This window comes from Scylla paramamosain, chromosome 14 (genome assembly GCF_035594125.1).
Source record: "Scylla paramamosain isolate STU-SP2022 chromosome 14, ASM3559412v1, whole genome shotgun sequence".
Lineage (NCBI taxonomy): Eukaryota > Metazoa > Arthropoda > Malacostraca > Decapoda > Portunidae > Scylla > Scylla paramamosain.
In genome coordinates, this window is record NC_087164.1 from 17725150 (window position 1) to 17797238 (window position 72089).

A 72089-nucleotide genomic window follows, 5' to 3' on the forward strand; every position below is an offset into this window, starting at 1 on the left:
AAAATAAAGGCAAGGGAGAAGGGCATAAAACCTCGGTATAATGAATTAGAACGGTTAACGAAAAGAGTATAAATGAGAATAAATGAGACCCTGCCAGGGTCAGACCTTGATGTGTAGTTCTGACCCCATATTACAGAAGGGATATAGGTCTATTAGAATCTTTACAAAGGAGAATGACGAAGGATACAAAGGATGAGGGGTATTCCGCAAGAAAGCTATTAAATTTACATTGAGACGTAGATTAAGAGGGGACCTGATAGAAGTCAAGTGGTAAAGGGGTTATAACAAGGAGGATGTAAGCAAAATTCTCCGGATCAGTAATCCGGATAGAAATAAAAATAACAGGTTCAAGCTTGACAATATAGATTTACGACTCCGGATCAGTAATCCGGATAGAAATAAAAATAACAGGTTCAAGCTTGACAATATAGATTTACGAAAGATAGGAACTGGTTCTCAGATAGTGGTAGATGAATGAAACTGACTCGGTAATCAGGTTGTTAGTGCCGAGACATTAAGAATGGGAATGATGGGTGGAAGTAAGCATATATCATACAGGGACTGCCACGTATAAGGCCTAATGGGTTTTTGGAGCTTCCCTTATGTTGGGAATGATGGGTGGAAGTAAGCATATTTCATACAGGGACTGCCACGTATAGGCCTGATGGGTTTTTGCAGGGTTTTTGCAGCTTCCCTATGTTCTTAAGCACCCTTATAAATTAATGTATGATGGGTCATAAATGTACATCCAGGTTAAGCTATTCTCAACGTTCCCATTGACTTAATTTCATGACTTGTTACAGGTGTTGCCAGTACCGAAGGGAGAACCGAAGTTTACCGAACCAGTCTCACCTAGACATCCACAGTACCAGTAGCCCTGAAATGCCTACCACCGGTGAGGAACCGTATCCAGAGCACCGCTGGCGTTGAGGATACTGCACACGCAGTTCAAGACTATACGTGACAGGTGTAGAGCAGCGGGCACAGATGAGCGCCATCTGAGGACCGCTGCGTGAAGGCGAGGCAGCCGGAGAGCAGCCGGGAGTCGGGCTGGGGAACCATGACTACCAGTTTGTTGCAATAAATCTCATCTGGTTGTGATTTTTTCATAGTGTCTCACCACCGAGGGGAAGAAAATTCATCCATGTGCCTCTTTAGTAAACTTCATCCACCTACTCTTTCCTGTCATGGATGGCACTCTCTGAATTGGTGTCGTGTCCTTCTTCCTTATCCTGTGAACAGTACCGAGTACTCGTCATTTGTCGGTTCCACCTACTTTACCGACTCGTAATTGGTGCAGTCCTCCCTTCTTATCCTGTGAACAGTATCCAGTACCCGTCTTTGGTGACGGTGCAGAGACAACTTGTATAATAAACTATAATATAAACCTTGATGTTTTAAACTAATTTTTTTTACTAAGGTATATAATTTTTTTTCAAATACAGAATACTTGAACCTAGCTAAATCAAAAATATAATGATAAAAGCTGAATAATTAAAACTTGCAAATTTGAGAAGGGCAACTTTCTTGCTTGGACCCAATAATAAATAATAATAAGAATAATAAATGTACTAAATGTACAGAAACTATCAGAAAATGTGCTCGGAAACTGTTCAGAAAATGGACAGTATCAGAAAATGTACTTGTACCAGAATCAGTACATTCAGAATCAGAAATGTACCAGAATCAGTACATTCAGAATAATAAATGTACTAAATGTACTAAGTCGAAAATACTCTGACGAGTCTCCGGAGATTATGCACGTATGTTATATAACAAATAAAACAAATGGGCTCCCTTCCCCCACGGTTTATTTGATTACATTACATCCAGAACATAATCTTGGTACAGTTCTCAACTTTGGTTTGGATTCTACTGGGTGTAAACCCAAAGTAAACCCAAAGAACCCAAACCCATTGTCAATGATAAAACACGGTTCTTTATTATGCTAAATAGCCATTTCAATACCTTCAAAATATACAGGACTTCATTCTATCAAAACACTAATTACATTTGTAGTTTTGATGAGTTGAGAAGCTGGCTATATAATCAATAAATCTAAAAATCTCAGGTTAAATATTTGGCAAAACTGCATATCAAACTGATTACATACAGGGTGCAACACGAGATTCTGTAAATATTGCCAGAGGTAAAAGTACAGTTATTTTAAGTTGAAAATGTTCTATGTACATATGTGTTTTGAGGTGCCATTTAGCCATGGCACAAAATTCAAGTGTGGCCTGGCAATTGGTACAATGGCCAGGCCGAGCAGGAAACCATGGCAGAGAAACACCATTTCTACATACTCCACATTACTTTTACATATGTAATATTATCAGAACATATTCACTGTCACTGTCTAGGAAAGAAACTACGTGATCTGACTAACATTCAGCTGATTTGCTGCTAGTCTCGCTGCTTCCCACTCCTTGTCTGGGTAGGCATGGTGCCATAGCCTGGGCCAGCCATTGTATCTGATGCAGGACACACTTGAATTTCATGCCTCGGGTAAACAAAGCCTCAAAATGCATGTGTACACAGAACATTTTCCATTAATATTCTGTATTTTTATCTATGGCAATATCTGCAGAAACTCGTGTTACACCCTGTATAACACTTATTCAGTAAATGAATTTACATAAAGGAATAACTACAACACTTGGATACAACAGCTGCACAGAGTTTGCAATTATGACTGGACTTTCATTTGAAGGAAGTGTAATGCTTCATGTTTATACACTCTGTACCATTAAAGACAAATTGAAAGGCTTGGAACATACTGAAAAGAACAATGTGAGTGTGCTGTGAGAGATGGCTAAACTAGTAAGGGACTGATATGCACACTTTGAGCTGACACCATCAGCATAACAAATAATTGACAAATAGCATGAATTTAGCCATGTGGAGAAAAATTAGTGACATAACTGGATAAGGCATATAAAACATTATGAAGTGTAAAGTGATACAGAAAATACCAGAAAAAACAAGAAAAGACAAAAACTTAAATAGCAAAAAAAAACTGAGACAAACTGCACATTGTTTTCTGGCTTGGTGAGCTGCCATCTGCTGGGTAAGGCTAATTCATTGAAGCTCAGAATCTGATTTTCAAAATTATCAAAGAATGATGTAGATATTCAGAACAAGTAAACATCCCACAAGCTGGAAATATTCGGGGGAGCAGACATAATATAATACTAATACTAATAATGATTAAAAGAAGATAACAATGGTATTTTACCAAAATAACTTTACAAGACTCATACTAAAAAAGGCGAGTGGTTCGCTGATGGAGTCAGCACTTCTAATGTGTGTGTGTGTGTGTGTGTGTGTGTGTGTGTGTGTGTGTGTGTGTGTAGATATCATAATACTGTTTCTGACATTGGCCTCATGAGAAAGGAACATATCACTTAATGAAGTAAAATCACAGTGAAGTGAGCTGCATCTTATATGCCTGTTGATATATGTTATTATTTTAATTAATTAATTAATTAAATTAAATTAAATTAAATTTTTTTTTTATGTAAGAGGGCTACTGGCCAAAGGCAACAAAAATTTGGATTAAAGAAAAGGGCCACTTGAATGCCAGTTCCCATAGAAAGATCAAATAACAGATCAAATAACAGAGGATAAGTGCCTTGAAACCTCCCTCTTGAAAGAGTTCAAGATAGGAAGAAGCACAGTTTACCAGAGAAAGGGATGAATGATTGAGACTAGTGGTTAACTCTTGCATTAAAGGTGGACAGAATAGGGGTGAGAGAAAGAATAAAGTCTTGTGCAGTGATGCTGAAGGAGGAGGAGAGGCATGCAGTTAGCAAGATCAGAAGTGCAGCTAGCATGAAAATAGTGGTAGAAGATAGCAAGAGATACAATATTGCAGTGATGACAGAGAGGCTGAAGACAGTCAGTCAAAAGAGAGGAGTTGATAAGACAAAAAGCTTTTGATTCCACCCTGTCTAAAAGAGAAGTAAGAGTGGAACTCCCCCATACATGTGAAGCACACTCCATACATGAACAAATTAGGCCCTTGCTCAGATTTAGCAGCTGGGGGGATGACTCTGTAGTCATAGCTAGATGGTAGAAAATTTGGAAGCTTCAAGAGTGTGGCCACGAGAGCAAATTAGGTCATTGTGCACATAGATGCAATATCCAACTTTGAAATGAAAATGAGAATAGAGAAAGTAGGAGGGAATAAAGAAGGGGCTACTGTCAGCTGTCTCAGATACCTGTGTTTCAGTGAGGAAAAGATGATGATATTCAGCAGAGGAGAGGTGGTGTTCTACAGATTGAAAATTAGAACTAAGGCTGTGAATGTTTGCAGAAGTTAATGAAGAAAAAGTTGAGGAGAATGTCAAGACATTTGGGGTCGATACCAGGAGGGCAGTCTGACCTGCGGACACTTGTGATACCCTCCCCAGACAGGGATTCAGAGGCTGGTGTAGGAGTCACCATATTTAATTTAGAGTTTTGAGTGAAGAGTGTGCATGTAATTTTGTGAGAAGAAAGAGAGCTGTCTTTATTTAAGAAAAGTATTTTGTTAAACTGTTTGCATTATCTTTAGTTCAAGAATTATATATTTTCCATGAGTTTTGTACAGTGCTGTTTAAAACAAATCCGCAATACAATCATTGGGAGTGGTGAGTGAATGGCAGCCCACATAAGCATAAAGACTAACCACAAGGATGCTGGCATAACCAACCATGAAAGAGAACTCAGAGCACACTTTAATCACCTTTGACATGGGAGCTGATACTTGATTTGTACTTGGAATATTATGGTTTTATCTAAAATATAACTTACTTTAAAGTTCTTATGAAATTCAAATGATCTTGAGAGAAATCCATTATTAAACACATCAATACTCTCTATAATTCAACTGCACAACAAATTCTGTCTCCTATCCTTTATCATTTCCAATTACTCCAAGTCATACAAGCAGCTTCAACTTATTACACAGTAACTGTTAATATCTTAAATCTATTAGTAATAGCACAGTAGAACAATCTTCAATATATCAATAATAATATATTCATTATGTCACAGCATCCTACTTCAAGGTTTGTCTTTCATATTACAAATTGTAATTATTCATAAAAAGAACAAGTCCCTTCAATTTTCATGAGTAAACAATATAAAATGAATTTGTTACACATCATAATGATATCAATTTTATCATCTTATAAAATAAAATCATTACACAAGTCCCAAAAGTTGGCTTCATGACCAAAACCAAGACTACTTCAGGAAGCTGTGGCGATACGATATTTACAAGTGAATTTGCAGAGGAAAAAGAAAGGACTTGCATACAACCTTGCATGCAACAGATATCTATCTCCCACTCCTTTGCATACACAGGAGAACTCATATTAAGTTTTATTTGCATTTATCAGCATCATCCAAATAACTATAGACACAAATGTATGTTTGGCACAATGTTCATTATTATGGTCATCCTGAGCCATGTCAATGTCAGGGCATCACTACAGGTTAGTGTTCATGACTATTCTATTTGTAAAGAAACTTTGAATTTTTGAGTATCTGTTGAATTTCAAGAAATCTTGGATCAGAAGACCCAATAATGGACAGAATACTTCCTGATACATTAAAAACAAAAGTATAATCTGTTTCAAGTAACTTAGATTCTTATGGTACGGACAAGAACACCTTATTGATGGTTGATCGATTGGCTCAGGATAACTAGATTTACAAATTACAGGATGAAGGGGCAAGGATAAGGACAAAAATCAAAAAGTTCAAAAGCTTCACTGAAACAATCGAAATAGAAGGTGAGTGATTTTCATCTACTTAGATGGATGGAAGAAAAGGGGATGAGTGACATTTGTTCTAAGGCACTAGGATTGCATGGGACTTAAGTGTGATAAATTTCTGCAGATATGGCTATGCATCAAGGTCAGTTAAACTTACAATTGGATGAACATACACATAGATCTTTTTGTCAAATACTGAGGTGAAATTATTTAGGTTTGAAGTTAAAATTGTAACAGTTTATGTGTCCAAACTTTAACAATCCATAACATCAAAAACAAAAAATACATGTAAGTTACCATTATATATTAATTTCTTGCCATCATGCATAACAAGAGTAATCAGAGATGTATTAACAAAATGTAAGAGAAACTTTTTGTGCAAAGGCACACGCGCACGCACACACGCAAGCACGCATGCACACACATGCACACACAGACATGTTTATATATGAGCCATAGCCTGTCTTTGATACGTTGAAAATGTATGTATGGAACTGCTATGACAATTCCTTCTTACCTAAAGTTTCACAACTCAAAGTGGGCACCAACTGAACGGTGAGGCACCAGCATCACAGCATCTCTAGCTGACTTATCTGCATAAAAAGTACAATAAATATAAATGTTTCATAACCATTTCATATTGAGGTGATAGTGTAATACAGCAAATTGTCAATAATACTGAAGTGGAATTACACAAATAAATGAAATATAACCTATCATAACTGCAACATGAAGCACTAAGTACAATGGAAAAATTTTAATTTGAGGATAGTGAAAGTGAAAATCCAATCTGCATGCACTGGCCTTCCATAAAAATGTGTACTACTATAGTCATTGTAAGCTAAGCTATCTACTAGAAGCCCCATGCTTTGCCTCCTTCCTCATTTTTCAGCAAGGTAAATGATTGGTGGACTTATGTTTTTGCTACTTCCCCAGAACTTCTATATTTTCAATCATATTGTCAATTATCCTTTCCTTTTGCAGATAAAAATAAATAAATAAAATAAGTACATAAATAAATAGATAAATAAATAAATAAATAAATAAATAAATAAAAAAATAAATAACAATAACAATAATGTACTACTACTAACAATAACTGTAATAACAATAATGTCAAATTATAATGGCTCAAGAAAATAGTGAAAACAAAGAATCATATTATTTACATAAATGCATCCAACAAAGGAAGATAGGAATGAACTATACTAACTCTGACCAGAGGCAGCCTTGGCTATTACTTAATTTCACAATACCCAAAGCTCAGCTTGACAACTTTATCTCATCAATTATAATACCACTGCAAAACCACATAACAGGTATGAGCAACAAGATTTCTCAGTATATGGTGTGTATTCTTATGGAATAACTCAATTTCCTGCTCTTTGACCTCTTGGGAATAGTTCTGAAGGGATGGGAATGTAATACAGATCACAAATCAATTAAACATACCAAGATATCTCGAGCACCATCTGGCACCAACTTCATTTGACACCAAGCAAAAATGTATTCACTTGCTATTTTCTTATCTGGAAGTTCAAGAGCTCCAAGCCACACCTTCTGAACCTTCATCATACCTGGGACAAGCTCCATAACAGTGTACAGAACAGGATCATCTGAAAAATGACAAACCTTGATAATCTAGATTTCTAGGACCACAGATATTTAAGTATAATTGGAACTTGGTGATCTCTAGCCATAATTGATATTTTGTAGGATTTCTATTTAGCAAGAATATGCTGTAAGGACTGTGTTTCCATGCTGCTCCAGATCTGAACAATTTCAGAAATGACATAGGCTAAAGTTACAGGAATATAATTAAATTACTGACACAGGTGTTATGAAAATTAATGTACACTAAACCCCACCTAAGTTGGAGCTGAATATCTTGGATATCAGATAAGTCAGGACATTTTTGTACTCTTGAATAAGTGTCAGATATCTCAGAATGTCAACGAAGGTATACGGGGGAAGTTGGACATTTGTGCACTTGGATCAACATTTGATATTTCAGATAGTTCTCCGAGATGTGTGGGTGAAGTTAGACACTCGGATAAACGTTGGATGCCTAACTAATGCACTAATCTACTGTAGAGCATCACACCTTGTGTTATCTGAGTTATCCAAATGACAGAATAGGAGAAAAATAACCAATGACTGAAATGACCTTTAGTTTCAACACATTTACAAGAACAGAAAAAAAACTGCAGTGAGGTAAATAGTGCCACTGAAAGAGGCAAGTGTGGAGGACACTGTGATGCAGTCCTCGCTGCCAGTGCTTAAGAATTTTTTCATCAAGATGTGCACTAGAAAAGATGAATACACATTTAAATATCAAATATTAACTACAATAATTTAAATACCAAATATTAATCTTTTCCCATATATATAGTGCATAACACCTAACCATCTGGTGTCTACAATAGTGTATGCACTGGAAACACTGCCCGCTCTCTGTACATCCTTCAGCCCTGCTGCATCATGCACAACTGGTATTGTTAGCTGACTCCTGCTGTGTCTGGTGGTCTTCACAATGGCTTCTAAGGCTACATCTAGTTTTCCCCTAATAACTTGGATTTTCAGATATCTTGGACTGACATTCTCCCCAATTAATCTGACTTAGGTGGGGTTTATTGTAATACATTTTGTTAGACATTCTACTAGAGTTTAGATTTTTTATCCAAGTCTGGAAAATGACACTACTGAATCTACATGTCAAATTTCAAACTAAATAAAATATCAATAAACTGTAATCCACTACACACCTTGAGCAAGGACATGCCACAGCTCGACATTATGAAGTGGGACACCATACAGGTAACAGCTTTCACGAGGAAAGTAGTGCAGACTTCCATCTTCTCCCTTTAGCTGACCCACACTAGAGTGAACCTCGACAATGGTACCTTGACGATGAACTTTCTTCTTGTTCTTGTCTTCCCAGATTTTTCCACATTTATTTTTGTCAGCATTTGGAAGTTTAGAAGGTAACACAGGTTGTGCTGGCTTTTGTATTTCGCAGCCTGTCCTTGAAGCTTCTTCATTTTTAGTTTCCTGCATCTTGTTCTTGAATTTTTCGTTAGTGACAGATAACTCTAACTGAACAGGATTCTTTGCAGGGTTTCTTTCATTTACAGTATTACCATTCTGATAACATGCTCGGGGTACCTGCACCATTTCTAATTCGCTATCTTGGATATCATTTGGTTGAGTCACATGAACACTACTCAGATCAATTTTTGCCAAGAGCTGAGTGCCAGGTGATGGAAGGTGTGATGGTTTCTTTCCCATCCAGCCACAGGTTGCCTTGAGACTCACCATGTATTCTCCAACTTTATGATGTGGTACAGGAATTACATAAAAGTTACATGGTCTTGACTTCACATCACTGACTCTCCATATTTCAACAATAAGCTCCAAGTCAAGGTATAAACTTTCTATACTAAATTCAATAAAAACAAAGCCTTCAAAGAGCTGGCTTTTCCACTGAGCTACACCCCCTCTTCCAGTCTTTTTCACAATATATCCTGTAATGTGTTTTCCACAAAATTCTTTTTTAGAAACATAAAGTGCTAAGTCAATAGAGGAGACAATAGTATCATCTTTAGAAGATTCTTTGGTAATGCTGGAGATTATCTCTGAGGAGTCATTCAATTGTGATGACCCTTTAACCTGTAGCAACTTCTCTTTGCTGGAATCCTTAAGCTGCAAGTTGTGTAACAAAGCTTCTGGTGTGTCTAATGTTGCTTTATTTGATCCACTGAATTTCCCATTTGAGCAATGCTCTTGTTTATCAGGTTTATCATTTAGCTGACAAGCTACTAAGGGTAACACTTTTCTCATTTTGTGGTGATGACTCATATCCCAAACTGCAACAGCAGAGTAGCACACTGAATGACCCATTATATCTTTTGTAGATATAGGACAAGCAAGAACAGACCACCAACTATGAGAGGAGGTCCTCTTCCATTTTTCAAAAATGTCATCTTTAGCTACAACACTTCCATTTATAAAAACATTTTCTTTTGAAAAGAGAACTTTTGATGTTCCCTCAGGAGTTGTACTGGCAAGCAGTGCAACATCTTTAGAAACAGGACTTATTTTTCCCACAAAGTATAGCAAAGATTTGTGTAATAACTTGGGAATATCAGATCTGTTTTTTTTAATGAGATGTTGTTTTTGTAAGTGTGTGAGGTCACGTGGCTCTTGTCCAATCCAAGTACAAATAGCTTCACACATAACTGCACAGTTCAGCACAACTTTTGGTGCTTTTAGAGTCACTATCACAGCTCTTACAGTAATCTTTCTATCTGAGCAAAATTCATCCAAGGAACTATACTTATTGCTGAATTTGTCTCCATTCACATAGAAGGTATCACTGGAAAAGGCAGCAATGATATTTGAGCAAATGACAAGTCCATAATGTTTGTCTACAATGAAGATACTGCCCACCTTCACTCCTTCAGCAATATGAAGGACCTTACCAGGCCTGGTGTAACATTCAGTTTGCATTTTTGCAGCACAAAGTTCTTTGTAATCACTACAATCAGTGATTTGTACATGCTGAGGGTTCTCTGAGCAATCTGGTGTAAATTTTCCAGATTCAACTGATGGTTTCCTTCCAATCCACAGCAATGTTGCTTCCATAGTAACCTGATAACCATCAATATTTTTTGGCAGCATAGTCTTCCCTTCTGCATTGCACTGTCTCCCTTGTTCTTTCACCTGAAGACAGATATCTTTTGGAAACAACTTTCCATCAATATAGAGGACTTCCTTCCTAAAGTACAAGTAGGTATTATCCACTGATGCACTGACAATTCTCATGATACCATAATCATCAGAAACCTTTTCTATATATCCAGACATGTGTTGGGTTACTTTCTCCTTTCTTTTGCAATAATTTTTGGTTTCATCGACAAATTCTGTAATAATCTTTGATATCACATTCATTGAGTGCTGATCATCATACCGCCACATAACTAATGCTTGATAATGTGGAATGCCATTGGCTTGATCTGTCAACACTGGATAAGCTAAAACTGACCAAATGTTATTCTGTAGTACTTGTTGTTTATCAAGGAGACTGCAGCCTATATGAAATTTGCTTCCATACATGTAAAGAACTTTTCTTGTAAAAGATACTTTCACAGATTGATCAAGGCCAGCTTTACTCATGAGCTCACCTGAATCAGAGTATAAATCATGGACATTTCCCAAAAAATGAGTTAATGTGACAGAAGAATTACTTTCTACTAAGTCATCAACAGTTTTTCCACAAGCACTCTTAATGTATTCCAAGTCCTTTGGTGGACTTCCATACCACACACATAATGCATGCCACACAACATTTATGTTGAATATTACTTTTGGTTTATCAAAGGGTATCACCCATGCATTTAAGGGAACTCTACGATTTTGAAAGAAAAAAGAAAGATCATAATTATACTTGAATTTTTGTCCATTTACATAAAAGTTATCCTTGCTGAAAGCAATCAAATCAACATAACTTGTCATGAGTGCCTGCTTACTGTCAGCCAATAGGAGAGAGCCTCTCATGTATCCAGCTGGTTGTTCTGTTGGCATTAATAACTGGCAGGGTCTTATTTCTCTTTCATGGATTCTCTGTTTATCTTCATAGTCACATCTTTCTTTCCAAGATTTTTTATTGGCAGATGCTTGCCAAGCACTTTCATCCTTCCACGGAACATTGCATATATTACCCCACTGGTTCATGCGAATGACATAATATCTTCCAACTTGATCCCTCACTTCATTTGGCATATCACCAAACCAAGCAAACTTTGCCACCCACATATCTGAAGAGAAACTTTCTTTGGGCCAGATGGGTAAATCAGGTTCAGGTCCACTGAGATGCATGTCTGTTAGAACATCTAATCTGATAATGTAAGCGTGGATTTTAGTCCAATCTGCTAAATGATCATGGGTGTTTCTTTTGAAACCTCTCTCTCCACTGACATAAACATTATCTGAAGAAACCATTACATCATTTCTCATATCCCCAAATAGAATTTTATCATTATATATTTTTTTTACCATACCAGTGTAGTAACTGATGGGCATATGAACAATATTACTGATACTGGCATTTTTTATGCAATTAGGAATCCAACCCAACCAAGCACACTTGGCTTTCCAAAGAGCCTTCCCTGAGAGTTGGTATGGCCAAGGAGTGGGAACATCATAAAGGTATTCACTTACATAGGAATGCAATTCTGGAGACTGTTTCCAATCACTATTTTTAACCAAGTCTTCTAAATATCTCAAATCTTTTGAAGATGCTTGCTTTCCATTTATGTATAAATCATGAATGTCAATAACTGCAACATTTCTTGCATCAGAGAAAAATACCAAACCTTTCCAAAAGGCTCTTACTCTGCCTGTAAAATAATGTACAGGTTTATCATCTTCCATGTTAAAATTTTATAAATGTGACATAAATTCTGTTCAATTTGAAGGATATGAAGTGGACAAAATATCATGAACGTTCAGAGCTTGACTAATTCCATTATTTATAGCCCATGGCATTCATTCCAAGTATGCAGTTGCATGTAAATCTAGAACAGTTATAAGACACACTTGCTCTTGCACAAACATCCATGAGCACCTGTCCTGAAAGTGAGGAAGAAATGGTTAGATTACTAAAGCATTCCTATACTTATATAAAGAGGTGAGCACATGTCTGTTACTACATTAATCTGTCACTCATAAAGTTACATTTTTTGAGTAATATCCAAATGATCTCATTTTATTTATTTTTTTTTTACAATTTTTTTTTGTTTTATGTAGGAGCACTACTATTTGCTAAATTACTCTGTTTTCACTACATTTTGCTCTGAACTCTTAACTTTCTGGCTAAACATAAGATTAGCAAATTAAATACTTCAATAAATATCACACTGTACTTACATATCTTCCACTGTTGGTTAAATTTGCAGCAACCACTATCTTTTACTCTGCCCCAGGAACAAAGTGAGCTCTAGTCCTGAATCATGAGAAAATTAATCCAAATCAGTGAATCTGCAAATATCAATTCACAGTTGATAGTATCTAAAAAACAGTAATGTCTAAAGACAAAAAAATGTTTATCAATTCAGAGAGAGAGAGAGAGAGAGAGAGAGAGAGAGAGAGAGAGAGAGAGAGAGAGAGAGAGAGAGAGAGAGAGAGAGAGAGAGAGAGAGAGAGAGAGAGAGAGAGAGAGAGAGAGAGAGAGAGAGAGAGAGAGAGATTATGGCCTGTCTCCTAATCTTTGAAATTAAGCTCCTTGGTAGCTTTATGGTCCTCATTGAGCCCTTCCAACATGTATTATCCTAAAAATTTCTTCTTTGTTTACATTCTCATCAAGGTTTCTCATCCAGTGTCTCAGCATCTACATTTCCTTACTGCTAGGAGATTATTAAAATTCAACTTATTACCAAGTGGTCACCACTACAATAATCATAACATAACAAAGCAACAAATTTTTACCCATTAAAAAAAAAAAAAAAAAAATTGTATTTGCCATTCAACTGACAATCTTCTAATTAACAGCATGATTCCCTAAAGGAAGTCTAATTGTTATTTCCTTTCTATACCTTTTAGAATTCTGTGGTGTCACCTTTGCTATGTCTTATACATATGAAAGGCCTTCAACACATTAAGTTTCTGCATTGCCCTTTTACAGTTTTCATCCATTTCTCTACACTTTTATCATAAGTTTTCTTTCTGGGTGTTTTATTGCTATTGTAGTGCATGATTTACTAATCATGCACTATAAGTGATTAATATTTTTTCTTATGGCTTTGTATTGTTATTGTTATTATTATTATTATTATTATTATTATCATTATTTTTATTTATTTATTTTTTTTACTTTATCTTGTATCAGGTTCTAAGAGTGGCCAACCCAAAGGCAAGTGAGGAAGGTACATAATGAATAAAACTGGGTCCTAAGATCTGGGTCAGTTTGGCAAGTGTCTTGGACACATAACGAACAATGCTAGATATCAGGGTCATAAACATATTCATATTCAGGGTATGAAACAAACACCAGATGTCCTATTCTACATCAGTATCCTCATTTGAAATTAGTACATTTAAATATGAGTTCTCTCAATTTGTAATTATAATCTTTTCTTTCAAATTTGAAGTATGTTTTATTTTCATTGCTTACTTGTGCCACACAAGAATTTTTTAAACCACTTCACTTTGTCCCTTCAAGACTTGATTGCAACTGACATTTACCACACCTTGTATGCCCAATGACAAGTCTAAATGGACGATACATTAAACCAGTCTCTATTGTATCAATATTACTGTACTGAACTGCTGGTTAGACTGACTGGATTATCTGACTAACATTTCAGGGCCAATCTTTCCCTTGCCCAGACTTAGCTGGACATTCATTTGAGAGGCTCCACCAGGTAAGAGAGAACAGTGGTGTTTCAAAGATTCAATTACCCAATTTCCACACAGACATGGCAGTATTTTGTTTTGTCATGATTTGCTTCATCCCTGTATGTACTAGGAGTATTTTTCATCTCTGTGCAGAAGGTAAGAGGCTAGGTCTGGTTACATAAAATGCCAACATTGTAAAGAGTAGTGGTTACAATGTGAAGTTACTTAACATCCAGAAAAATAAATAAATGAATGAATTAACAAAATTAATCTCAATTTAATCTCTAAACCATGCAGGGTGCAAGCAAGACTATACCCTGTAGATGACTGCCTGCCATCTCACTGATCACAAGACTCAGTTGCCACTATAAGGAGAAGAAAAAGCTCCTCAATAAGGTACTGTTTTGATAGTGCCCCACTAAGTTAGCATAACTCGTAAAGTGTCATACAGGATTAAAAATTATCTTTAGATTAATTTAGTTCATGCATTATCTCATTTTTCTATTTATTTTCTTGTCTTATGGGTATGAACAATTTGTGACAAGTTTCATTATAAAAAAAAAAAAGAGAAAAATGTGAAATAGAGTAATGACAAAGTAAATGTTAACATAATCATGAAATTAAAACTAGTTATCACTAATCTACCTACTAATGTTACATCACCCAGTTTAAAACACCTATATGTGATGTTCTCTTAACAACACATCAATGATGGTTGCTGTGGAATGTGACATGTTCATGTTACTTTAGGCTGAGGTAGCATACCAGATAAATTAACAATGTTGAAAGAAATAGTATATAAATAAAAGGGTCACTCTGAGAAAACTTGATTTTTCAGTGTTTGTGTTGTTTTCAACGAAAAACAAAAATTAATGCGTCATGGAATACATGGGGCAAAGATTCTATCCTAGCAACCACAACCCTTAACAACAAACCCCTACTTCCCGTATTTAACTGTATAATGCACATCTGACTTTCACACATTACGAGAAAAGGTCAAAGGATTGGCAGTATCACACTAAATCCATAAACATAGCTGAAGAAGACAATACCATACACATCATGCAACACCACAACAAACCAGCAAGGTACGTTACTACGGTCAGCAAGTTTTCTTAATACGAGGTTGTGGTTACTACACTGAAGGACACGCATGCATACGCACACAGTATACTCAGTTAGACACTTGTTCTTACCTGATTAAATGAGAGACACTTGAAACTAATTTCCAAGCCCCTGGCAGACCCCGTGAAGGGCAGCTGTGTTGGGACCACCTGGTGATGGTGCAGTTGTCCGAAAGCCTTGGCATTCCCGCGAAAACCTACCATGTATCTACTTATACGGGCTTACAAAACCCAGTGTTGACTCACCGACTATTTTCGTAATTCCTCACTAATATAAGACTTTTTTAAACGATATGCCATCTGTTTAAGAATACGATTTCCTCAAGGCCTGTCAGATGTCTATCTAGTATAAGCAGTTATTGATAAATAAATAAATGGCATACAAAGAAATACCATCACAGATTGAAGTACAATGTCACATGGATATACGCAGTTCGATAACTTTTCTTTTACTTGTATTTCTGGTAAGGAAAAAAAAAGACCTTCTTTCTATGCATTTTACTAAGTATTATTATTTATTTATTTATTTATTTATTATTATTGTTATTATTACTATTATCATTATTATTTTACAGTAAAATATACAACTATTTCCCTATTCAACAGTTCTCCGCATCAATATTGTTAGCCTGACAAATTATTTTCCTGGCGACACAATGTAGGTCGAATCAATTACCTATTCTCTCTCTCTCTCTCTCTCTCTCTCTCTCTCTCTCTCTCTCTCTCTCTCTCAGGATAGCAATCACATCTATGGGAAATATAGTATATTACATCTCTGGATATAGAGGCGATGCGCTTTGGGTTAGGCTATAAGTATTACTGAAAGGTTAGTAACTCCCCTGCAGTGTGCTGTACGTTGTGTGCAGCTCCCGAAAGACACACACTGCATCACTATGTTAGGGACTGTCCCTGCATTGAAAAGTTTAGGCCCCCAGAACTTTCTGACCTGCAGCAGCTTGTCTGCTTGCTACCAAATACTGACATTCACAAGGTTCAGCAGGAGTACCCAAATTTTGCTCCCAGATGGTGATAGTGTGTGTGTGTGTGTGTGTGTACTTTCATGGCATTCTTGGCATCCTTTTCCCTGCCCTACTTGCTGTAAATTCCTTCATTAGTGTGTGCCTGTGCAGGTATATCACTATTACCTCCCCTAATAATGCAGATCTCTATTTGGCTATGAATAGATGTATTCCCATCATATATAATGCCTATGTGCATATATACATATATACCTCAGTGTGTGTGTGTGTGTGTGTGTGTGTGTACATATATATATATATATATATATATATATATATATATATATATATATATATATATATATATATATATATATATATATATATATATATATATATATATATATACTCATCAATATTATTAGTCAATGTGCGATTTTAATGTAATGTACCTGATCTGTACCTCATTATTAGGGGGAGTCTGGCAGGATCCGATCACCTCCTTTTTTTGTATATATTACTAAAACAATATAGTCATCTCTCTCTCTCTCTCTCTCTCTCTCTCTCTCTCTCTCTCTCTTCGTATTCAAAGATGAAATTAATGATATCGATTTCATCATTATTTCCTTTTTTTGTTTAAAGAAAAATACTGTATAAAGTAACATAAATAACTGAAGAGGACATTAACTGATATCAATATAACAACAACAACAACAACAACAACAACAACAACAATAATAATAATAATAATAATAATAATAATAATAATAATAACAGGAAATTCAACTCATCGAAAATGTAAAACAAAACTATATACCGTGCAAGATCTCCTACAATGACGTCCCACACAATATGCACACGGCACGTTTTCTCCTGACAAGAGTGTCCTGTGGATGTGGTGTTCTCTGTGGTTCGTGTCCCAAGGAGTAGAGCCGCCCTTTCCGTCCTTCAAAAGAGGTGTCCAGCGGTACTTGTGCCACTGAAGGATGCCGGTGTCTTGTGGTGTTGTCTGCCAGTCCCTCACTGCACAGGAACGAAAATTTCCTGATGTGGCTGTTCCTGCATGGGGAGTCTTGCTGTGTTGTCACTCATTTGCCGTCCATACTGCAGCAATGGGTTCTCAGGAATCCTGTCATCCCAAGACCTATCACTATTAGGAGGAGCAACAGCGCCGAGGAGGCAGAATCTGTCTAGTATGCATCCTCTCCTCCCGTCAGGAATGTAGCAGAAATGAAGCCGGCAGGGTGGAGGAATTATTTCAGAACGAACAGTCGTCTTCCGCAGCTGTGGACTTGGTGTGTTATGCAGGACGAGCGGCTGTGACTGCCCGCCATTTCCCAATAGCGCCACCAGCACGAGGATGGCGGGAAGGTAGCGAGGACAGGCCATGATGACTAAAGGTGTGCGTGGCGCTGACTGAGTTTGCGAGGTAGCGAGTATCCGACTATATACGTCCGCACGTGATGAAGGATAACTTACTCGAATCAAGCTGTCATACGTTCATACTGGGGGGAAGAAACCCTGACGTCAGTGAGTGCCCCTTGCCTATTGTTTGTCTTTAGGGAACCCTGGTCAAGGATGTACTGGCTCAGACCACAACGCTTATTTATTTATTCAACTCTCTCTCTGTTCTTAAGACATTTGCATTTTTATAATAGGCATGAGACAAAAATCACCAACGGTATCAGGTTCAGGAAGCTTTAATTTCGTTACCAAGTAGTGTGAACTGGAACTGTTAGATAGATTCATGGCATGTCATGATTATTCTACAAGATTATCATACTTCTTGTTGTACTACTACTACTACTACTACTACTACTACTACTACTACTACTACTATTACTACTACTGATTATCATACTTCTTGTTGTACTACTACTACTACTACTACTACTACTACTACTACTACTACTACTATTACTGCTACTCACATTAACAACAACAACAGCAACAACAACAACAATAACAACAACAACACAGCAACACTAATGATGCTTGTTATGACAGTAATTAGGATGACGATGACGACGATGATGATGATGATGATGATGATAACAATAATAATATAATAGTAATAGTAGTAGTAGTAGTAATAATAATAATAATAATAATAATAATAATAATAATAATAATAATAATAATAATAATATATTGTTATTCTTGTTGTTGTTGTTATTATTATTATTATTATTATTATTATTATTATTATTATTATTACTGTTATTATTATTTGTAGTAGTAGTAGTAGTAGTAGCAGCAAAAGCAGCAGCAGTAGCAATACAGCAATACTGCAGTACTTTAATATCATCATCATCATCATCATCATCAAATCTCTCTCTCTCTCTCTCTCTCTCTCTCTCTCTCTCTCTCTCGAGAGAGAGAGAGAGAGAGAGAGAGAGAGAGAGAGAGAGAGAAAGTACGTATTTTAATTCTTCTAGAGTGGGGACCCTATACGCTCTTACATAGAATCCACCAGTGGATTTATCGAACATAGACAGTGAGCGACTGCGGGGTTACGTGAAGTTTGACTAACATTTTCTTGCTTACGTAATGCCAGCGAAGCCAGGAAAAGTACGATGCGCAAATCAGACTTCCTTGACAACACTTGCATCTCTATACCCAGTACTATGTCCGTTTTGTCCAAACATCATCCACGTAATATGCACATATTCACTGTTAACAACTTTCATGCCACTTAGTAATGGTTGAAAGGTTGAAAGGTCCACCGGTAGCGGATCCGGAAACAGCACAAACAAAAAGGACAGGTGGATGTGATGCAGAAAGGGAGTGAAATGAGGTCACTTTTATTATGATGACGCAGAGAGAGAGAGAGAGAGAGAGAGAGAGAGAGAGAGAGAGAGAGAGAACGTGTAACAACAAAAACAAGACGAGTAGGAAAAGTTTTGAACAGCAGGACTTTCCCTCTATTTTTCCACTCCCTTTTGTGACCTGACTCGTTTGGCAGAAGATTGTTATCAATTTAATAAGGTTTCTTCCCCGACCACACTAATCTTCATAACACTAGGATGGAGATAGCAGAGAGAGCCTTAAATGATTGTGAGGGAATAACGAGGCTGTGGGGAGAGGAGTGAAAGGGATGCAAGGGCTGTATGTGTAATTTTTTTTTTCAACCATACTCTTTGATAAGGTTAACTTTACAGTGTTAGCCTGAAGGGGGGGGGGGGACGTTCACCCATACAGCATCCTACAGACTAGAGGGAAGGGCTGCTAGTAATTTAACCCTCCTCCCCGAAATACAGTAATTTAAACGTTTTTCGTTACCTTGAAAGCGTTCAATCGTATTTGTTGCTGAGTTTGTTGCCCTTCTTGGTGGCTTTTCTTTTTTTGTAGGCTGTATCATTAGGTTTTGTAACAATTACGTAAGAGCAACAATAGAAGTTTGGTGGCGTGCCCTCGCATGACAAGTCGCACCATCACCCTTTACTTGCCGACTAATGGAGACCTGACAATTTCGAGATTAACCTTTCATGGGCAGATAAATATAAAGGTATTGAAGTGAAAATCTTTAAAGGCAACATTATTTTGTGTTTTTATCCTTATGTGCCACTCTATCAACAACTACGTTATGTATGCACCATTAATAAGATGTGCTAGGCAGCCATTTCGGAGCTACACTACCTACTCCCAAGCAATGTACGAGTATACATCTGTGTGTTACCCACTTTGTTCAGTACCTTATCTAAGACGTTGTTTTAACTGTCAGTACATTTCAATGGGCAAACGAAAAATATATTTTAACATTAAGTATGATACTCATAACGACCTGCGCTGAATAACAAATTTACTTGGCTTTTTTCCATCTTTTCATTACTTATGTGATAATGTTATGCAACACTACAGTACACTCTCCCGTGCTATACCCACTGTTAATTCTGAAAAGTGAAAGTAATAACTGTTCTCAGATTTTAGAGTATGTTGTGGACTTACTCCTTTAGGTAACATGAAACATATTACGGCAGGATATACGAAGTACATTTACCTCTATATGTTTAGTTTTATACATACATACATATGTATGGTTTTGCAGCATGCTTTAGTAATAAAAATAGAGGGGAAGAATCTGACCGCAACTTTATTAATCTTAGTTACATCAGTTACATATTATAAAAGAAATATTCTTAACTATACGCTTTCTATACACATGAAGTATAAACATCTGGCAACAACTTATCCGCCTATCATTTATAACTATAAAATACATCACCTGCCTTATTTTCGGGATAAATTCCTTGTCTGTATTGTAGGTGAAGATTCTAAAGATAATATCTGCACAACTTATTCTGTTGCTGGAAGTGTGAAAAATATATCACCAAACAATTATCAAGGTATGTCTCATACTGAAAATAAAATCCATGAAGAGTTCACTAAAGGGGAACATCTGTATACAAACGAAAATAAAGCATAGCAGTTTTCATATATATATATATATATATATATATATATATATATATATATATATATATATATATATATATATATATATATATATATATATATATATATATATATATATATATATATATCAGTTTTCAAAGTTTTATATATATATATATATATATATATATATATATATATATATATATATATATATATATATATATATATATATATATATATATATATATATATATATATATATATATATATATATATTGAGAGAGAGAGAGAGAGAGAGAGAGAGAGAGAGAGAGAGAGAGAGAGAGAGAGAGAGAGAGAGAGAGAGAGAGAGAGAGAGAGAGCGTGTGTGTGTGTGTGTGTGTAATTCAGCGAGTACTATCTTATATAAAAATTCTACTAATAAGTATTACAATTGTGCTGCAAGATATAGTAACAAGCAATATTAAGCTATACATATATGAATTTCCCACTCCCACCATGTATTTACAAATCAATTATGTATAAAAAAAAGCAGTGTCAAATACTGCTGTTTCAAAAAGTCCATGTAACCATGTGTACATACCAGCCTGCATACTATAGTGCAGAGCAATTAGTCTGCAGCTCTTGGGACAATAATAAAAATATAAAATACTACAGACACTTTACTAGTTACAAAATTTTTCATCAAGACATTTCCACTGTGATATACCAAATAGCTATAAGTGTGTGTGTGTGTGTGTGTGTGTGTGTGTGTGTGTGTGTGTGTGTGTGTGTGTGTGTGTGTGTGTGTGTAACAGGAATACACCAGTGTAGTGGTATAAGAATTTGTGGTACTAACTCTTCATGTGATGTTAATATTTTTTTAATCCTTGCTTTTTTTTTTTTTTTGTGTGTGTGTGTCAGTCAAAACCTCTATATTTTCTGTTATATTGCTTATGAAAAATCTTGTCCGAAAGGACATGTAACTTGTGCAATGAGTAACATTTTGTGAGCCTCTTCATTATAACAATTATCATGCAATGTGATTGACAGTTGAAGTCTGTTATTTTGCTAGAATATAGTTATAATAATTAAGCACTTTGATTATTACATGTATAGTACTGTGTTCATAAAAAAAAAATATTGAAATATTATGGTACCAGGCAGACATTGTTTTGATAGCACCTGTTTTTAAGGTTACTTGCTTTATTCTTAATTACTGTATAAGTGATTTAGAATGCTATCTTGACTGACACAATGTACAATGATATTTAATGCAATTGTTTATTTACAAAACCTTTGCTGAATTATCTTAAATTTGATTTTATTAAATTCTAAATGGTCAAGGATAGTGATTTCAGTATTTCAGTACTTAAATAAAAAAAATATTATGGGATGTTTCAATGAACTTTTCCACTTTGCAACAAGAGGTGAAGGTGATACAGTCAAGAAGTGTACTACATAAAGGTAATCTTCTTCCTGCATTGGGGATGACTCCTGGAAAAAAAAAAAAATAAAATAAAGAAAGAAATAAACTGTTGTGCTCCATGTAAAACACACTTGTCTGGAAAAGAGTAAATCAGATCTTGATATTTAAAAAAATTCCTAGTTATATGCTATTCCTTAAACCTCTCTAAATTCAGAGATACACTTCTGCCTTCATGACTCTTGTAAATGGTCCTATAACATGTCCACCTATACAACACCTTACACAAACCTCTCTCTTACCTCTCCCTTGATCTCACTATCTTTATTTGGCATAGATACTTCACTCATCTCCTCCATTCTCTCTTCTCTCATAAACACTTCACACCTTCCTACAGCTGGCACATTCACCCCAACAGGTGTCACAAATCTCCACTTCTCTCCTCCAAAATACTATTACTTTACTTTTACCAACAATCACTCTCAGTTTTCATTTCAAACACTATGGAATTGAATCACCACTCTCTGAAGTTCCCTTTCTGCAAGCAAACAAGCTAATATAGCCCATCCCACTCCATTCTGTTTCAGCTATGCACCACTATTTCCTAATCTGTCTTTTACCTCCTTCATACAGCCAACCATAAACTATTAAATAGCCCCATGGATATTATGCATCCCCATCTCACTCCTGTCCCTATAGCAAAACTCTCTCCTAGCTCTTCCTCCACTCTTGCACTTGCATCCCTATAAAAATCCTTTATTCCTTCCAATAAGGACCCTCCAATACTATAAATTTTGATAACATACCAAAGGTTTTCTCTATTTACTTTATTATATGCTTTCTCTAGGTCATGAATGTGGCATATGACTTTTCATCACTCCTCTATTACAATTTTAACTGAAAATGTGATTGACACAACCTTTTCTTTTCCTGAATCATCCCAGTTTCTCAGTGACTTTCACCTTGATCACTTTCATCAGTCTCTCAGTGAAGACTTTCCCATAGGCCTTTCCTGGCTCATTAAGCAAACTTATCCCCTCTTAAACCTATTACACTCATTCCTACAACCTTTACTTCTATATGGAGATGCAATAACTGTTTTACTCCACTCATCTAGTACACCTCCTTGCCTCCATGCTAGCTCACATATTAGCAGCATTCAATCATGTACTACTACTTCCCTTCCATACTTTAATATTTAGTTATTCTATCAATACCAACAAGTTTGGCACACTTGACTGTGAGTATTGCTTTCTCTATCTCCTCCCTACCTATTCCTGTCTAAATACTCTTTTTCCACTGGACACTATTGCTTCATCTACTTTCTTCTCATTCATCAAACAATCAAAATGCCTCTTCCAAATACTTTCCACCTCTTCCTTACTTTCAACAAGATCTTCATCCTCTCTCTCTCTTCATTCTCACATTTCCATGCTCCTCTCCCCTTTCTTTCTCAACTTCTTTTCAAAACAAATTGTTCACATTAGACTTATCACTCAGCTTCTGACTATATTCATCTAGTCTCCTTTTACCTTCTTTAAGCAATTCCTCCACTTACATATTCCAAGTCATATACTGTTCTTTCTCATTTAAATCGCTGCTGGCATATTTTTTTTAAAACATCTCATGCTCTCCTCTTTCTTTTATAGCCTCTTTGATCTCATTTATCCATTGTACATTTCTCTTACTTCTATCCCCCTAAGTTTTCTGCTGTTACTGTACAATGAACATCTTTTACATTTGATTCCTTCTCAGCTGTTGCCTTATTAGCTTCCCTCAGTCTATTGCATACCTTCTCATATTCCTCTCTATAGTCCTTCCTATCCAACCTTTCACTAACCACTATTGTACTCACTTTTTACCACTATTACTTCCATACTTCCATCTATCTCTCACTTTAATTAACACAGCATAATGATCTCATCTATCAAGTATTCCTCTCACTAACTTGGTACACATGACATCCCTCCTCCATCTCTCACCTATCACTGTATTACTATTAAGTCTCTGCTACAATGCTACACCAAATTACAATTAAAACTTACAAATGATAAAACTACTGGAGGAAATACAGGTTTACCTTGGTAATTTCTTTTTAGTTCCTATTAATATTTACATGTGATATACATACTATTTATATAGTATATGTCAGGATCATATTCTTGTAAAGGAGGTAGTAACCAAGACAAGATGCCCCCCCCAACCCCCCCAACACACACACACAGCCATTTCCATTCTCACACACACTCCAGCATTCCTTAAATTAAAATCCTTCTTAGCTCCTGAACCTCTATGAAAGAAGAAGATAAAATTTAATCTTTAAAGACCTGCCTTGCACATGAGTCAGTTGCTCAAGCATACCCAGAGGTCTCTCACACATCCGAGTCTGACTCCAGAACTGTTTTACCACTGCTACGCCATAACAGACTCATCCCCTTTCCCAAATCTTTTCTGATCAATTTGATGAACCAGATCTGGAAAAGCCTCATCAGCTCTTATGTTCAGAAGTCATTTGGTACTTCTGATCCCCTTGTCACATGTTCTACTATGTGCATGAAACAGGTTTAGAATGATGTACTTTTTTTAATTTACAAAAATATATTTATTACATTTTTATTTTTAATCTTAGTTTTTATCTAAAACCACTCCCATCAGTTTGTCCTCTAACTTGTCCTGTCCCCTAACTGACAATATATTATTGAACAGTTTCTTTTCTATCTCATACTCTTAAATACTCATAAACACATTGTCAGTAACCCAAGCTTCATATTATAAGGAAAGAAAGTGAAAATAGAAAAAATCCTTACATTCTAACAGCCAATGTTGGGAGAAGATATAGCAGTAAGTACTTCTCAATGATGTTTGTGCTATGAAATAGTGTTTGCTATAAAAAATAAATATAACAATAACTAATGAAACCATATTTGCTATCAAAGGTGAATATCAATAACAATGTTAATGGTTTTGAAGTTGGTTTTATTGTCAACCAACTGCAAACAATCAACAATAGAAATATATTTATACTACATTTCAAGATATTGACTAAACCATCACAAAGCAGTCACCAATATATTTTTTGTGGCAAGGATTTAATTCATCACTTTTTTCTTCACAGTTCATATCCTAAGTTTTACATAGGATACATACAGTTAGTCCTACTATGGAATATTAAGAGTACAATAGTGGAAGGGCATGATTTTTTAAGGAGCTGAAAAGAAAAAAATTAAATTGATGTTCATAACTAATAATAAATGGTGCCAAATATACTATACTTCAGCTGTAATGTCACATTGTAGATTTGCCTAGGCAGTGAAGGAACTATATAATTTTGCCATCCACAATTCCAGAATTGAACATGAATTCACAATAATGAGGAAAGATACCTTAGATCAGAGATGTATGATTCCGTTGTGCTCCATTCAGCCTCAGTCTTTGTCACACGTGCATCACCCGTGGTGTGCTGAAATGCAAATTAAATTGATGTGAATAAATAAATTAATCAATAAATAAACTTATATACATGTACATATATAAAGAAAGTCTTTATGTTCAAATCTTAAAAATTCCCAGTAGATTTAATCAGAATATAATTTTTTACATTTGTTTTAATACTTTATGAATATGCACCAGAAATGTGTAAACTATCTCATGTGCAACAATCTACTTTAGATGTTTATGAATGATCTATAGATGCCAGTCCTTTATATTTATTATACTGTGTGATGACAAACTGACAGAAAAAGAAAGAGTAAGAAATACACTCACCTTTTCCCCATCAACCAATCAAAGAGTGTAGATGATGTCCCTTGGGTTTCACGAGCTGTGGAAATACAAAATCAATGACTTGGTGTCAATGGGAAAAAAAAAAAAAAAAAAAAAAAAAAAAAAAAAAAACTTTAGTTATTAGATATTATGACAAAGAAGCTAATGTATCAATTGGCAGAAGTAAGGTAACAACAACTTACTAAGTGTGTAGTCAGCATGTCTAGTGGCAGTTGGAGTTGGAGGGGCAGTGTGAGACACAAACATAGGTGAAGCAGCCAGGCCAGGTACTGATACCCTTTGAGCTAAACCACTTGAAGATGCCACTTGTAGACTGGATAAAGCTTTCTGTTCCAGAGAATCATTCAATTCTCTCAGCTCAGCAAGCCTGGAAAAAAATTAATTGTCTTATAATTTTGGAACAAAATCTAAAATACAATGGAAATTAAGAAACCTCATTAGCACCAGATGCACCTACCACAAAACAAATTCTAAAACACCTTCTCTTTCTTATTACTTTCTTATACTTATGCATCAAGGATTCAAAATTTCAACTGATATAATACACTTTTAATCCTTTTGTAGATTAGTTATGTTTGCATAGTTGTGGTCATTGTGGCTAAGGATTGCATCATCATACTCTGGTAGCCTGCTTGTTAACACTCTGAAACTGTTTATGCAGTACACTTTAGGAATATTGTAAGTACTAATAATAAACACAGGCACCACATGTTATCACTTGAAACTCAAAACTGACAATATTTAGAGGTACTCACCATTGATGCTTACTTATTACTCGTGATAAATATTTCTAAAGAGTACCATATGCACAGTTTCCGATAAAGTGTTGATGAGTGGGTTGTTAGAACATAAAAATGCAACCTCCAATCCTAATGACCTGAATTATAGTTCATAAAATGAAGGTAAGCACATTCTAGATGTGCAGATGAATTGCTAATTTTATGTCAATATAATAAAGTTTCTTAATTTGACAGAGTATTTCTCAGGTACTCTGCAACTGTAAGCATGCCACATGGCTAGTGACGTGTCAGTCACCATGAAAATAAATTCAATAACCATGATGACTAGCACAAACTAAAGATCCATTTATAAGTTGCACAGTAAATTTTGTTGTGTTTTGGAAATCCTATTCTACAGAACAAAATGACTCTCCTTTGCCTAATTTCACTTACTTTTGGTGGAGAGAAGGTGCAGGAGAGGCAGGTGCTGGGAGATGGTGACTCAAGCTCAATTCACGAGTAAGCTCCTGTGTTTGCCTTAAGGAAGCACTAAGTTTCAGTTGTAAAGCATCTCTTTCCTCGAGCAACTGAAAAGAAGTTATTCATATAGCTATTAGTATTTTGTCTCCAGTAAATAGTCATATTTCACAAAAAGGTGTCACAGGTTTTCAGATGTAAACTTCTAGCAGTTGATATATAACAGCACACCACAATAATTACCTTTGTTATCTCAAGGGAGAGTTGCTGACATCGTAAGTCACGCAGGTGTAAAGAGGCCAGAGCTGCTTCTAGTTCCGAGTTTGTGTTTAAAGAAGTGTAAGCAGCACCACCCTCTTCTTGCTCTGGCTTTGCTAACTTTGTGAGGGAAGTTTCAGCTGCTTTAACCTACAATGAAAATGTGGAGAATAGAGATGAAGACCATTTTGCATAAATCAACATAAATGCAAACTTAAAGAGTGAAAAACAAATTCATAAAGATGTGAATAGCTCCCTCTAAGAAAGGAGTAAAATATAAAGATACCTAAGAAACTACACTTATCTTACCTACTTTGGAACCCTTCCACTATCTATGCAATGCACAAGATAATTTTTCCTCAAATTTACTGTCAAAACTTGGCCAATCTTCTTGTAGCCCTAACCATCTCAGAATTGTTAAATTGTAAACTCCTTTATGGAGTGGCAATTACTGGTCTTTTCCCCTGAATTAGATTTCCATGACAGAAAGGTTAGACCTGAAGACAAATGCCAAAATTCTTAGTAATGAGAATGATTATATTGAATATTATATTGAAAAGAAAAAAAAAAAAAAAAAAAAAAAGAAAAAGAAAACTTACTTGGAGCTGCAGCTGTTGATTAACTTCTTCTAACTGTTCGACTTGCTGCTGAAGTCTTTGTGTCAACTCCTCATTGCTTTCCTCAGCCTGGTCATGCTGTGCTAGCTTGGACTTCATGGCAGCAATTTCAGCCTTCATGTAGGCAATCTGGCGATCTTGCCCATCGATGGTAGTGTTGTGGAAGGATATTTCTTCAGATTTCTTTGTCAACTCCTCTCGCAGAAGTTTCTGCACCTCAACGTTCTGTTCCAAGGCATAACCGACTCGTGTAGCTTTATCTTTTGCATCCTGGGCCTGGACTTCTAAGGCAGTGTTCTGTGTGAAAAGCACTCAATGATGTTCACCTGCAGCTTACTCCTTTATCTGGTTCATTTCCACACCCAATAACTTGATCATGGACTCTTTTCTGCTTCTTACTTTATCATTGGATTTCATTAAATTTACCAGTTCTCTAGTTATATAAAAAGGCTTAATTATATGAATTTAAGTGTTCATATAACAATTATATGGAACCACTTCACAAGTATGCAGCTGGTTGTGCTATTAAGATGGCATCTATTTCTTCTCAAAAGTGCCTTAGGCCTTTTCTCTAATTAATGACCATCAACAACTTGGAAATTCAGAACCCATCAATAATTCAAAGGAAAGAAAAAGCTGCACAGTGATACAGCAAATATGGGATGATGACAGCTTGGCCCACTGGTAATACATAAAATTATGGCTTCAATGTTAATGTTTGCACTCTGCTTGCTGTCCCATGTCTAGAATCCTGGCCTGTGTCTAACTTTTTATTTACCTCTCATGATTTAATTCAAATAAATGATTTTTCAGTGTCTTACAATTATATTACTACTATATTATGCATTAAAATAAAAGTAAATGTAAAATGCACGTTTTGCCCTTTCTACTGCCAGTCCTCTTAAAAGGAGACATTATTTTCTACCTTTCAAAAAGAAAATCACAAAACAAATGGCTGATGAAACTAGTACAAACAGAAAGGAATCAGAATATGACCAAGACAAAGCATTAAAATCATGAGCTACAATTGATACAGTGTTGTCTAAAGAATATAACTGGGTGATCCACACAATTCCTGGAAATCATCCTTTCTGTGAATGCAAAGAGGATAAGCCTGAAAAACATGTTTGGAGAAATAAGATATGTACATTAAAGATTAGTAATTTTGAAAGGAAACAAAGGCTGTGAGTGTGTGTGTGTGTGTGTGTGTGTGTGTGTGTGTGTGTGTGTGTGTGTGTGTGTGTGTGTGTGTGTGTGTTCCTCTAGTTGTAATTTACAAGGCCTGAGCTATGCTCGTGTGGTCCCATCTCCATATCTACACTAGTCTAGTTTTTTTGTGAAGTTGTGCACACTTGCTGCTGATACTACATCCTCACTGAGCTTGTTCCAAACTTCTATATTTCTCTGTGGGAAATTATAATTCTTTGTGTGTGTGTGTGTGTATTTATCTTCTCAATAACTAACAGGAACCTCTGGAAAGAAAATAAGTTTTAAGAGAGAGAGAGAGAGAGAGAGAGAGAGAGAGAGAGAGAGAGAGAGAGAGAGAGAGAGAGAGAGAGAGAGAGAGAGAGAGAGAGAGAGAGAGAGAGAGAGAGAGAGAGAGAGAGAGAGAGAGAGAGAAAATGGTTAATACTCAAGTGACTTATTAACACTCACCTCCTCATGCAACAAGTTATTCTGCTCCCTCAAACTGAAACATTCATCTTGTAAGGCACGAATAATCTCTTCCTCCTCTTCCTCATGTAAAGCTCCTAACTGTTTTTTCAGGCTGTCAACTTCCTCAACAAGACGATCCCTCTCTCCTTTGAGGATTCCTACATCATGCTTGTGGCTGTCACAAACATCACGGAGGTCATTGTACTCAGAGAACATGGAGTTGTAGGCAGCTTCAAGAGTGTCGTGGGCATATGTGAGCTCTTTAAGTTCTTCATTCACTTTCTCCTTTTCTTTCTTTAAAGATGTGTGTTCTGAATCAAGTTCAATATAGGTTGTCTTGTAATTGTTGATATCTGTTTCAGCTTTAGTCTTAGCTTCTTTGAGACTTTGTATAATAGACTGGAAGGAATCATTATCAGTACTGAGCTGTGCAATCTTCTCTTCTAGTTCTTTGTTGTATGTTTCTAACCTGCTATTTTCAGACTTCAAGATTGTAATTTCTTGTTGTAAGGCTAAGACTTGTTCTGACAATGTCCCAACTTCTTCTGGTGTAGGAGTGGGTTCCTTAGTTTCTAATGTGCCTCGAACAGTAGCAGGAGAGCTTGGAGATGTAGATTCTGTTTTCTGATGCTCTTCAAGACTCTCTTCTAACTCTGAAACCCTCCATTCCAAGGCATGCACTTGGCCTTCTAATTCTTTGTTATGTGTCCTCAGGAGCTGTAGTGTGTGGTCCTGGTCCTCTTTCAGCTCCAAGTATTTCTCTTGTGCTGCTGTTAGCACATCAATCTGACTAACTAAGTTCTCTTTTTCAGATTCCATTTCATCAATTTTTTGTTTCATCTCATCCCTCTCTGCCTCTGCTTTTGAAACTTGAGCTTTCCATTCTTCTTCCAATGCCTGGTCCAAATCAGAGAAGCCTCCAGCTTTTGCCTTCAACTTTTGTACTTCCTTATTTAGAGCTTCATTTTTATTCTGTGTCAGTTTCAGCTTTTGTAACATCTTTCCACTCTTTAATTTGGCAGCCTGAAGTTCATCATAGATACTGTTCTTCTCCTTTTCTAATGTGATCAGTTTCTCCTTCAGGCAATCTATCTCCTCCTGATATTTTGTGTCAGCAGAGGATTGCAAAACATGTTCATCTTCAATTTTACCTTCAGCACTCCAGTCAACTTCTGCTAGTAGATCATATGGCTCAGAGGCAGATACATTTTTGCTACTTGGTGTAGTTTCTAAAGAGGCAACTTGGCTCTGCAGTTCAGTATATTTTCCTTCTAGTTCTCTATAATGAGAGTCGAGTGATCTAAACCTCTCAATTTCTACTCTCTGACGATTGATCTCTGTTTCTGCTGAAGTGCTGACCTCTGTTAGTCTTTGAATTTCGTCCCGTAGATGTTTATTTTCTGAGGCAATGGTGGTGTTCTGAGCTGTTATTCTTTGTACTTCACTCTCAAGACTCTCTTTTTCAGCTTCAGTCATCTGGTTAGCCTGAGAGAGAGCTTCATATTCCCCTCTCACTCTACTGTTTTCTCCTTCAAGGATACTGTAATCACATTGTAGTCTTCCATGTTCTCCTTCCATGACCTCCAATTCACTTCGTAACTGATTGCTTTCTTGCTCTAACCTTTGATATTGACTTCTGATTCCCACAATTTCACCCTGAAGATTCTCATTTTCCTGTTTAAATCTATCCATATTAGATTTACATGCATCATTTTCAGTCTGAAGTTTAAGAGTTTCAGCTTTATACAGTTCATTATCGTTCTGCAGTTTTCCTATTTCCTTTTTATATAATTTCACCTCACTCTGCAGGTGCTGAATCTCACAGTCTAACTTAGTCATCTCCACTCCCATACCCTGGGCATCTGTTTCAAGTTTCTCTCTGTCACTTTGCACAACCTCACTGGCTTGATTAAGCACCTCAATTTCATTTCTAAGCCGTGCAATTTCAGACTCGGCTGACTGCACCATTAATTCCAGCTCCTGCACCCGGGATTTTGAGCCTTCCCTCTTGGTCTCAGACTCCTGTATGCAAGACTGTAATTCACCATAAAGAACTTCAATTTCATGTAGGCGAGTCCTTTCATTTTCTGCTTCAGCTAATTTGTTTTGCATGGCATCACACTGAAAATAAATGAGTATGAATAATTACCACATAAAGTTCACCATATACTTGAATATTTGTTAAAATAATACTTATTATGGTAATGCTAGCTATGCTCACTGTTATGCTATTATAATGGTAACACTGCTGAATACTTTGCCTCATGACATTAATAAGCTAAATTAATAAGGACATGGGAGGTGATTGAATAAGTAAAAGGCAAACAAAATTCACTCAGCTGTTGGTCATGTACATAATGTAATCAGTAATGCTGAGTCTAGAGGCATCAGTGCTAGATTTCAATCTTGGTCATTAATAATTCCTTTCATCTTGCAGAACTAATTGTCACATATACATATTTTTCAAAATTTAAAAATTTCTCCAGTGCGTGAGCAACAGTGATGAAACATTCTTCTCATACAATAAACACTGCCACTTCAACATAAATACCTTATATCTAATTCCATGGAACTTCCACAAAGAGGTGGTCATATTGGAATAGCTCCGCTATTCCAGTACCCTTCCCTTCTCACGTTCTCATATTACACTCTTCTCAACTTTCTCTAATATTTTGTGATGTTCTTTTCTACACATAAAACACCTTCCTTCATATCCAAAACACTTATCATACTAATATCGGCCACCCTTAGTCACATTTCTCCCATTCCTTTCAAATGACCAAAATGACTTGGAGTTCTGTGTCCATCTTTACCACCTACATTATATCCCTTCATCCTTACAAAGCAAATCTTCTAAATATATTGCTGTAAGTATCCAGGAATTCACACAGGTGGTATCCTCTCACATAACTATCTTGCCTGGATCCTAGAATATCAGGTAATTTTAGTGTACTTACCTGATGCTGGAGTGCCTGAACCTGACTCTGCAGTTCATATACTTGAGTCTCGAACCCTCGCAAACGGTCTACTTCTGCTTCGGCCTCTGCTAAACGAGATGTGATTACACCTGAATCTGATGCTGGATCGATTTGTGCTTTGAGACACTTCAAATTTTCTAATTCTTCCTGCAGTTTAGAATTTTCTTCTCTGAGTTGTTCATAAGTTGCCTCTATCTCAGAAAGCTTGTTCTGTAGTTCATCTATTTGTTTTTGTTTATTTAACATATCTTCATCTTTATCTGACAAAGGATCACAGGAAGTAGTTTTTTCAGGCACAGGTGGTGCTGAATGCTGGAGTTCTTGTAACTGCTGTGTTAATTGAACAACCTGCTGCTGTGCTTCTTGATGGGCTGTCTGCAACTGAGTGTAATGGCCAGTCCAGGTGGACCACTGTTCTTCATACCAGGAAAGTTTATACTGCATCTCCTCAATATCAACTTGAGGCTGGGAATGGGTCTGGGTTTGTTCTGGATATGGTTTAGTTAAAGGCTCTTGAGGTGCTGCAGTGTCTGCTACTGGAAATGCTTGTTGATCAAACCAACTTGCTGGATCTTGTTCACTGCTTTCTACATTTGCTGTGCTCAATAAGGAAAGGGATTTATCTCCAGTAGGGTGTTCCCACTGCATGGTAGCTTCCTGAGTTTCCACAGCTGTTGGTGGCTTTACTTCCTCTCCTGCACCTATTTCACTTGATGGCCAAACAGCACTTACTTCTCCAGTGGAATGACTAATGGATGTTTCCTGAATTGAATCTTTATTTGATGTATGAAGATGCTGTTGGTCTTGAATATTTCTATGTGAATCTCTGTTGGTAATTTCCTGCTGAAGTACCTCAATTTCTTGCTGCTTTCCAGCTAATTTTTCTTCAAGCTCAGAAATTCTTTGATTTACTTGCTCATAAGCATTCTGAGCCTCATTCAGACTTTCCAATTGTTTTTTCATCAAAGATAATTCATTCTGATCTTGTTCCAGTTGTTGCTGTTGCTGAACAATAGTAGCTTCATCACTTCTCCGTTGCTGTTCTAAAACTTTCTTTTCTTCTGAGAAAGTATTCACTTGCTGCAAAGCTTCTTTAAGCTGTTCTTGTATCATTCTCAACAATTCATCTTTGTCGGCTAAAGACTTCTTAAGGTTGATAATGTCAGTGTTTTCTGCAACGGGTACAATCTCCTGTGAATCTGGTGCGCCTAAATCTACCTCCCCCCAGTCATCCCACTCGGGCTGTGGTGTTGCTGAGCTGCCCAGGGAAGTCTGAAGCTGGGTGATTGTTTGCCGGGCCTCCTGCAGCTGTTGTTTTAAAGTTTCTACATTGGCACAAAGAGAAATGCGCTCAGCTTCCAAGAGTTTTGACTGGTTTTGTGCTTCTGTCAGGTCATTTTTCAGGCTTATTGCTGTGCTATCTTTTTGATCGCCAATATAAGAAGGAGGTATTTGTGATGCTACATTACCCTCAATTAGTTCTTTTGTTTCCTTAATTTCTTTTAGAGAATTCTCAAGTTCAGATTTTGCCTTCTGAGTCTCAAGTAACGAACTGTGTAATGTTTGTATTTCTTCATCTTTTGCATGAATGGTTGACTTGAGGCTTTCAATATTATCATTCAGCTCAATGCTCAAATCAGTCTGGCTCAGCAGAAGTTGACTTTTTTCTTGAATTTCTGCCTCCAGCTGATCATGAGTCTGTGAAACCAATAATAGTTCATTTTCCAGCTGGCTGATTTTCTGCTGTTGAGAGAGTGAAACTGCTTTCCCTTCACTCTCACTTTGTGAACTAAGGGAGAGAGCATGAGATAGTTCAGCTTGCAGGGATTGTGCAGTCTGCCTCTCTTGTTCTAATTCTAACTGAAGGTTCTCAAGCTTATTATTTCTTAATGATAATTCTTCTCTAACAGCTGTTAATTCATTCTGAACAGAAATTTGCTCTGTCTTTATGGTTTCTAATTCAGTCTGCAGTTCTGTAGCCCATTCCTGGATTTTGGATGATCCTATTTCCAGGTTCTCAGCATACTGTCTACTTGCCTGAACCTCTTTCTCCAATTCAGCAACCTTTGATTTTTGTGTCTGCAGTTCATCATTTACTATTTGTAATTCTTTCTTAGTGTTTTCTAACTGATCAACCATTTGTTCTTCAGCTGTTTTCATGTTAGCTGATTTTGACTGTAGTTCTTGTTCCAACTGGGATATTACTGAGGAATTATTCTGACACTGACCTTGTGTTTCCTGTAGCTCAGTCTGGACAGCAGTCAGTACTTCTTGTGACTTTTCAAAATGTTGCCTTGCCTCTGTCAGTGCTGTTTGAGTCTCACTTAGCTCATTCTGAGTTTCTATAAGTTCCCTTTCTTTGACTTTAAAGCTTTCCTGAAGTTCACATAGCTGCCTTTGTGCATGATTTCTCTGTTCTTCAGCAAGTGCAAGATTTTCCTTGTTCTGTTCCATACAAGTGTACAATTCACTCAATGTTGAATCTTTTCCTTGTATCTCGAGACGAGCAGAGTCTAATGCATGTGTCACCTCAGCCAGATGGTTACTCTTTTCTAAGGCTTCGGTCTGCCACTTCTCTACCTCTGATGTTCTTGTCGCCAAGTCAGCTGTAAGGCTTCCAACTGAGTTTTGCAGTGTTGCAATTTCCTGAACTTTTCCCTCTAGTGCTACTTTAAGAAAGTCAACTTCATTCATTAATTCATGAGATTTGCTTGCTATTTCTGTGTTTAAGTGAAGTAAGTTCTCTTCCTTTTGATGCACTATGGATTTGGTTTCATTTACTTCTTCTTGAAGACTGTCTTTTATTTGTGTTAATTGTGACTTTTCTTCTTGCAATACCATCAGTCTCTTTTCCAAGTTTGCATTCTGCTCATTTAAACTTTCAATATGAGCTGTATGTTCTTCCATTTCAGTCTGCATTTTTGATACATAAGTTTCCTTTTCTGATAGAGCCATGCTTAGTTCACCAAGGTTTTGTTGCAAGGATCTATTCTTGGCCTCAATCTCATCTATTAACAAGTTTTTGGAACAAATTTCTTCTTCATACTTGGAAATTACAGTCTGATTATTCTGTATTTCTTTTTCCTTTACTTTTATTTCTGCATCAGTAGCTTCTATCTGGTTTTTGTAGTCATTCATCATTGATACCATAACATTTAATTCAGATTCTAGAGAAGACTTTGTTGTTTCATATTTCTGAGATAAATTGGTGAGTTCATTTCTTAATTTTACACATTCTTTGTTTTCCTCATTCAGCTGCTGTTCTGTCTGTGTGCATAAGGAATGAAGTTCTTCTATCCTGGTGTCTTGCTGAAGTAAATGAGTTTCTAGTTCTTCAAGTTTATCAATATAATCATTTATAGATTTATCCTTTGCATTAACTTCATCTTGTAAAGAAGAAACTTCTCCAACTAGATTCTGTACGCTTATATTTCTTTCATTTACTGTTCTGTTCAGGGTTTCAACACTTTGCCTGACTGTCATTAACTCCTCTTCCTTAGAAGTAAGTTCAGTGGATTTTGCAACAAGCTGTGACTTTAATTCTTCTATAATTTCTCTTTCTTTCATTAGCACTATATTAATTTCTTCTAACTCTACTTTTTTCTCATCCCTTTCTTTTATGGATGTTGATAATTTTTCTTCAATACCAGCAATGACTGAGTCATGTTTGTCTATCCTTATAGACATGGTTGTAATAGTATTCTCTTTGTCAGTAAGAATGTTCATAAGACGTTTGCATTCTTTACTTTTCTCTTCCATTTCCTGCATAGCACTTTTTGCTCTTTCTTTACACTCTTCAACAGTAGCAATCTGATCAGAAAACTTTTCTTGCCATTCATCTCTTTCTTTCAAAATACTCAGAATTTTTTCTTCCAAGCTGGCCTTTTCAGCCTTGAGTTGATCATTAGAAATGATGTTTGACTCTGACATCTGGCTTTCCAATTCTGCTTTTCCTTTTTCAGCCACATCTCTCTGTTCTTCAATTTCACAAAGTTTCAACTCAAGAGTAACCATTGCCTGATTACTTTCTGTTAAGCTATGTTTTGTGGCTGCTAATTCAGTTTCAAGATCAAAGATGCGATTTTCACGTTCATTTGTCCCCTCAACTAGTTTAATTTTTTCAGTTTCCAGCAAGGTAATTGCACTAAGTTGTGAATCTAGGTCATTGTTCTGCTGTTTTATTTGTTCCTCAAGCTTGTTTCTTTGAAGGATCAATTTTTCATTGGCAGCCTTTAAGTCATCAAAGTCAACCAGCTTTAGCTGTAAATTTCCTTTCTCCTCTTCTAGTTCAGCAATTGAATTTTGCAGCTCCAGTATTTGCTCACCAGATTTACCATCCAATTTTAAGCTTTTAAGTTGTTTTTCCAGTGCTCTGAGCTTTTTCTGACCATGAGCTTCTGCTTTAACTAATTTTTGCTTTAAATCTTGCACAAAAGCATCTTTTTCTTCAGAATTATTTCTGTCCATTTCTGCCTGACTTTTAAGTGATTTAATGTCTGCCTGCATTGTCACAATCTTTTCTTGAAGTTCAGCATTACGGGTACTGAGCTCAAATCTAAGGTTTTCAAGTCGACGCCCATTGTCTTCAAGCTGTTTGACTTTCTTAGTTTTTTCTTTAATCTCCCTAGTTAGAGCTTCTTTCTCATTCACAAAAGTCTCTTCTTTTGCAATAAATTCCTCCTGCATCTTTTTCATTTGATATCTAACTTCTTCCAGTTCTTGTAAGGTCTTTAAGTTTTTCTCATTCTCAGCCTTTGCAACCAATGTCACTGCTTCAGTTCTTGACTCTATCAGTCTATCCTTTTCATTTAAAGATTCTCGTTGTTCCTGGATTACTTCTTCCAAACGTTCCACCTTTTGTGTGAGTTCAAGAAGAGTATTGTCTTTGTACAGGATTTGCTGCAAGAGTTTTTGTGTCATTGTTTCATCTGTCATAGAGCTGCTTCCTTCCTGAAGGGAATGGATAAGACTGTCTCGCTGTTCAACTTCTGATCGTAGCTTATCTATCCTTTGTTTCATCTCCTCCATAGTTGCTCGTTTTTCTGCATTATCTTTTTGTTGACGCTCAAATTTCTGTCTGTTTTCTTCGAGCTGTTTTCTGAGAAGCAGAATCTTTGCTCTGCTACTACTTTCAGATGATGGCAACCTCTTCTCTACTGATTTCTCCTCACCTCCACTTTTAACCCCTGCCTCTAATCTTTGCTTGGGCAGCACCATACCTCCTACTGCTTCTTGTTGCTCTCCTTTATCTGAGTGCTGAACAGTTTTCTTCTTAGCATCACCTCTCTCAAGTCGAGGTTTCATTTTAGCCAACCTGACTGCGAGGTCCTGAAATGGTACAAATTTATAATAAATTCTATATTTCATAAAAAAAAAAAAAGTCAATAAATACAGAGACCATGAAATGTATATGTGTCCAATAAGTGACAGTGAAGATGAAATAATGGATAATGTTGACAATGAGGTCTGCATGATAAAAAAAAATTAAAAGATTTTTTGTCATTAGCTACAAGGAGAGGATAGAGGAGTGAAGGTTGAGGCAGCAGATGGGTGAGAACTACAGTGAAGAGGAGGTTCCAATTACATGTTAACACTTTTTATTCACACATCTTATTGTCTCTTGATATCTGATAATAACTAAAAATTGCTCTAAGTAATCCAATAACTGAAAAAAGTTGACTTTCTGAGGAATTTGGCATGAATTAGTAGGCAAATATGACACCATTACAACAATAGCATAGAATTATATAGGAAACACATAGATATATTGGAAAGATTCTGATAAACTGAGCACTACTACAGCAGAATTCTTGACTCTAATTATATTGGAATGAACTTTCCAGTATATCTAGTTCCTTTAAACCAAGGTTTTATTATATCTAGTGCTGAGATGGTATTGAACCAGAAGCTAATATGAGTTGTTAATCCCCATGTCAATTATTTACTGTCTTTTTGGAAGATATGCAAAGACTTTTACATGATTCTGCTCATGCTACCAAATATATCACACAAAAAGGAGGAGCATGAGGGTGAGAGGACAAGACAATACAAAATATAGCTGTTCACAGCAAGTTAATCATTGCTCCAACAAGCAATGAGCAGTGTGTCAAGCTCATGATCTAAGGAAGATTTATGAGTGGCACACAGTCATGCCAACTGTCCTGTAACTAAAGAAAAATGTATGTGATATGACTAGTCAATAAGGGATCAGAAAATTAATACAAAGTTATTAATGCTGCCCTAAGCACTGTCAAGTGAATCACTCCATGAATGAAAGAAATGTAAACAGAAAACCAAGTCAATGACAGTAGAAATTTCAATAAATAGGTATGTTAATGCTGCCCCAAGCATACACACTGCTCACATGTATGGGAGATAGCAGGCAATTTTTTTTACAAAATTTGTACAGTAATATTAGCAGCATAACTGTTACTCTTATACAAAACCAAAGCTGTATGAGTAATTTATCATAAACTGTCTATTATAAAAGTGGAATACAAAGAAAAAATATCATGAAAGGTCAAGAAATGTTTTTACCTCCACTTCCTTTTCTCTTGATGAAAGGGAGGCATCCTTGTCCTTCAGCATGGTCTTCAGGTGACCAATCAAGGCTTGTTGCTGGTTAAACTGCTCCTGTTAATGGAAATTACATCTTAAATCATCTTACTATAGTACATAAAGTCATCCTTTCACTTTGATTAATACATACACTCCTCTGAGATTTTGGCTGCAGGGAACTAAAATATTCCTGTTTTCCAAAAATGCTGAGAGCTTCATAGTTTTCAGGTATTTGTTCGTTAAGTGTATTGAGGTTTACATGCACCACAAATCAGTGTATAATGCAGCAATTATGCAGCATATGTTGTATTTTTGAAATCTACTTTGTAAGGAAAGGGTTATTTAAAAGTGAAACTGAAAATCAACCACAATTATTGTATATTAATATTGTCAAGTTAATATAGGATATTTTAATGTACAAATAAAATTTGTACATTGTTTAGGAACGGCAGCTGTGGTGTCCATCAGTGTTTCACTAATAGTATCATTTTGACTTTCAAATAATCCTCTATCAGGATTACTAGAGGGGAAAATATTATATGACAGTAAGCATATTAGTCAATTAGTGTTCACATTGGGCTGACTTGCCGGTGATCACTGGCTGTTTTAATAAGGACTGTATGTGCTGCCACACTTCTCTGGAGATGCACATTTTGATGTACTTATATGCCACAAAACACTAATTCTAAGTGTTTATACTAACAATATGCATGGGATCTGGTGATACACACTCTACAGAACAGTTATTATAGGTTAATATTTGCAACTACATTTTCACATGTATTTCTAGTCTCCTACTACACATTTAGTTTGAAACATTCTTCTACTGCTTTCAACAGCGACTAATGTTTTATCTGGCAAATCCTGAAAAGAACTGAACAAGTATTATTTGTGCTGCAGGGATACTGTTATGGCCAAAACTGTGCCAAGACAAAAGAACTGGTCAATATCAGACACAATGACTTCTCCAAAACACCAATAAAAACCTGAGGCAGGAGATACAGGTTTGTGGTGCTGTTGTAAAACCTCAGTCTGTACATGTGCTGTGGTTGATTGCATGAACATAAACATGAAAGAAGAATCAAGATGTGAAAGGATGAGTTGTATTCACAAAGAAGAAAGAAAGCAGCAACTCAGAGAAGACATTGGGACACAATATAAATGGACAAGTGGCCACTCAGAGATGATGTTGGGAGACACAATGTCAAAAGGCAATCTTTACCAATGTCCTCCTAAGATTACACATCAAAACATGGTTGTTTCTTTTACATATGCCAGAATTTATAAAGCTTTTATGTTAACTGTACGAGTTAAATGGATAAAGTAAACTTAAATAGAAAGGAAAAAATAGCATTCATCCAAAGGTGACGATGCATCCTAAACCTGGGATGATATTATTTAACTCCTTTTGCCATATTTCTTGCTCTCTACTCAATGATGGTGGCTAAAATTGTTCCTAACATTTTATTAGTAGGTCTGATAACACAAATGACATGATTTTTTTCTGGCATACCTAGGTTTTTGTATAAAATTAAGTCAGCTGGTGAATCTGGCAGTATTCCAGACCAGTGTGAATGCCCCAATTCACTGACCGTAATATATGAACCCATTACTGAGATCTTAAAGAAACTAGAGTCGTAAAGGGATGCTTTCATTGCTGTCAAAAACTGAAACATTATCTTATGGATTTAGTACAGACATGTGTGCATAGTGCAATCCTGACATCTAAGAAATTTAGGGAAAATTTGTCTTTGCATACTTTCTTCACCAGTCATTTTTCTATCAGAGTGAAGAATTTTTTTTATACAGTAAACAAAAATAAATGATTATAACATAAACACGTTATTTCCTTTTTACATGAAATATCAGCTGAAAGCAGCTATATGACACAGGATTATACAATATGGAAAATCATGCTCCAGAAACATTTCTTAGACATAATATGACTGAAAAAATAATAGCTAAGCAACAAAGTTTCTGTATTCACTAAATAATTTTATGTCAGAAGATGGGTAAAATACCTTGAGGTCTCCTAGCTCCTGTTTAACCACAAGTGGGTCCTCAGTAGATGTGCTTGCTTCTGGCTCGGTGTCTGCAGGTGGGGGGTCCCCCACCTGCTCTTCCTCTGAGCCTCCCCACCACATCTCCTACACTGTAAGTGAAGTGCTCAGTTAGAGATAATATGACACCTGCTTCCTAAGTGATTAAGATATCTATGACTAAATACTATTATGGATCCTTACAATACCTTTATTAGGCTTATAGAATGGACATAAATAAACTAGAGTCTATGTAAACAAGGATAATAAGGAATATCTAGGAATTGAAAAAAAAATACCCAAAAGAGTATTTAAGTATGAATTAAAATAATTTTTTGCAAAGTAAGAGAATGTTTCAAAATATTCAATAATAAATATTACTAATACATTACTACTATGCAATGGTACTAGTAGTTTAATCTGAAGCTTTGGGTTGTGCATTTTTACATGAAAAATCATAAAGTATTTATATTTCCTATATGGAGAAACTGATACCATACTTCAATTAATAAACTCCTTAATGTATCTGCAGACTTGCCTTGAGATTCAAAAGGATTTTAAGCATCCTAAATCAAGGAATAATAATACCTTACAATACACAATCACCAGGTTATAAGAACATAGGGATACATATGTGTTACTGTAGTTTGTGCACCATTAAGTGATGCAGAACAATCCTGATTAGGAAGTTTCAATACTTGGTCAGACTTAGTTTTGAAATATCACTCACTATTACACAGGAAACATGTGGCAGGTCAGGCCATACAAGTTGATGAAAAAATACAGACAGTGCTCAGAAATACAAGTGGGGTTTTGATCAATACAATAGTGCCACAACAGTATATGAAATTAGTGTACAGTATTTAGAGGAACTATATTGAGGTAATATTAATACATATTGATCTACAGTACATTAGAGGGACATCAGTTAGGCCATGTGCAGAGGAGAGAGAGAGAGAGAGAGAGAGAGAGAGAGAGAGAGAGAGAGAGAGAGAGAGAGAGAGAGAGAGAGAGAGAGAGAGAGAGAGAGAGAGAGAGAGAGAGAGAGAGAGAGAGAGAGAGAGAGAGAGAGAGAGAGAGAGAGAGAGAGAGAGAGAGAGAGAGAGAGAGGAGGTTTATGGATGCACTGATGGAAGACAGGTGGGTAACAATTGCAACAGAAAATGAGGAAGACAAATTAACTTAGATTAGAGCAAGGTTCTTCAAAATACAGATTGGGACCCAATACTGGGTCACAAGCTCTTGTTCAGTAGCCCACCACATTGTAAACAAACATTAAAACAACAATTCAAAAGTAGTAATGTGTGTGTGTGTGTGTATGTGTGTGTGTGTGTGTGTGTGTGTGTGTGTGTGTGTGTGTGTGTGTGTGTGTGTGTGTGTGTGTGTGTGTGTGTGTGTGTGTGTGTGTGTGAATTAGTTTCCATATCGTAGGTATAAAGGTGCAAAAAAAAAAAAAAAAATTACTGGATTGTGAAGGAAGTATATAAAATCAAACAGGAGTGTGATGAAAAATGTTTGAAGAACACTGGACTAGAGATATGTGATCTACTAAGGCAATCTCTTGTTGGAAGCAGCCGCTAGAAGTTTCTATATATAAAAGTACCTCTAAACATAGTGACTAGTTCTTTAGCAAAACACAAAATACAGTGAAGCATAATGTTAACAAACCTGGACTTGTGAAGTGAGCCTCTCTTAAAAATTGTAAGGTGATTTTTGCAGGAAGTAAGCAAAAAAAACCTTTGAAGATATTTATGAATAACCATTACTATACTAATGCCATTCAATGGCAATTCTAGTTTTACATGAAGCTTTGGAATCTTATGCAGTTCCTAAATTTTACCAAGTGTGTTTTATATTATTACAGAATTACACGTCTCAATCTAGCAGATAAAAATACATTTTTAGATGAACACAACTGAAAACTTCATTGTTATACATACCATTACTGTCAAAATGGTATTACTAGAGAGAGAGAGAGAGAGAGAGAGAGAGAGAGAGAGAGAGAGAGAGAGAGAGAGAGAGAGAGAGAGAGAGAGAGAGAGAGAGAGAGAGAGAGAGAGAAATATATGATCTTTGTCACTGAAAAAAATGTTAATGTAAGGAATCTGGGGACTGAATTTGAGTTTAATGGATATATAGATTGTTCAGCTAATCCCATGATGCCACTACCCACAAATCCCAAGTATAAACAATAGAAAATCCTTGAAATGTTTACTCTTGACTGGTGCAGAGCTTGTTGGACTTTGAAAATGTTGAATTTTGCCACACTGTTGAGCCATACTAGACATGTAGCCCCAATTTTTTTTTTGTTTATGGCAAGCTCACTGAGTTTTCTACATGACATGTTTCGTGCTTGTATGTTACACAGATTTCTTTTCCAGATTTTCTGAGACTGGTACAAAATAGTTTAATATGTGATTGATGCAGCAATATTCAGCCCAAGTTAGAGGATGTTAAGAAAGGTAAAGCCCTCTGATTAAGAGATTAAAAGTTCAGTTGTATTTAGAGTAGAATATCCTCTCACTGTCGTATGCTCATTGAGACTGGTGTACAACAGTTAGCATGAGTGGAGGATACAACTATAACATACTTGTTTTCCCTCCCTAGAAATCCCACCTGTCCAAGCTTGCTGGGGGAAGGGAGAAATGCAGTCCTAATTTATCAAATTATGAACATTTCCTGCAACAAATGTACTACTATATCTGCCTCAAGATGCAGTATCCAGACCGAAATATAACAAAAAAGCATCCATTTTTTTTTTACTAAGCCGCTGCCAATGCATTTGTTTCCTCACATACAAACATTATTGTATTTCCCTCAAGTAGATACCACACTGTAATAAGACGCAAAATCACCTACAATTCCTACTCCTCCGTCACTGTCAGTGCATTCAGTGCTTCCTCCCACACACTCATCGGTATATCCCCCCACGAAGCAGTTCACAGACTGAAATAAGACACCAGCCACACAAAACAGCTGATCGAGAAGTGTTGACGTGGAGCCTTCACTTCCCCTCTCCCTTATATAAACCCCAACACCTGTAACCCAACAGGCTCTCACGCCACGCCTCGCCGCCCGCCACACTGTTCACTATTACCTGCAGGTGCTATCTGGACTCCTGGGACATGGTGGGTCAGGAAACAGCGAGTCAGGAGCGCCCCATGAAGCACCACACCAGCTGGACCACCACAACCACAACACTGTCCTGACGTCACCCGTGAACACGCGACACTCGAGCTGCGCCTTTACAATGAATACAACGTTTGTACAGTATCTTATCAATGACATGGTTTATTCTTGCATGTATCATTAGTTAATCTAATATGAAACTATTACTGAGATGATAGTAAAGGTAAAGGAAGGTATAATGCTAATTCCGCGTTACTCATGCAGCCTACGTAATTGTGATCAGCTGATTTACTACCTATGTGTATACTCTCTACGTATGTACATTTACCAGGCAGTGCATCTGAAAGAGTTTTAAAGATCCCAAGTCTGTGACAATAAATAGATTTCGGAGATAGATCTTTCCACGGTAATCTTGCATCACCCACTCGTTCCAGTCTAGCTTTATCTCAAGGTCGCTTTCATGTGTCGTGCTCCATCCAGGTCACCTCTCACAGCTTGTACCGCTGCATACGTCAATGCATTCTGTGCCATTCCTTACACCTACTCCACTATACTCTGTCCCACTTTTATAGTTTCTTCAGTCTATGTACTCTCATCTATACATGAATTTCACTTAGTACATTTTTTACTGTTTGTTTCTCAAATATTCTTTCACCATTTAAAGTTTATTACCTTCCAAGCACCATACCATACATAATAGCTACTCGGGACAGCCACACTCTTCCATAATCCTTACAATGCATAATGTTTGGTCACTCCCTTACTGCGCTTCCTAGTTAGTCCACCCATTGTTTTGATGTCGGTAAGTTATAATAAAATATATATATATATATATATATATATATATATATATATATATATATATATATATATATATATATATATATATATATATATATATATATATATATATATATATATATATATATATATATATATATATATATATATATATATATAATGTATAGATTGCTCGCAGTCAAGGTAAACAGGGCGAGGACAGCAGGCTGGTTCTTGCATCAAAATACACACACACACACACACACACACACACACTTCTCAGATCTACGTGGTTATTTTGTAAGGAAGGGGTGGGAAAAAAAAAAAAAAATCGCTGTGCCCACTGTACCATGTTGGAATCTGTTTGGTAATGGTGATGTTAGAGCTCATGAATGGCAAGGTTAATAAATAAGATCCTTTCCTAACAACAACAACAACAACAACAACAACAACAACAACAATAACAACTACTACTACTACTACTACTACTACTACTACTACTACTACTAAATGAACGGGTATAAGAAACTCATATAATTTAACTAATATATTTGTGTTATTATTATTATTATTATTATTATTATTATTATTATTATTATTATTATTATTATTATTATTATTATTATTAACATTATAGGCCTAGAGATGTACTTTAATATCTCAAAAATATCTCAACATATCCTGAAAGCAGTTAATTGTTTGATAAAAAAATAAATAAAGATACATAAACGGAAACATAAAGTATCTAAATTAAGTGGTAATAATTTAAGAAACCGCAGAATTGCAAAAAATTACACTGTTCACAGTATAAAAAAAGAAAAAAAATAATAAAATAAATAAACAAATAAATAAAAGCTGATATACAAATCAAGAGCAACTAAAATAATGCATTCAATAATGTCGACAAAAATGAAATAAATAAATAAATAAATAAAAAGCAGATCTGAAAATATTTATGTACAAAACAATGAACATTAATGACCAAATTCTTGAAAGCGATTAACTGAATAACTCAGGTAAATCAGATAAAAACTGCATTAAATACAGGTAACTACAAGCAGATGCACATAATGACAAACATGATGTAAATACAATGTAACCAAAACCAATTCAAAAGACGAAAGTTCTACTTGTAATCAGCAATGTCTTTTAGCAGCTGAGTCTTGTATTAAAATGCAACACTCTCTGATAGGTATACAGCTTTCTCTAACGGATAACCTTACCATTTACAACAGTTTTAGATGCCAAGCTTCTCGTCATGTGTGTCAAATGAACTCATTTACATTCAGCTATCGTAACACATACGTACACACATGCATCCATACATACACAGAGGCACACTGCAGCTATCGGGACACTGTACAGTAATGTGGGCCCGTGTTTAATACGTCTTGGGATTTCACCAGAACAATTTTCAAAGGTTGTAGGGATGATTAGTTGGATTCTTATGGGTATTTTTCCCCATTGTTGGTACAGAATCCTTGTTAAACTATCACTAGAATCATAAAAAAATACTCTTGAAAATCCTAATAACTTCAATTAGAGCCTGTTAAAAGTGATGTATCGTCGAAAGGTTTGAGAATACAATCTTTGCATCCGTTGGATATAAATGTGCCTTTCTGCTTGTGTACTATTACTACTTCACAATGCGCGTCTCTTCTCCCTGACTCCCATACTCTTAAACGCTTTGTTCTCTCATTAGGACTAATTTCAAAAGCTATAGGGATTATGTGCTGAGTTCTCTTGAGTGCTCTTTCGTTTTGATTGTACAGAATATTTGTTCCACTGTCATTAAAATCATAAAAAAGACTTGAAAATCCCCTTACCTCTGCTAGAGCTTGCTAAAAGTGGTTGAGGTAAGGCGCCGAATCATTTTGGAATACGGATCTTTGAATCACACATATCTCGGCCTTCACTTTTTCCACCTGTATACAAGCAAGCCACTGACAACAACTCTGTGCGCTCCTATACAAATTCCTTCCAAGTAAATACTGCGCAAGGAGACTCTTCCAATGTATATCTCACCCACTTCGCCGCATGATAAATTCCTCTTGCAAACCTGATAGACTCTATTTTATCATGGAGGGGAGATTTTTTGAAGGATCTCTTGTGGGTGAAATGTCGTTGGGGAATTACACCTGAGAGAGAGAGAGAGAGAGAGAGAGAGAGAGAGAGAGAGAGAGAGAGAGAGAGAGAGAGAGAGAGAGAGAGAGAGATGAGAGAGAGAGAGAGTCCAAATTAATTTACTATATCTACATACTTACCTACATATCAAGGCATTATAGCTTGCTTACGGCTATTAATACGATTACAAATAAACACGCATCACTGTGCAATCAACAGTCTTTGAAAACGTTCCTCCTTCACACTACTGAACTTTTCTACTTCTATAATTCTATATTTGCAGGTCAATGTGTGTGTGTCTGTTTGATGAAGAGAATAAAGATTAGGATACAAAAGACACGACGAGGGATTTTAATGGACAACAGACGGAGTGGGAAGCTGGAGAATAAATAAACTGATGACGGGATGGGGTGCATAGCAAGTTAGGATGAAGAAAAAAGAAAAAAAAAAAAGAAAGAAACGGTATGTATGAAGATATTAGTGAAACTGAAAAACATGAAGAAAAAGTCGGACAAAAAGGAAAGGATATGAGAATGGAAGTGGAAAATGCAAGGGACAAACGAAAAAAAAAGTGGTAAGCAAAACATAAATGAAAGTAAACAGCAGTAGCGAAATATATGATAAAAAAAATACGGCAAATAAAGCAAAGACCCTTAAGAAATACAAAAAAAAAAGATAGGAAACTAAAAAAAAACAAAACAATGCAAAGAAAAACAAAAAAAAAGGGATGAAGAGGATGAATCAAACATAAGAGGTGGTAAAAGATGATAACGAAAATATTATTACATACATGCATAACATAAAAAAGGAAGAATGAGAGAGAGAGAGAGAGAGAGAGAGAGAGAGAGAGAGAGAGAGAGAGAGAGAGAGAGAGAGAGAGAGAGAGAGAGAGAGAGAGAGAGAGAGAGAGAGAGAGTGAGAGAGGCAAAGTAAAATACGATGATGAGCAAAATGTAATTCGATGAAGTGCACACAAATATGGCAAAATTGTGATGAAGTTGATAATGGAGAGGATAATGAGGGATACGAGGAATATGCAAATGTGAACATTATACCTTCTGCAAGGGACGAAGCAAGACACAGAAGTCGATGATGATGAAAAAATAAGAAAGGAAGAAGAGGAGGAGGACCGAGGGCGAAAACAGTGACGTAAAGAAGAAAATATGATCAAGGAAAAAGGAAACATTATTTTCTTCCCTCGAGAATTTAGCGATGGAGAGAGAGAAAGAGAGAGAGAGAGAGAGAGAGAGAGAGAGAGAGAGAGAGAGAGAGAGAGAGAGAGAGAGAGAGAGAGAGAGAGAGAGAGAGAGAGAGAGAGAGAGAGAGTATATGTTACCCTTGAACTCCTAGCAAAACAAAGGAGGGAAAAATATACGAAAAGGGAACGAGAAAAAAAAGAAAAAAATCTGGCGGAGAAATATTACAAGAAGAGAGGAAAGAAAAGGATAACAGTTAAATTAATGTAAAAATAAAAAAGCATAGAAAAAAGTATAGGTATTAATGGTTGAAGAGAACATTGTCTTACACAACATATAATCGATAAGATAATATTAATCTTTTGTTATGTGCCATTTTTTTTTTTTGACATTTACAAGTGATTTTTTTTTCTGGGCTGTATTTTTTTTTGTGATTTTTTTGTTTTTTTCAGTGCCATTTTTACATGTGACATTTATTCCTGCATGGTCTTTTTCCTTTCCGCGTGACATTTATTTGTGTCCCATTTTCTCAAGTGACATTTATTCTTGAGTCGTTTTTTTTTTTTTTATTTGTTTATTTTTTTTCGCGTAACATTTATATCTGCATTTTTTTCTTTTTTTATCTTCACTTGACCTTTATTTCTGCGTTATTTCTTCAGGTGACATTTATTTCTACTTTATTTCTTCACGTGACCTTTATCTCTGCGTTATTTTTTCACGTGACATTTGTTCCTGCGTTATTTCTTTATGTGACATTTATTTCTGCGTTATTTCTTCATGTGGCATTTATTTCTGCATTTCTTCTTCATGTGGTATTTATTCCTGCGCTATTTCTTCATGTGACATTTGTTCCTGCGCAATTTTTCAGATGCATCTTTTTCCCAGCATTTAATATGAGAAACACTAATAAAATCAATGGTGAAGGGTGAGGAACATACGTATTGATCATTGTTCTTTCTATAGTGATACCTGGTGATACTCTCGGCGGAGTATAGTTGCATTTCAGGGATCGAACTGGAGGATGGGCCAGCCACTATGAACCGTTCAAACCAAGGTGTCGCTCTCACCACGGATTTTTACGTCATCTTCATAGACAAAGGAGACGGGGAATTTCAGATTTACAGCGTGGGGTGACTTTTGATTTCTGCAAACTCTTCATATTTAGAAGGAACCACAAAGAAAAAAAATGACCATTTTAAGAACTATTGTTAAAAGATGTAAATGAATAAAGAAATAAAATGAGAGACCAAGTTAAAAGTACAAGTTTCTGATATCTACAAGTATATTTCTTATTTCTTGATTTTTTAGTGACAATATGACACTTGTGACTTCATCTGAGTAGCCTTAGATAATTTTACATGACGAAAGTAGGAACATAGCTACATGCAATAAAAGGTTTGAGTTACTCCAGCATTCACTCATTTTGCTGTCAAGTATTTCAAAATTATACTCTAAACTTGCAACATAATATTTCATCGTTACATTTGAGCAGAAAAATAGGCGTCGGAATGTTAATTATTAATATTCATATCTATCTACCTATGTATGTATGTATGTATGTATGTATGTATTTGTTGTTTTCGTACATATACATTGTGATTAAGAATATGTTTCATCCAGTTTCATCCATGTCATAAAATAATTGATTACAAGGGAAAACGAACGAAAGTAAGAGCCTCCTCTCTTGGGAATTCTGTATCCTTGACAATGAAAAGGCGAAAGATGGTTTTAGTTTTATTTATCCTATTAGTTAATCTGATGATTTCTTTGTTATTTCCAGCCCTTTTTGAATGTCACTTAGCAAGAGAGAGAGAGAGAGAGAGAGAGAGAGAGAGAGAGAGAGAGAGAGAGAGAGAGAGAGAGAGAGAGAGAGAGAGAGAGAGAGAGAGAGAGAGAGAGAGATTTGTGCAAAATACATCCATTAACCATGTTTTATTGGCGTCTAGAACCACTTTGACAAATCAGATTTTCTTCACGTCAGGCAGCTGCGGAATTGCGTCTTTCGTACGGAGAATATCAGGATCGCTGTATTTTGCTCTCTCACTACGACTATTTTCAAAGACTACAGAGATGATAAGCCGAGTTTTCAAAACTGTTTCTCCTCTTAATAATGTAGAAATCTTGTTAATTTATCGCTATGATCGTAAAAAAAAAAAAAAGTAAAAAACCCGTGTAACTTCAAGAAGAGCCTTTTGAAAGCAGTGGAGGTGCGGCGATGAAATGTTTCAGAATATGGTCCTTAGAAACACCGGCGTCCAGGTGAAGGAAGGTAGGAAGGGTGAGGACAAAGGGAAGCAGTAAGGCAGGAAGTTAGGCCAGGTGTGTTTTGGGCGACACTTTTGTCTTGCTCAGCGTAATCGTAGCTGATGGAGAGTTCGCATGAGGGGGCCATCTCCACCCTGCCACCCAAGACACATTAGCTTCCTCACATTATGTTAAGTGACCTGAAATTAAGACTGCCTCTCGTTCCTCCCATTTTTCTCATGAACTATGTATGTATATATGTATATTGATAGCTAGATAGGTAAGTAGGTAGGTACGTGGATAGATAGATAGGTAGGTATGAACCATGTATTTATGTAGGTAAGTAGAAAGATAGATAGATATGAAGTTAGATATGTACATTCGTAGGTAGACAGGTAGGTATATGAAGGAAACAGTAGAATACGTTGTCATACCACACACACACACGACGCATCAGTGAGGGCAAACAGAGCCTGACTCCTCGCTTTCAGACTCTGCCCAGCGTATAGGTTGGGTCCATTTCGCCAAGTCGGCACTCGTATCGGGCACTCTGCCAGCCAGCTGAGTGAATTCATTGTATGCAAGGAGGATTCGAGCGATATATCTGAATTATTGAAGTTTTTGGTGCCTCTATGGTTCTCCTGGGTGCTGTTGCCTCCCCCGGCTCCCGCGTTCACCCTCCGCCCGCGTGAATGTTTATACCGGCCACCCACGCTGTAAAAGGAAATTTGGGATTGTTATGGCTCGCACGTCTCCCCCATACCACTCCCCTTCCCCTGCTCTGTTCCTCGCCCCGCTGCGTTGCTGTATGGGAGGCTTATGTATTCAGCGCGTTGTATATTGCGTTGAGGAGGTTTGGGTGAATACGAAAAACTTAAGTGAAGGTGATGAAGCTGAACGAATTGATAAAAGTCTCGCCTCTCTCTCTCTCTCTCTCTCTCTCTCTCTCTCTCTCTCTCTCTCTCTCTCTCTCTCTCTCTCTCTCTCATAAAGTTTGGTGTCGGCTTTGACTGTGTTTCCGTTATCTGGTTGATATTCCACCAACTTCACAGTCCATATTTCAGGTTCACGCATAACACTACGTCACCACATCCAGCCACAGCATCACCACAACACCGCAACCACCTCCTTGTTGTCCCGTGTCTGTTTTTTTTACCTTTCCTTAATGCACGCGTAATTGGATTTTCTCGTATACACTCACACAATGTTGATTTTTATCGTCTTGTTTGTCATCCACGGCTTGCAAAAATAGCAGCATTGTATTAATTCACAGGAATGATGGTATCTCTGTTAATGGTGTCCGGTAAATTGATTTTCTGTTGTTCATTTGCCTTTTTTTTTTTTTTTTATATTACCTGGAAAATCTTGACTGCAATTAGTGCCCAGCTTGGCTTTGATAATGAGGCTAATCTATGTACGTATATTAATGTCTGTGTTTGTCTGCCGATCTTTCTGTCTTTCTCTCTGTCTGTCTATTTGTCTGTCCATCCGTCTGTCTGTCTTTCTGTACTGAATCTTCTACTTCAGGCGATTCGTTTTTCGAGAGAGAGAGAGAGAGAGAGAGAGAGAGAGAGAGAGAGAGAGAGAGAGAGAGAGAGAGAGAGAGAGAGATTTTTCATATCTGCAAATGACGGGGGATGGAGGCGGGAAGAGGCTGAGGATGTGACGCACGAGGGTTTGAGAGGCGCTGGGGTGCGACTCGGGGACACGAAACACCTTCCACTGGGTCATTGGAGGACCGGGGCGAGGAGGCATTTGGGGCCCAGACTTGCTCCTTTACACACCTCGCGGGACCCATCAGTAACACCACCACCACCACCACCACCACCACCACCACCGCTACCTCTGCCACAACCACCTCTTGTCCCTCACTCCCTCACCTGCCCTTCTCTCTCTCTCTCTCTCTCTCTCTCTCTCTCTCTCTCTCTCTCTCTCTCTCTCTCTCTCTCTTATCTCTTCTCACGTAGCTTCCTTCTCTAACCTCTTAATTTCCTCGTCTCCTCTCTTTCACCTCTCCGTCATCCTTACCTTATCTGTCCAGCTCTCATCCATCCTCACTACTCACCCTCACAGCCTCCTGGTTCACTTACGTAACAACAATTCACCACAGCATTCGCTCTTCATCCCGTGTAAAACTTGCTTACGTTAATTAAGAGTCACATCAAATGTAAAGCCTCCAGCTGCCACATTTGCCGTCATTTCTTCATCTTCTGTTCATTCTTGGTCAACCAGTACGTAGGTCTCGATGGTTTCCAAGTTTCTCGTTTTTTGAAGGGACTGAAATATGCGACAAATCACTGCACTAATTGCTCCCTTAACTGTTTCACTGCTAGACAAGTGTTTCCTTTAATCCCTATAACTTTTTACGCACTTTCTTTTCTGTGATATTTCTATAGTGTATATATACACACATATATATATATATATATATATATATATATATATATATATATATATATATATATATATATATATATATATATATATATATATATATATGTATGTATAAGACTAGATTAACCTTCAGTTCTCTTTGTTTTCTCTCCTGTGTCTTCATGCGATCAATTTCTATAGTGTTATGAGAGTTAGCAAAAGACGCTCATAGCAGTAAAAGGGTTAATGGACACAAAATACGGAAAAAGACATTCAAGGAGTAGATTTTTTGATGTCTAGCCGGTTTAGTGTTTAGACGTGGATGTAAACCACTAGGAAATGCACCAGTGTTTTTTTTTCATTCTATTTATTTATTTATTTTTTTTTTAAGGAAGGATGTGGTAGATAGGAGTGAAAGGTCTAACAGTGACTGGAATTTTCAAGGATGTTTTCATGATTCTAGTGACAGTCTAATAAAGATTCTACATTATCAGTTAGAAGAACACCCATGAGAACACGGGTAGTATTCTGTGGTCGTTAAAAAAACTGCCCTTGTGAGAGAAGAAAACATTTGATTATTGGCCTGTAACTAATTTGGCCGGTTGTTATTTCTTTTGTTTTCTTCTTTTTTGTGTATTCTTGGCCGGTCTCCTTCATTTGTCAAAAAGAGAAAGAAAGAAAGAAAGAAAGAAAGAGAGAAAGAAAGAAAAAAGTAAGAAAGTAGGAAAGAAAGAAAGAAAGATGATGATAATGGAGAGGAAACAGAAAAAAAATGTTCTCATGTTTGTTTGAAGGATGTTTTCACACGTTTATAGAACATCAAAGAGGCGTGAGCGTTGCAAATCTTGAGCAGGCAGAGGTGACGACTGGTGCGCACTGCTGCCGCGATCCTACGAGTGAGCGAAACGTTAACTGACGGATGCTAGTACACTGGATTACACAGATTATTAATGCTGACATAGTTAAGTCCTCAGAGCGACGGAGTAAATAAGGATTCATAGCAATTACTGTACATATCGATTACTAGGTAAACACAAGGCTGGCTGGACTGGAAGCAGCACAAGATTATACATACGTGAGTTTCTCCTGCCTTTATTGTCTTTGCTCCCGGCTCTGCTCATCTTCGTGCACTTCTGTCTCAGTACTTGATTAACCTTAGCTCATGTGTGGGATTGTTTATAGGTGTGTGTGTGTGTGTGTGTGTGTGTGTGTGTGTGTGTGTGTGTGTGTGTGTGTGTGTGTGTGTGTGTGTGTGTGTGTGTGTGTGTGTGTGTGTGTTAACAATGGAAGCGCTTGATTCTTGCCTTTGGTGTGAGTGTGAATTAAGATCACACATGCCTCACTCAGTCATCTCATATCCTCGAGTCTTAAACTCTTATTCTTGAACGCTCTGATCTCTCATAAGAATTCTTTTTGAAAGGCCACAGAGATGAATAATCCAGCTCTCATGGTTTTTTTTTCCTGTTCATGATATATATATTTCACTAGAATCATAAGAACATGCCTTGAAAACACCAGTATCCTACACTAGCGCATGTTCAAAATAGTTAAGGGAAGATGCCAAAACGTTTCAGAATATAGACATCAAACCAGTACTACTGAGCAACCCATTGCCTGCAAAACCTTGTTGGGTAGCAAACTGTAGACTTTGTAGAGAAATTCATAGGAGAGGGAAGGAAGAGAGGAAGATAAGAGAGGGCAGAGGAGGCGTAAGGAAGGTGGGACTGAGAGAGGAGAGAGCGAGAGCTGTGAGGAATGGAGAAAGGGCGGGGGAAGCAAAGAGAGTTAGTAGCCACAGGGGCAGAGGAGGCACTGTGAGAGGATGAAAAATCTGAGGGGAGGGAAGGTGCGGAGGAGGGGATGGGTGCATTTTGTGAGTGGGGGGGAAGGCTTACTTGGTGGTCCTTTTCCTGTCTGTTATGGTTCTCAAATATTGTGGTAGATGAATAAAATGGACTCAATAATCAGGTTGTTAGTGTTGAGTCATTAGGGAGCTTTAAAAGAAGATTAGACAAATTTATGGAAGGCAATGATAGGTGAGAATAGGTAACAGGGACTGCCTCGTGTGGGCCTGATGGCTTCTTGCAGCTTCCCTTATTTTCTTATGTTTTTATGTGGAGGCGTTGGTGGTCTAGTACAGTCATTGTCACAAGTCTGTTAAGCTTCTGGTCTCACCTTCACCGTGTTTGGCGAATTCCCTCAATCTGAAGTCCTCTGATCTATTGGCGATTTACAACTGAAAGATTCTCAGAAGGCCGGAAGGCTTAGGATGAAGGGAAAGACGCCAAACACAGTAAAAGTGAGTGCAGAACCAGACTTGTATTAATGACTACTTGAGCACCAAGTGCCGCCACACAGCCGCTGGACGAAACAGACACAGCCGAAGGACTAGTAATCTTCTGCGCTCATTAATTTTATGTTTGGCGTTTTCTCTCAATCTTAACTTCTCTGATCTGCTGGCGATCTATAAGTGGTATACTCTCAGTAGACCTGAAGATTTAGGATTGAAGGGAATGCGCCAAACACGATGGAAATGAGTGCATGTGTTACTCGACAACTGGCAATGAGTACAGGAAAGACGGGAACACTCTTGGTTGACTCTATGCAAATTCCTGCCAGGAAGACTATTCCTCCAAGAAAATTTCCGTACAAATAATTCTCCCGCATACCGTTAAGTTTCGCCCAAGTAAATTCTCTCCCCCCAAAAAAATCCATACAAGATTAAACCTCTTAAAAAGTAAACTAATTTAACCTTACATAACATGATTTATCACGAAGAGTTTTTATTTATTTTCTTTTATTCTTTTTGTGGGATGTTCATAAGGGGAAATGTACCTTGAGAGAACTTGGGAACCTAAGAACATAAAAAAATAAGGGAAGCTACAAGAAGCCGTCAGGCCTGCACGTGGCAGTCCCTACATGAAACAAACCTATTTTATACAGCACACGATTTTATGTACGTACACCTCAGGGCCCTTCGTGGCTTTAAGAAAACCCACCAAGAAAAGCGAAATAAGAAGAAACTAATGAACGAATGAACCAACGAATGATAAACATGATATGGATATAATCGAACAGTAGGAAAAAAAAAAAAATAATACCAAGATCTAATCAACTTCCTTATGAAAAATTCACTTGTCATTAAAATCTTTTCCTTAGCTTTCTTGAACGCTCAACTTGGTGGGAAAAAAAAAAAAAAATCACGCCTTCTTTCTGATCATTGGTATTAAACGAGTGTTCTATTGCTACCACTAACTTTCTCATCATTACGGCGCTTCTCTAATTTTACTTTTTTTCAGAATGTGTCGTAAAGAGTGGTGCCTTAGGTGTGGTCGTTCTCTCTCTCTCTCTCTCTCTCTCTCTCTCTCTCTCTCTCTCTCTCTCTCTCTCTCATCGTTTTGCTTGACTCCGGTAAGCTTACTGAGGACAAGAAGAAAAAGGAAGAAAAGAAAAAAAAGAGATGAAGATAAATAAAGAAATGAAAAGAGAAACCGCAACTAATAACATCGATGGCAATGACTGGCGACGGAGAGGAGGAGGAGGAGGACGAGGAGGAGGAGGAGGAGAAGGAGGAGGAGGAGGAGGAGAAGGAAGACCAGTGAAGAGTTTGTCGTTTCCGGAGGCGCAATATTTGAAGGGAAGCATGAGGCAACGTGAAAGGAACGGCGCTTTAAAACATAGAATAAATTTGTATGATAGGGTCTCAATTTCCTCTGAAGGATGTTTTAAACTTAGTGTTGTCACAGGTCTCATAACAATTAGTCCGTTAGAAATAGGCACGGGTAAACAAATGAGGAAGCAGACATTACAGTGCAAATGTCTATTGAATGAAGTTTGCTGAAATCTGTAACATTACCCAAACATTTATTTATTTTTTTTTGCTTACTATGAAATGAAGAGGAGTGCATTACTATACTGTTCTGATTAAATCGCAGTCTTGTTTATGTAATATGTATACGCTACACGAGCATTTTCATCTATTTACCTACTCGTTGATTTATTTTTTAATTTATCATTATTTTTCATGACAGCCACGGTCCAGAATGCATGAATTACGTATGTCAGAAGGCTCCAAGCTCTCGCAACATACGAATACACTTATATATCTACTGTCTCCGCTTTAATATTATGTATTGACAGTACGACACTTTTTCCTGTCTGCTTGTCTGTCTCTGTGTTTATCTGTCTGCCTGTCTGTTTGTCAGTTTCTCTCTCTCTCTCTCTCTCTCTCTCTCTCTCTCTCTCTCTCTCTCTCTCTCTCTCTCTCTCTCTCTCTCTCTCTATCTCTCCCTCGGGTTATAATCTGTCGCACTTACAAGGGTAATTACACCGCTTTATAATCACACTGATCAAGTAAGACGTGTACCTGGTCTTACCTCAGGCCCTGATGGCGCTCAGTCACGTGAGGCGCGACCCCTCTGTTTCCCACAACGCTTAGGCCAACGTGATAACTGGTGGCCATAGATCTTTATTGCTTTATCGCTTTTTATCACGGCACTCCAGATCAGAATCTTTATTTCTAGTTGTTCATGCAATTTTTTTTTTTAAAGGACGGAGGAAGGAATGTAAGGTGTAGGAATAAGATGCTTTTGCAGTTTAGTGGGTCTTATTCAGGGATTTGAGATTAACTGATGCATCACATTTTAGAGAGGTGGTCTTGAGATGTTTTTGTGGAGAAGGACAGTGGGCGTGAATAGTAACTGAATAACAAAGTACACTCCCTTCTGCTGCATTTACTGTTTTTTTTAATCAATGTCAAACTTTGTGAGTGGATTGTCGACACGCCAGAGGACCTAAAATTGAAAGAAAACGCACAGTTGAAGTGAGTGATGAAGATTACTCGACTTCTGACCATGGTCCGCATTCTGAAACGCGTTGTTCTCTCACCATAACTATTTTCAAAGGTCACATAGATGATTTATCTGGTTCTTACGAGTATTTCTCTTGTTAATAATGTATAAGCATTGTTAATTTGTCACTAGAGCCGTAAGAACACCCTTAAAATCCGTGCAGAGCCTTTTGAAAGTAGTGGAGGTGAGGCGCAGAAGTGTTTCAGAATATGGTCCCATGACATGTTAAGGTTCAAATCACTCGGCTCGTGTAGAGATGTGTCAAGTTTTACAGCGCCACTTATTAACTGTCTTCTGGTGTCTGTATCCCACTATTCACAATCCTGGTCATGTAGGACAGAGCTAAGTTTGAGCTACGTCATCTCTGCTTCTAAATACAAATTTCTATTTGATTTATTAGCTTGAAACTTAATGAATTGTGTAACATCACTATTAGGGCAACTGTGCATATCGCTAACTTTTTTTTCTTTATGTAAGAGGGACACCAAATAAGGGCAACAAATATCCGATAAAAAAAAAAAAAAGCCAACTGAGATGCCGGTCCCCGAATAGGGTTCGAAGCGGTAGTCAGAAATTGAAGGATAAGTGTCTTGAAACCTGCCTCTTGAAAGGATTTAAGTCATAAGAAGGTGGAAATACAGAAGCAGGCAGGGAGTTTCTGAGTTTACCAGAGAAAGGGTTGAATGATTGAGAATTCTGGTTAACTCTTGTATTAGAGAGGTGGACAGAATAGGGGTGAGAGAAAGAAGAAAGACTTGTGCAGCGAGGCCGCGGGAGGAGAGAAGGCATGAAGGGAAGTTAGCATGATCAGAAGAGCAGTTAGCATGAAAACAGAGGTAGAAGATAGCTAGAGATGCAACACTGTGGCGATGAGAAAGAGGCTGAAGACAGTCAGTTAGAGGAGAGGAATTGATGAGACGAAAAGCTTTTGATTCCACTCTGTCTAAAAGTGGAGCCCCCCACCCCCTGAATCGTCCAAGGTAGAGTTTTTAGCAAAGGTTTGAGCGAAGAGTTCAGCTTTAGAGATAGATGTGATAGCAGTGGTGCCATCTGGTTGATATAAAGGAGGAAAAGAAGAAGAAGCAAAGTTATTGAGATGTTTTTGGCTAGATGCCAAAAGTCACGAGGGGAGTTAGATTTTGAAAGATTTTGACACTTTCTATTAATGAAGGAGTTTTTGTCTAGTTGGAGAACAGACTTGGCATGGTCCCAGGCAGAAATACAAAGCGCATGAGATTCTGGGGATGGAAGGCTCAAGTACCTTTTGTGGGCCACCTCTCCATCATGTATAGCACGAGAACAGGCTCCATGCCAGACACTATCACCTCTGTTATGCGCTAGGCACACTGAGACGGAGAACTGTGTCGTTTTTACCATCACCTTTTCACTCACGGGGCGAAGCAACACACTACACCTAATCTATACTCCCATTCAGTATGTGACATCACTACTTAGGTTAGGTACATAATCACTCATCAGTACTGAAATAATTAATGTTTTTGCCAAATTTTCAATCAATCACGTGCAAAAAGAACATTCTACACCTGATCTATTTCTCCATCAACCACGTGACATCACTATCTGCAACCATTGTGCATAATTACTCATTACAAACTATACTAATCATCGTTACTTCTAATAAATTTTCGCTTACGGCCCGAAACATCCTACACCGTCAACTATCCTTCCATTCAGTATAATTCATGACATAATTACTTGAAAGAAACGTACATAATTACTCACCACTAACTATACAAACAATCGATATTACAATCAAATTTTCATTCACCACTCGAGACAAACCCTTACATCTCACCTGTACCTGCTTCCGTAAATTACTAGCGATACACTCACACCGCCACATCACGAAGCGACAGACTGGACATCGCCATATTGTCTTACCATGCAACATTGATTACTACTCTTGACAGAAAACCGCTCCAGCACCTTGCACCGCCACACCCTCGCCGCCACCACCGCCGCCACCTCCATCCTCGCTCCGTCACACTGTCCTCTCCCTCCTGGCTCCCTCTCTCGCGTTCCCCTCCACTCCTCCCCCGGTAAGATAATTGATATTGATGCGGCCGATACGTCTCAAGGCTTTTTCGGGCTTCGTGTTTATCACTAATCATCTCAAGTGGTTCTCTGTCCCTCTCCTCCTCCTCTTCCTGCAGCGTGCATCCCCGCTTTCCCCATCCCATCTCCTGCCTGTCTTAGGACGCGTCATTCTCCGCCCTCTTTCCCTCCCGCTCTGTGCCTGCCGCCGCGACCAACCACCGCCCATGCCGCCTCATCCCGCCCTGCTTTCCTGCTTTTTTCTCTCTCTCTCTCTCTCTCTCTCTCTCTCTCTCTCTCTCTCTCTTTCTCTCGCTGGTTCAGTGACGTTCTCCCTCTCCGCGGTTTTCCTTAATGTTTTCTCTTTGTTATCTCTCTCCTTCTGTTGCCTCCATTGCTGCTGTTGCTTCTCATTTCGCCTCTCACCTTTTCGCAGTTTTCAGGAAAGGAGGAGAAGGAGAAGAAAAAGAAGGAGGAGGAGGAGGAGGTGGAAAAAAAACAGGAGATTCTTGCATCATCTCTCTCCATCTTCAGGACGAGGAAGAGATGGAGGAGGAGGAGGAGGAGGAGGAGGAGGAGGAGGAGGAGGAGGAGGAGGAGGAGGAGGAGGAGGAGGAGGAGGAGGAGGAGGAAGAGAGAAAAAAAGAGAGGATTCTTGCATCACCTCTCTCCATCTTCCTTCTCTTCCTCCTCCGAGATTCAACAGAAAATGATGATTACGATGGAGTTTAATTAAGGCGATACTTGGAGGATTCTTGTGCCAATCATCCATCTTCGGCTCCACCCAGTTAGTTATTCCGCACAGGTTGAATGACGGAATGCAGTGAGTTCCGCCTTACCTCCTGAAGCAGAAAATGGGAGGTGAGAGCCGCAGAAAGGGCGCTGTCCCACTTCATTTAACCGTGAAACATTCCTTCTTGCTCTGATACAGTTATTGACAGCTACAACAGTGAACATAAAGAATGGTAAATGGCAAAACTAAGCACAAGACGCTTCTCATATTTCCTTAAATGATAGTTTTATTTTATTTTATTTATTTATTTATCTGTTTACTGTAGTCTATAGGGACCATTTTTGTTTTCATGATGACTAATAGTTTTATAGGGATATATTATTATTATTTATTCATTTTTCTTTGCTGCAGTCTTTTAAATAATCATGTAGCCGAGAAACTAGACCGTATAGAGTGCCTGAGTATTTGGTGCTACTGCCTCCTCGTTCCCTTCCTACTATACTCTTCCTTTCGCTGGCACCAAGATTCGTCGGTAATGAATATTTTCTTAACACATATTCATAAAAAAAAAAAAATCACATCACAGCAGCGTCACTTTAATATTAACTCTCCGCTTCAAATATATGACCAAATTCTGAAGCACTTCCACTACTTGCAAGAAAGGCTCTAGTTACAGTTACACGAGCTTTAAAGGCTGTTTTTATGGTTTTAGTGACAAATTAACAAGATTTCTATACTATCAACAGGGGAAACACTCATGAGAACCCAGCCAATCATCTCTGTGGCCTTTGAAAATAGTCGTGGTGAGAGAGCAAAGCGTTTCAGAGTACTGGTCCTGAAACAAAGTTGGCTTCTCACTTCACTAAAAACGTCTGGCAAGAGAAAGACTCGCGGCCCTCCCTACGTGTGAGAGTTGTGGCGGTGGGGCGTCCTGAACCAAGACCTCTTCTTGGCGACTTGCAGGAAGCCTTTGTCTGGATCTTCCCACACAACGCAGCAGCAGCAAGGTTTTTGGTCGCTCCTTGCCATCTCATACCCTCCACTGTTAAAACTGTCTTACCCAGCACTTCTAGCCCCCATTCTTACTTAAGTACACCCACCGTCCTATCCCGACATACCTGATAAATTGTCTTGCCAAGCACTTCTGGGTATTCTTACGTATATTATGTCCAGCAAAGTATTCAGTGCAAGTACACTAACCCTCCCACCTACACATACACACACAGGTATCATACATACTTCACTGAGGCTGAAACAGTACCTTTATACACAAGCGAGGCACGGATAATATAATACAGTACAGTAGTCGAGGGATGGACGGCTGTCTCCGAAGTATCAATGGAATGGAGGAAAAATATACCAATGAAATAATCGTAAGAACTGAAACGAAGAGCTCTCCCCCAACACACACACACACACACACACACACACGCCAGTTTTCCCTGAGCAGCAAGCATCGTGAGGGCAGGGCGGCGGGCGGGGCTGTGAGTGTTGCCTGGCACGATGGACAATGCTCTCTCAGCCCCGCCACCACCAACACCACTGCCACCACCTTGACCTTAGCACCCTGATGGTCTCTCTCGAAGGAGGAGGAGCGCCTGCGGCATACTACTTCAGGTTAATATTAATACAGGCAGTGCATAAGTAACAATAAGTAATCTATGGTAGTGAAGATAAAGAGATAGCATAGTCGCACCAGTATTGCCAGTGTAAGCATAAGGGTGGAATAATAAGGAAAAGGAGAAAATAAAATGTTTCCTCATGCTAAGATCTGTAGCAATTCAAGAGGCACTTCAAAGAGAGAGTCATTCTGCGGCTCAGCTGGGCTGGCTCTCGGGAGTGTGGTAGCAGACTATCTCCCTTCTGGTTCTCAAGGGCTGGAGCGCGCAATAATTTCCTCCTGAGTGAAGTCGTTGCAAGATGGCGGTATCTGTGAGCAAGCACGTGGTAAGAGGCGGAGAGCGCATGGGCGGAGAGAAGCTGCAGGTGAGTGGCACTGGGCGCACCTCTGTGGGCGGGTTCACGGGAGGAGGGGCTTCAGTTGGCTCTTGCCATCCGTACAGGGTGGATGTATTACCGTTCGTCTCTCCCGGAGAGCCTACAGAAGCGCGCTCGCTTGACTAAGACGGTCGTGTTCTCAGACTAGTACCACGGAAAACTGAGGCATTGTCTTGACACTTTACCGCTGTCCGCGTCCAAACACTAGACATGTTTTATATGCAGGCGACAACACTGCAGCCCAGCAGCACTAACTAGAAACACTTCGGTATGTATACTTCGTGTCCTCGCTCTACTTATGTGTGATGTATGGTGCAAGACGCCTACTAAAGAATAATGTTCTCATCCACATCATCCATCACTGACACACAGACACACAGACACACACTCACCATACACTACCGACACATGACATCTGATCGAGACTCAGCCACACACCACTCCATCACCATCACCTCCGCACACTAACTTTCCACACGCTATCACCGGGAGCATCACCTGGCCAAGTAGACGTTCATAAAAACTTTTCTCGCGCCTCTCTACTCGACGGCATATTCAGTTGCACAGGAAAGAAACACTGGAAAGTAATCGGAAACTCGTTAACTATGAAGAGAGGTTCATCGCACAAGACACGCACAGACAAGACACTGCTGAGAGGCGATACATCAGCAGAATGAACCAACAGGTGACCTCAACTAGCACCAGCATCACATGAGGCAAACACGGCGGCTCCCTGCACGCCACTCCCCGCCTCCCGCCACACGCTGGAATACATTTGCACCGTAGGGAATGAAGGTCATCTATCGTACACTTAAGAACATGAAAGAAGGAAAGGTAAATCGTGTAAATAGACGCTTGAACATAAAGACTGATTAAAACTCCTGAGAAGTGTAAGAAGAAGAAGGAAGAAGGAAGGACAGGATGGGACGGGACAAGGTAGCGAATACACGCACACACAGACACACACACACACACACACACACACACACACACAAATATACGCGCGCGCACAATGGAGCGACGAATGACAGGTGTGATAGTGGCATGAATAATTAACGTTAACTTCCACTGATGACATTCCTGAAAGGCGTGAAGACCTACTGGTGTTTCAGTGATGGTGACTGCGTAAAGTACCGTGTAACGTAAGTTCCCTCTATGTAAATTTCCCTCTTCAACGACGAAAAAGGAGGAAAAAAAAAAAAGATTCCCCGTCCCCATAAAGAAGAAGAAGAAGAAAAAAAAAGTTACGTTAGGTTAAGTTAGCTTGAGGGAATTCATCATGGAGATAATTATTTTTTAGTGAAATTATCATGGAAGAATCTATGTGAGTGAAATTACTTTGGTGGAATTTATACTAGACTAGAGCGTAACGTTATGGTTTGTATTCTGATCAGGTATGGAGGAATAGCTGTTGGGGACACGTGCTGGCTTGTTTAGTGTTTTTCACAAGCCATCCGCAAATTGGAACAGATCTAGGTTTACAGAGAGAGCGAAAAATAAGAAAACAAGAGGAACAAAGGTAACATATAGACCCATATTCCGAAACCCTTCTGTGCCGCACTCCGAATACTTTCAAAACGCTCTAGTTGAAGTTACACTGCTTTTTTAAGTTATTTTACCGTTACAGTGACAGATTAACAGGATTTCTACAGAGATGACACACTCTTGAGAACTCGGCTAATCATCTCTGTGGCCTTTAATAATAATCATGGCGAGAGAGCAAAAGCGTTTCAGAACACGGGCCATAAAAGTAAAAAAAAACCCATTAGCTATTTTCATATTACGGTCGTCCTTAGTTGATATTTGAAGTAATGTAAAAAGTGTGTTTCCATGGATATACAGAAAATAAGGGAGAACAGGAAGTTAAATTAGTCTTTTCTAGATTACATAAAGATTTCAGAGGCTTTAGTAAGAAATAAGAAAAAAAAAAAAATGTTTAATAAGCTGTAAGTTATAATCGGAAGAAGTATTTAGTAGTGAAAGGGTCAATAAAAAAAGATAAAAGTCCATGCAGTCGGCGCGAAGATTTTAAACACCGAAATAACAAGCTATACATCTCGCTTAGTCCAAGGAGAAATAATATACAATAACAATTCCTCTTCAGTTTTCATACATTTGTTCTCTCACCTCTAAGTACGTAACACTGGGATAGGGTTTCTTTCTAGTCAGGAAGCCCAGCTTGGCGAGGCGCACGGCACACACGTAACAGCATCAATAACACAACAATAGTCAGAATATGTGAGGGAAAGGGCAGAGAAAGAGATAGACAGGCCATTTAAACCTTGTGTTAGTGCTGACAATACAAGATGTAAAGACGAGAGAGAGAGAGAAAAAAAAAGGTAAAGAAGTGTGTGTGTGTGTGTGTGTGTGGGGGGGGGGGGCAGTAAACATGATGAAACCTATAATATGTTGACAGGAACAACTGATCAATCGACTCCATTACAATATTTCTGTCGCCTGATCCCAGCTACCACCACCATCACCACCATCCCCACCACCACCATCATCACCTCCTCCTCCACCTCCTTACCTTCCCATCGACCAGTTGACTTAACAAACAACTCAATTACTTCCCGCACCTATTGACCTGCGATATTAACTCATTATCCAGCGCTGCATCGACTTGCGTGCTCCTATTGTTTATTATTTTCTTGCCTAACAACCTAACAACGCCCGCTGCACGATAACCTAACCTAACTCAAACTAATGTTCGTGTTGACGGTAATTTCTTATCAAGTGAACTCGGTAAGACTTTATTTTAGTCTTTGTATGGCAAGTGTTACGCATCTACTTCCGTAATGTAGTCGCGGTCGTTCCTTTCTCTAGATTACATTCTTAAACGTTCTGAGTTTTCTTAAGGACTATTTTTCAAAGGCCTTACATATTAGTTGTTCTCTCACGGACGTTGATGATGCAGAATCCACGTTAAACTATCACCAATATCATGAAAACACACTTGAAAACCTCTGTACCTTCTACTAGAGCCTGTTAAAAATTGTCAGGGTAAGAGACCGATACGTTTGTGAAGTGCGGTCCCTTGTATGAGACAGAAGGGAAGTGTTTGTAAGTATAAAGAAGACAAGCCAATACTTCGTGGAGGCGGGTTATCATAAATATATCACGTCTTCCAGTGTTCTTCGAGTTACTCTTCTTTGGTCTCTTTATTTTTCCCTCGGTGTACAAGTCCTTCATATTATTGAATTCAGTATGTCCCGTATGTTAAATTTCCTTATCTTACTTTTCAATACTTACTCAGTTTGTTTCTATTTGCTTTCTGATTTTATTTTCACTGTAAGTATTCTTCATATTATTATTACCTTTATACTCATGCTCGGCTTTTCTTCAGTGTCTAGTTTTGGTGTTGTTTCATTAGCTCCGCTTCCGTTTGTTTTTGTTTTACGATATGCACGCGTTCTTCACATTATCACCTTTATTATTATGTTATTCCTTCAGTTAGCTTTAGCTCGGTCAGTCTTTTACTTTCTCTATCTAGATATTATCATTGCCATCTTTCCCTCCCTGTATGCATTCTTATCTTCCATTCCGTTAATTGTTTTCCGCATCCTCTCAGTTCCTCTCTTTCACTTCCTTTACCTATTCAATAGCATATTTTTTTTTCTCTCCTTGTGCGCACTCTTCATATCATTACCCTCATTCTTCTCTTTCATTACGTAAATGCTGTTTTCGGCATTCACTCAGTACCTCTTATTTATTATCACGTTACTCTTCCTGTTTCTTTAGTTTCTACCTGTAGTTTTTAATCAGACAGATGGCATTCACTACGGTATATATATATATATATATATATATATATATATATATATATATATATATATATATATATATATATATATATATATATATATATATATATATATATCCCTTTAAATCCTCTATGTTAAAGAGCAGGTAACATTGTTTGCTCCCTTCTTTTTTATTATTTTATTTTATTTTATTTTATTTATTTATTTATTTTTATTCCGGCGAGGTTGTACAATTTTATTCCCATCCGAAGTTGCGGTATAATGATGCACCTTATTCTGAAACACTGGGCATTTATGAGGAATGTTTTCAAAGACTATAATCATAATAATAAGTTGGGTTCTTGCGATATATTCTTCTTTAATGGTGTAGAATTCTTGTTCAGATATCTCTTGAAACCATAAAGACACGGTTTAAAGCACGAATAACCTCCACTGTCGTCTGTTAGAAGCTGTCAAGATGAGACGAGGAAACGTTTGAAAATGCGAAGCGATTATGCTTGTCGTTTCGTAATTATGCGATTTCTTTCTTATGCCTTTTAATTTTTTTGTCCTTACCATGTTCATCAGATAAGTTATTCTCTCTCTCTCTCTCTCTCTCTCTCTCTCTCTCTCTCTCTCTCTCTCTCTCTCTCGTGATGTATGAATATAGATATAGAGCTAAAGATAAATAGAGAGATTCATAGACAGATGAAGAGATAAACTGTGGATTTCTATTGTGATGTATGAATATAGATAAAAAGATAAAAATACATAGATAGATAGACAGGCAGATATAGAATAAAAAAAAAAAAAAAACTGCGCACTTCTGTAGTGATTTATGAATATAGATAGAGAGACAAAGATAGATGAATAGACATATAGATAGATAAATTACAGGAAAGAAAGTGTGCAATAGCAATGAGGAAGAAAAGGCAGGTGTATGGGAGTGAATGGTGATGATGGAGTGACGATAATAATAGCGGCATACAAGTACTGAGGGAAGGATAATGGCTATGGTGTAATATTGATGGTGGTAGTGAAGGTAAAAGACTGTGCTATAATACACTGCTTAGGTGGTAATGCTTATGGTGCAAATTTAATACCGACGGTGGTTTTGGTTTTTCTGTTCTGAAGTTTTGTTATATTACTAATTCCATGACGTGTTCAGTTAGTTTAGTCAAAGCATAATAGATGGAGTATCTTAATGAGTTTTGGCGGATGTGTTAACTAAAATATCTAACCAGCAAACTAACTAATTACCTAACTAGTTAATAAAACAACCAATGAACTAAGTACCTAACTCTCTTTGCCTCTCTCCTCTGGTTTCTTTCGAGAGTCACACAATAGCAGTCATTTTACCCCCCATCAATCTTCACCCCCACCCACTGTTTCTTGTCTTAGGCTGACATAAAGAAAACAAATAAATAGAAATAAATAAATAAGTAAATAAATAAATAGATAAATAAAGAAATGCAAATCAATTCGGACAAATGGCTTTACTGTTTTGTTCTTGAGCTCTTGTTGATGTTCTCGTTGATGAAAACGAAACAAAACATGACTGCTGTGGGAGAAATAACATGTAGTACTGCGCAAACATGAACAGCGGCAGCGACTAGGGAGAAAGGTAAAGGTGCAGGAAGGACAATAGGAGAGAGAGAGAGAGAGAGAAGAAAAAAAGGGAGATGATGGCTGCATGGTTACGCGTGAGTGAGTAATGGTACTGATGGAGGAACTAATGGTTTGTGCTGCAGGAAGTTATTTTGTGGTGGTTATGCGGTGAGGCACATGACGAGAGCGTGGGAAAAAATTGGTGTGACTGTGGCGCAGGAGTAATGGTGGTGATGTAAGAGTGGGATTACGTAATGGAGGCGTGGAAGTCTGCTTTGTGGAGTTGTCCTGGCCGGTGGAGGGGAGAGAAACGTCAGCTTCGAGAATGAAGTGCAGAAGTGTTGACATATGTACACTGATCGTGGTATAGGATGAACAGTACACAGATGACTGGCCTGAAGACCGTAACAACGATGCAGTAAAGTGTAGGACGAGGTGGTGGAGGTGGTGAAAGCAATGGGGGGGGGAAGAAAAAAAAGCTGCAGAAAAGGACGAAATATGAAGTGATGGTAGATTTAGTAGTACAATAGTAGATGCCTGTCCAGGAAAGAAAGATACAAGAAGGCGTAGGAAATGACGGAGATGGTGTAGGAGAAATTACTGTAAAATCCAGAAAGGGACGGAAAAATTAAAGATAACGGTAATGTACGATTAGCAGCACGTGGATGAATCGGCAGCGGTAACAAGATGACGCGGATGGTGACAGGCAAAGTGCGGGAGTGTGAACCGAGAGACTGTATGCTAGACCCGGCATGCGGCAGGTCGCTGAGTCTCCGCCGCCCCGCCTCACGCAGAAGAGATAAGCACTGGTTTGCCTGTGGATCTATTGTTCTCTTCGTCTTGTCTTCGTCTTTTGAGAGGAGAGGAGTTTGCTGAATGAATAAGAGTAATTTTTCTTTTGTTTTAATTTTCTCTGAAGCGACTCAAGTTATATCAGTTTTGAGAATTAATAAGCATGTACGTAACTAACATCTGAATTTCATCATTAAAGGATCTTATTTTAGCGCGATTTGCTAAACACACACATACACACACACACATTTCAACAAAATTTTCCACACTTGCTTTCATCATCATCATCGTCATCATCATTGTCAATAATTTCTACCGTCATTTCAAAACGTTTTCAATCGTAAACTGAATACAACATTTAACTGTACGTAAACTCTTTCCTCCCCGTCACCTCCCAGGAATCTGCCACAAGCGCACATATTCACTAGCTAAGGTAACAATATTCTTTGTCAAGCGAGCATCTGAGTTTCGTCTGCAGGGGAAAGGAGGACAACTATCAATATTCTTGCTTCATATTAATACACGAAGAGTAGAAGCGAACAGTGTGTCGAGGGAGGAAGTACGTATAGAGGAGAAACAGAGCCAGATAAAAAGTACCGACGTGACAAAAGGAAAGCAGTGATTCGTCTTAGGAGAAAGCACACGTACCATTTCCCCAGAACAGAGAGAAGAGCGTTGTCTGGAGAGGGAAGACCTTGGAATATAGGACAAGAAACCAGATACATGTCAGTAAAATAAGAATCAGGTTGTCAGGGAAGGAGAAAGAGAGAAAGTATACTTAACAATTTTGTCGGAATAGAATTAACGGGGGAAAGGAAACAGTCCATAGACGGAGGGAGAGTGGATACATGTCACTGAAAGAAGAATCAATGAGTTGGGGAAAAAAATAGGCCGTGGGAAAGAAAGCAGCGGTGTGTGGAAGAGAGGATGGCCGCAGTGTGTCGGGGAACCGCGTTGGGACAGTAGTGGGGAGAAGGCATGAGTTTGCTGGAGGGAAAGTAGCGGGGTGATGGGTAGAAGGCGGCGATGCATTGTGGTGTGGGGGAAAGAAGCGATGTCTGTGAAAGTAACAACACATCGAGGGAAGCGAGTAGATGTGTGTGTTAAGGAAAAAAAGAGATTTTTTTTTTTTTTCAGAGAGAATTCAGTAGTTTTAGGGAAGGAGGTAGATGTGTGTTGCGGAAAGTGTTTAAAAGGGATTTTTTGTGAATATTTAACAGGGTATGAAAGGAAGATGTGCAGGATGGTGGGGTGTAACACAAGACACAGACGATTGATTAAGGTGGTGACGGGTGATGCATTGTGGGGATCCCTAACAGAAGCTAAACAAAAACTATTGCATACGTTAGATTGTTAGATTATTATTCTATTTCATGGATGAGAAATCTTTGTGAATTTTCGTCCCATGGTAAACGGATATTAGATAAAAATTTCTTGGCGCTGGGGATTAGGTTAGGTTTGGATACGGATTATGTTATGTTCTTGTTATGTTGCCAGGTTATGTTAGGTTACTTCTTCATAGATAGAATTTTTTTCCCATGAGTTTCCGTCCCACCGTATAAGAACACCAGATAGATTTCTAGTAGCTTTTAAACAATGTTCGTCATTATTTTTTCCCCTCTTTTGATAACACTAGTCTCTGCACACACGCAACGAGACTGTTTTGATACGCGACGGCTGGACACACACAACAGTAGCTTCCAGATACTCCCGCTGGGAGTCACCACAGCAGATCACTCGTCTCCACCTTATTGTCTTCTGCGCCTTGTCACACCCTTCACCTGCATGTCTTCATTCAATGCAGCCATAATCCTTCGTTTTGGTCTTCCTCTTCTGCTCTTTAAAGGGTCCTCTTCATTCCCTGCATCCATAAACCTTCTCTTTGGTCTTCCTTTTTTCCTTTTAACTAGTGGGTCCTCTTCATTCATTGTATCCATAAACCTTCTTTTTGGTCTCCTCTTGTTCAATGGGTCCTCTTCATTCAATGCATCAATGAGCCTTTTCTTTGCTCTTCCTCTCCTGTTCAGTGGGTCATCTCCCTCCTCCCCAAATACTCCTCACCTCTCCTGTACACATTGCCAAACCGCCTCAGTCTCGCCTCTCCAGCTCTGTCCCCCAAACTAACACACGTGCGCTGTCCCCTCTTAGTAATACTTTGAAGCCCATAATTCATCCGCGGCTCAATAGTGCGTGGAACTTTAGTTTGAGTGCATGAATAAAGCAAGATAGTGGAAGAAAGGTTATAAATGTTTTGCACGATCACCATTGATTTTATTGGCAGGTACATAACATGCATGGGGTTAATAGTTTAGCTTAGAGTATTCGAGTAATGACGATAATATGAATGTCACAGGGATGTTGATGATAATGGTGGTGATGATGATGATGATAAAAGGGCTTCAGGAAAAAGAAAATATATATTGCAGCATGAGGGAATAAAGTAATACGGTGTCAGGAAACAACGACAAAGGAAGGGAAAAACACGGGAAAATAAATAAAAAAAAGGAAAACGGAATGAATAAGGCGAAAAAGATTTGCGCTTCTGTCTGGGAAAAAAGGGAAAAAAGTGAAAAAGGTGACCACGTGTTGGGAAAGAAATTTAGTAGTCTATCGGGGAAAGAATTATCGGCATTTGGGCGGCGGGAGGACAGTAGAGGCGCGGCGGCGGCGGCGGCGGCGGCGGCGGTGGTGTTGGTGACGATGTGGTGTCGGCGGTAGCAAGGAATATCGAGGGAAAGAAGAGGAAGGAACACAGTGAAGTCATCAAATATACAGGAGCTATAGCGTGTGGCGGGGCAGTGACGGGGAGAAAAGTACTGTGCCGAGGTGTCGAGAAGGCAAATGCTAATAACCCATAAAGTAAAATACCGGGAGGGTGGAAAAAAATAGATAAAATAAAGTGACGGTGTTCCGAGGAAGAATATAGTAAATTGTCTTGGGTGAGGAAAAAAATACGAAAAAAAAAAGAAGTGGAGAACATGAAAGAAATCAAGTTAGCATTACTTGTACTTTCTCACACACACACACACACACACACACACACACACACACACACACACACACACACACACACACACTGGACTGTATATGTACACATGAGCTAAAAATTAAAGAAAGAGAAGGAAAAGAAAATGTGAATAGGTACTTCTCAACGTAAACAACACAACAAAAAGAAACAATGAGTGAAAGAAAGTGGAAGAAAACTGGTGCGAGTGAGCAAACAGAGCGAGGAGTGAATGGCGGATGAGGAGGGTGATGGATGCCTGGGGCGAAGCAAGAAGTCTCCAGGTAAACAAGATCGTCCTTCCGCATAGCAAGTTAACAGAGCGACCAT

At 37.9% G+C, this 72089-nt stretch overlaps 2 protein-coding genes across 5 annotated transcripts; both read right to left on the minus strand.

Moving 5' to 3' along the window:
• Positions 1–1793: 1793 nt before the first annotated feature.
• On the minus strand, positions 1794–15709 carry LOC135106972 (uncharacterized). The gene is made up of 5 exons (XM_064016454.1): positions 15356–15709; positions 12693–12768; positions 8531–12395; positions 7218–7381; positions 1794–6358 (listed from the first exon to the last, which is right to left on the minus strand). The coding sequence occupies exons 3-5, from the start codon at positions 12195–12197 to the stop codon at positions 6335–6337; spliced, it is 3855 nt and encodes a 1284-aa protein (XP_063872524.1). The 5' UTR covers positions 12198–12395; positions 12693–12768; positions 15356–15709; the 3' UTR covers positions 1794–6334.
• Positions 15710–21289: 5580 nt separating this feature from the next.
• LOC135106973 (golgin subfamily B member 1-like) lies at positions 21290–44367 on the minus strand. 4 transcript variants are annotated; one of them, XR_010271520.1, is made up of 12 exons: positions 44228–44367; positions 41113–41243; positions 39071–39166; positions 32513–37861; positions 29556–31676; positions 27882–28196; positions 27268–27432; positions 27001–27134; positions 26011–26195; positions 25811–25865; positions 25429–25505; positions 21290–22116 (listed from the first exon to the last, which is right to left on the minus strand). XR_010271520.1 is itself a non-coding variant. In XM_064016455.1 (11 exons), the coding sequence occupies exons 2-11, from the start codon at positions 41233–41235 to the stop codon at positions 25481–25483; spliced, it is 8568 nt and encodes a 2855-aa protein (XP_063872525.1). In that variant the 5' UTR covers positions 41236–41243; positions 44228–44367; the 3' UTR covers positions 25421–25480. The 4 variants fall into 4 exon arrangements, 1 of the variants encoding a protein (XP_063872525.1); XR_010271522.1 differs by lacking the exon at positions 44228–44367 and adding an exon at positions 43990–44110; XR_010271521.1 differs by lacking the exon at positions 21290–22116 and adding an exon at positions 24624–25253.
• Between the last annotated feature and the right edge of the window lie 27722 nt (positions 44368–72089).

Excerpts from the sequence above, each read along its gene's own strand:
- LOC135106973 (XM_064016455.1), bottom strand. The coding sequence starts at position 41,235 with ATGTGGTGGGGAGGCTCAGAGGAAGAGCAGGTGGGGGACCCCCCACCT. Across the intron at positions 26,196-27,000 it reads GCACCTTCTCTCCACCAAAA|GCTTGCTGAGCTGAGAGAAT; the intron begins GTAAGTGAAATT and ends ATTTTTTTCCAG. Across the intron at positions 25,506-25,810 it reads GATTGGTTGATGGGGAAAAG|CACACCACGGGTGATGCACG; the intron begins GTGAGTGTATTT and ends TTTGCATTTCAG.
- LOC135106972 (XM_064016454.1), bottom strand. The coding sequence starts at position 12,197 with ATGGAAGATGATAAACCTGTACATTATTTTACAGGCAGAGTAAGAGCC. Across the intron at positions 7,382-8,530 it reads GTGGCATGTCCTTGCTCAAG|ATGATCCTGTTCTGTACACT; the intron begins GTGTGTAGTGGA and ends GTCATTTTTCAG. Across the intron at positions 6,359-7,217 it reads ATGGTGCTCGAGATATCTTG|ATAAGTCAGCTAGAGATGCT; the intron begins GTATGTTTAATT and ends CTTTTTATGCAG.